The sequence below is a fragment of the Gossypium hirsutum genome, chromosome D07, assembly GCF_007990345.1.
Source record: "Gossypium hirsutum isolate 1008001.06 chromosome D07, Gossypium_hirsutum_v2.1, whole genome shotgun sequence".
Classification (NCBI taxonomy): Eukaryota; Viridiplantae; Streptophyta; class Magnoliopsida; order Malvales; family Malvaceae; genus Gossypium; species Gossypium hirsutum.
Genome location: NC_053443.1, coordinates 4,704,068 through 4,774,943, shown reverse-complemented (window position 1 = coordinate 4,774,943; position 70,876 = coordinate 4,704,068). Strand labels below are relative to the sequence as shown.

The 70,876-nt window shown below is 32.5% G+C and overlaps 8 protein-coding genes and 1 long non-coding RNA gene across 24 annotated transcripts in view; 6 read left to right on the top strand and 3 right to left on the bottom strand.

Annotated features, from left to right (window-relative positions):
* LOC121203593 (transcription initiation factor TFIID subunit 2) overlaps window positions 1-2,505 on the top strand; it is a 22,422-nt gene extending 19,917 nt beyond the window's left edge. For both annotated transcript variants that reach the window (XM_041097153.1, XM_041097154.1), the window contains 2 exons: window positions 1-135; window positions 1,299-2,505. The exon at window positions 1-135 is cut by the window's left edge and continues 49 nt beyond it. In XM_041097153.1, the coding sequence (XP_040953087.1) occupies window positions 1-135; window positions 1,299-2,391 (1,228 nt within the window). In that variant the 3' untranslated portion in view covers window positions 2,392-2,505. The remainder of the gene's footprint in view (window positions 136-1,298) is intronic.
* A 1,902-nt stretch (window positions 2,506-4,407) lies between these two features.
* Window positions 4,408-8,039, bottom strand: LOC107953670 (serine/threonine protein phosphatase 2A 57 kDa regulatory subunit B' kappa isoform). Its single transcript, XM_016889048.2, has 2 exons — window positions 6,294-8,039; window positions 4,408-5,054 (listed from the first exon to the last, which is right to left on the bottom strand). Exons 1-2 carry the CDS (start codon window positions 7,443-7,445, stop codon window positions 4,698-4,700), a joined length of 1,509 nt encoding a protein of 502 aa, XP_016744537.1. The 5' UTR covers window positions 7,446-8,039; the 3' UTR covers window positions 4,408-4,697.
* A 5,366-nt stretch (window positions 8,040-13,405) lies between these two features.
* LOC107953671 (uncharacterized) lies at window positions 13,406-21,550 on the bottom strand. Its single transcript, XM_016889049.2, has 5 exons — window positions 21,103-21,550; window positions 18,421-20,953; window positions 16,417-18,171; window positions 14,651-14,876; window positions 13,406-14,557 (listed from the first exon to the last, which is right to left on the bottom strand). Exons 2-5 carry the CDS (start codon window positions 20,929-20,931, stop codon window positions 13,989-13,991), a joined length of 5,061 nt encoding a protein of 1,686 aa, XP_016744538.2. The 5' UTR covers window positions 20,932-20,953; window positions 21,103-21,550; the 3' UTR covers window positions 13,406-13,988.
* Window positions 21,551-31,436: 9,886 nt separating this feature from the next.
* LOC107953673 (uncharacterized) lies at window positions 31,437-35,232 on the top strand. 7 transcript variants are annotated; one of them, XR_005915938.1, is made up of 6 exons: window positions 31,437-31,558; window positions 31,700-31,811; window positions 31,898-33,196; window positions 33,331-33,375; window positions 34,261-34,388; window positions 34,968-35,232. XR_005915938.1 is itself a non-coding variant. In XM_016889053.2 (5 exons), the coding sequence occupies exons 2-5, from the start codon at window positions 31,760-31,762 to the stop codon at window positions 34,971-34,973; spliced, it is 267 nt and encodes an 88-aa protein (XP_016744542.2). In that variant the 5' UTR covers window positions 31,437-31,558; window positions 31,700-31,759; the 3' UTR covers window positions 34,974-35,232. The 7 variants fall into 7 exon arrangements, 4 of the variants coding, with proteins under 4 accessions (XP_016744542.2, XP_040953085.1, XP_040953084.1 ...); XR_005915939.1 differs by having other exon boundaries at window positions 31,934-33,375; XR_005915937.1 differs by having other exon boundaries at window positions 31,898-33,375.
* Window positions 35,233-37,699: 2,467 nt separating this feature from the next.
* Window positions 37,700-41,340, top strand: LOC107956573 (gibberellin 3-beta-dioxygenase 1). The gene is made up of 2 exons (XM_016892185.2): window positions 37,700-38,192; window positions 40,775-41,340. The coding sequence occupies exons 1-2, from the start codon at window positions 37,717-37,719 to the stop codon at window positions 41,298-41,300; spliced, it is 1,002 nt and encodes a 333-aa protein (XP_016747674.1). The 5' UTR covers window positions 37,700-37,716; the 3' UTR covers window positions 41,301-41,340.
* A 5,888-nt stretch (window positions 41,341-47,228) lies between these two features.
* Window positions 47,229-50,174, top strand: LOC107953674 (transmembrane 9 superfamily member 11). The gene is made up of 3 exons (XM_016889056.2): window positions 47,229-47,479; window positions 47,607-49,632; window positions 49,912-50,174. Exon 2 carries the CDS (start codon window positions 47,628-47,630, stop codon window positions 49,590-49,592), a length of 1,965 nt encoding a protein of 654 aa, XP_016744545.2. The 5' UTR covers window positions 47,229-47,479; window positions 47,607-47,627; the 3' UTR covers window positions 49,593-49,632; window positions 49,912-50,174.
* A 1,183-nt stretch (window positions 50,175-51,357) lies between these two features.
* On the bottom strand, window positions 51,358-56,579 carry LOC107953675 (uncharacterized). 2 transcript variants are annotated; one of them, XR_001699261.2, is made up of 4 exons: window positions 52,608-56,579; window positions 52,470-52,528; window positions 52,252-52,349; window positions 51,358-51,840 (listed from the first exon to the last, which is right to left on the bottom strand). It is a non-coding gene; the product is annotated as an uncharacterized lncRNA (long non-coding RNA). The 2 variants fall into 2 exon arrangements; XR_001699260.2 differs by having other exon boundaries at window positions 51,361-52,349; window positions 52,608-56,572.
* A 6,505-nt stretch (window positions 56,580-63,084) lies between these two features.
* On the top strand, window positions 63,085-66,546 carry LOC107953676 (uncharacterized). Its single transcript, XM_016889058.2, has 3 exons — window positions 63,085-63,505; window positions 64,432-64,929; window positions 65,850-66,546. Exons 1-3 carry the CDS (start codon window positions 63,406-63,408, stop codon window positions 66,383-66,385), a joined length of 1,134 nt encoding a protein of 377 aa, XP_016744547.2. The 5' UTR covers window positions 63,085-63,405; the 3' UTR covers window positions 66,386-66,546.
* A 1,833-nt stretch (window positions 66,547-68,379) lies between these two features.
* The window catches only part of LOC107953677 (peptidyl-prolyl cis-trans isomerase CYP95), a 7,738-nt gene continuing 5,241 nt past the window's right edge, over window positions 68,380-70,876 (top strand). For 2 of the 8 annotated variants that reach the window (XM_041097138.1, XM_016889059.2), the window contains exons 1-5: window positions 68,382-68,556; window positions 69,438-69,559; window positions 69,721-69,775; window positions 70,366-70,454; window positions 70,735-70,759. In XM_041097138.1, coding sequence (XP_040953072.1) covers window positions 69,482-69,559; window positions 69,721-69,775; window positions 70,366-70,454; window positions 70,735-70,759 — 247 coding nt within the window. In that variant the 5' untranslated portion in view covers window positions 68,382-68,556; window positions 69,438-69,481. Of the gene's footprint in view, window positions 68,628-68,865; window positions 68,907-69,067; window positions 69,130-69,437; window positions 69,560-69,720; window positions 69,776-70,365; window positions 70,455-70,564; window positions 70,760-70,876 lie in introns of those variants that run through there. The other 6 variants (XM_041097136.1, XM_041097139.1, XM_041097134.1 and 3 more) reach the window with 6 other exon arrangements.

Below are 70,876 nucleotides of genomic sequence, written 5' to 3'. Positions count from 1 at the left end.
TGGATCTGTCTCTAGTGAGGATATTAAGGCAACAACACTTGTAGCTTTGCTTCATCTTTTAGAAAGCCGCATAGCATTCAATAATGTATTCCTCCGGCACTACTTGTTCTGCATTTTACAAGTTCTTGCAGGAAGGTGGGTATGCATTCTAATATGGTCTCTCTAGGATTTAAACTTTCCTTTGGACAAGTGGTTGCTTCATAAATGTTGATAATATTCCTGGGGAAAAGACTACATTGATGACCAAAGCATATAATTCTGTTACTGTTGTCTTCTGAAGATTGTCCTGTTTGATCTTATTGTGCTTCGGACAGAACTGCTGATTAGTAGACAGTTTTAGCATAAGCTTTTATGAAATTTTTGTCGAGGTCATGAGAGACTAGTCACAGATAGGAAGTGAGCTGGGAGAGGACTAAGATAATCTTCCAATTTGGTTTGTTCTGAATTTTTGTTTCAAATCTTATGAAGTTTATGGAGAAAAAAGGATTGGCAATGATAGTTTGCCCTGTGGGGTGTTTGGGGTTAAAATGGTGATGAGAATAAAGAGATTATTTTCTTTTTTTTTCCTGGCAAAAAGAAAAAAAAAAAGAGAGAGAGATCAGAAAGTCTTGCAGGTGGCTACACTGGAGCTTTTACGGTATAATTGGAGTAATCAGTACGAATTTGATTGAGTCCTTTACATAGTCTCAAATGTTTTAGTGTTTTTTTTTCTTTTACAGTGAGTTACTGGAGTTTCTTGTGGCTTGATGTTTATGATACCCTATAAGCGCAAATAGTCCATTTCTCTGGAAATAAAATGAAAATAGAAACGACCATTCTGATTTAAATAGTAAAACTTAATTAGGAATAACCAGTGGGAACACATAAGTACCAAATTTTAGTTACGAGAAATTTAAATTTGTTGAAACCCTAAAAACTCCGAACTAGATTCCTAATAAATTAGCAGTAGAGATTGTTAGGAAACTTCTGATTTGCTAAAACTATGCAACAAAGTCAAAGAATGAGAACCTAATTTGTGGTTGTGGCATTGGAAGCTTGGTATTCTTTTGTTATGTTTTTTGTGGTTCAATATGCTTTGCCTTATTGGAAGAAACATACTAGTGAATTTGATGTAGCACAGAGTTCTCTTGTGGTGTTTGTTTTCAGTTACTTACGCTGTTTATAAGAGGCTTATGTCAGAAACTTGTAACTTCCATTTTATTTGTGCTTTCAATTAGCAATTTCTTTTTGAGAATCTCATATATTGTCTTATTTCGAAACAAAATTTTGTAATCAAATTTTTGAGCTCTCATGTTCAGATCCCCCACACTTTATGGAGTGCCTAAAGAGAAGTTGCCCTGTATGGGTAATGTGGAGATTTGTAATGAGCAGAAGAACAATTTCGGTGCTCCTGTTAATGAGATAAGGCCACCTCAACCTCAACCTCAACCTCCCATGGAGAATCCGAGCCATTCAAACCATTCGCATGACAATTTGGCAATTCCAGAAGCTTCAAAGGAAGTAGATACAGTCTCTAACAGTCATGATAGGAAGACAGCTGTTGTTAAGATAAGGGTCAAGCAGTCGGCAACATCCAGTAAAGCAGAGGAAGCAGATAATGGTACTGCCGAAAGGTCCGAGGGTGGGGAAAGATCTGAAGGAAGGCGTAATCATGATGCTGATCGTGGTGCAACCAGTTCAGTTTCTGTGGATGCACCCCAAAGAAATTCGGCTGAGGCCGTGAGCATAAGCAATCAAAATATTGAAGAAGTTAACTCATTTCATGATCATGGGTCTCGGATTACTGCTAGCATTGGGAGTGCAAAAATTGCAAGTGAAGGCGACAACTTTGGTAAGGAACTTCAGTGTACAGCTGATTCGGGTAATGCCTCGGTGCACCATCAGCCTGATGATCCCTCGTCGCCAAGCATCATTCAAGATAACTACATAGATGCTGAAGCGAAAAAATATGCAAGTCTACAAACACTATCAATCTCAAGGGACGACGGTCCTCCATTCCAGGAGAAGGAGAAGGAGAAGAAAAAGAAGTCGAAGAAGAAGAAGAAAGATAAGGAAAAGAAAAGAAAGGGGGAAGAGCACAAAGGAGAGCGAAACGATCCAGAATATTTAGAGAAGAAGCGATTGAAAAAAGAGAAAAAATACAAGGAAAAGGAGATGGCAAGGATACTGGGTGAAGTGAAGGCAGCTTCGGGGGAGTTAAAAAGTAAGAAAGAGGAGACCACATCTTTAACACAGATGGGTGGTAACAAACAGGAAGCGGATAATATGAATTCAAGTGAACCTCCTAAAGTTGTAACTTCAAAGTTGGAAACCAGGACCGAGCCTACACAACCTACATCTGCACCCAAATTCCGGATCAAGATTAAGAGCAAGCCTTTAAGTAAGTCTTAGGTTTTTGTCTTTAAAAAAAGTATATTGGTGAATTCAAGAAAAAACCATTAACCTTCTTCTCCAGCATTGGGAAAAGGTTAATTTGAAATTCAGTGCAAATCTTATTTGGAATTATTGTTCTCATTTTCAATTTTTCTCTAGTCACTATTTAATTTATTTGATCTTGGTGCTTAAAATTGGAATTGGTTGCTTACACAAATAGTCATTCAAAACTATTAAATATTTTAATTTCGGGCTCTTAACATAAAAAGCTTGCAATTTAGGTACTCATGTATTTTAGTATCAGAATTATAGGTTTAGCCTAGTCTAGGTTTAAATTGAGTTAGTGTAGATAGTGTTAAAAAAATTTTGGTTAAGAAAATAATTTATAGTTACTGCAAAAAATTAAAATTTTGTAAAATCAAACTGGTTTGTGATATTTATAATAATAAATTTTTACTGAACGGTCCTGTGAGAAAGATTTGAGCCGATTTCAGCTTTCAACCAAACATTTTTCACTATCCAAAGCCTAGGTCCCAAAGCCCATGGCTCAAACCAGCATCTAACTCTTATATATCGAATATTTCGTGGAAATCCGGCTGCCCAGTCTACCTGCATCATATTTCCAATGACACTTGCCACTTTTGAAGCCACCTCAGGCAGTTGCAATTCTATGGCAAGGCCCCAAAGTTGCACCCAAATGGGCGATGCTACCAATTGTAGGTCTCTAGTAGGTAGGTTAGCCCGCCAGTGATAAAAAATAATGAAATCCCCTTCAAGTGACCAGGGGATACCATGGATAATGATTTCTGCATCCGTGCTATATTCGAAATGGAAATAATAAAAACTTCCATCGTTGCCTTAGCACGTCCACCCTTCCTAGTAGATCCCATGCTTCCCTGACTATTCCTTGCATGGTTCGAGCAGAAAAAGTTATCGCATCCAAAAGACACGCGACTGCAGTTTAGTTCCAGAAAGGAATCTGATTTCGAGCGACGTCATCATTTATGTTGATAATCGGACTCCTAGCTCTTGCCCTTGGTTCAACATGCAACGGTGGATACGTGTCCATATCATGAATCTCCTCGTCGACCATTTCCCTACTTTCATTATCCTCAGAATCACTATCCTTTCAGATTCTCTTTCCGTCACTCTCTTGTGCGGAGGAACGTAAACTGTTGATTCTTGGAATCTGCTTAATAGATTATCACTATTGCCACAGTTGAAATCGTGTGTTTTGCATCTCTTATTAGGTTTAAAATAAATAGGGAAATCTTCAAAGGATAAGAACAATGATAGAGAACGTTTCCTGATGAAAACTAAAAAACTGTAGACTCCTAACCCCTACTGTGGAGATGAACACCACAGATCTTATTGGTGGGAAGGAGACACGAGATGAAAAGAAAAAAACTTTAAACTGACCAAGCAACTAACTGCTAATGATTAAAGGTTCCACCAATAAGAGCTAACACAAGAACTCTAGATCCTTCGATTAAGAAGAGAAAACCAGTTTAGATCTTAAGAAACCCTAAAACAAAGACAAGGAAGGCACGTAAAAATTGCATGCTTACTAGCGTAACCAACAATGATTGGGAACTAATACAGCAAGCCACCCTCTGACAATCAAAAGAACCAGTAAGGATAAACTAGAAACAAGAAGAGAACGACGATTTGGTTTCCAGCAAACGTTAGAAAACGGAAACCGTTAAAGAGAAGAACTGAAACGGGAAGTTATGCGCCGTTAACAGAAGAAGAACGTGAAACGTCTTTTGGGTAATCTCTCTATAGAGCTAAACGAGAGAAAAATTACATATTTTCTAATATTCCACGATTATAAATTGAATTGTTTAATTATTAAAATATTATTGACCATCTGAGTCTCAACAATTTAATCTTATAAAAGCATATTCGTTTTGATAAAAAAATATGGCAAGCTTTAAGCATTTTCCAGTATTCCACTCCAATGCAGTTAATATTCAGTTAAACTAATCCAATGTTGCAAGAAAAATACTATCAACAGAAATTGGCACAACTGTGTAAGTTAAGGTGAGAGAATTAACAAAATTAGTTGATACATAAAGTTTTGCATAAATCACTGCATGGACCTCCCCACGATCTTTCCAAGGAAGCAATTAATATCCCATACAGTAGCACGGAGAATACATAAAAGCAAGTTACAGGAAACGGCTGCTAATGGAACGTACAGGAAAAAAAAATGTTCCCACCACTTGAAAAGGCAGCTATTTGCATAAATTTCCCATTGTTGCAAAAGGTGGGAGAAAAAGAAATATCAAAAAACTCAGGGAAACTCCAGTTCAGGAAAGCAGTTAATAGGCAATTGGTGTTGCCAAAGGAGTTACCAGTACAGCGGTATTTCCGGCTATTGGCTTGAGACTGGCTGCATTTTCTAGTTGCTTCCATGCTTCCTTCCGTTTCTCAGATAATATGCTTACCTTGGCCTCTTCCTCCTTAAAGTGAATATGGCAAGATATGAATAGTTGATCATCCATCTCCATGAACATCTTTCGGACATTTATTGTCAAGTTGAGCACCGCATGATTCCAATGGTTCTGGGCATTCTTTTCCAAGGCTGGAAGTATGATGGGCAAAATCACATGCCGGTTATGTGCAATTAGGTTTACAATTTGATCGTTATTCCAAAAGAAAAGTGCCCTTTCAGCAACCTGAAACAAGTATATTTAATAGAATAAACTTATTATTTCTTTTTGACGATCAAACAAGTAAATGACTAACATCTTATAATAATTATGAACACCATATGAGATAACAAGGCCAAGAAAGAACTCTTTTTAAAGAAAAGAAGGCACAACAGTTGAACACTAGACATTCAAGAAGTTCATGGCATGCAGTCCACCACAACATCCTCTAAGGCCAAGACAACTTTTATTGTAGTTACAAACTTATTGCAAATGAGGGAATTTACTCTAGCCAAGAGTTTAGAGTTAACAACTAGCCTTGTAACTTAAAGAAAGCCATTTTAGCGCATCACTACTTTTATGCCTAGCCTAGCCTAGCTTGATAACCTTACAAACTTAGAGCAAATGTTTAAACAAACAAAATTGCAGTCACTAACTGAAAGTAAACATACTTTTGGTCCAAGATGAAGGCATAAGCAAAGCTTAATATTGGTTGGTTGCAAGGTAGTTGATAGACAACTTATAGTCAATTAATATTGGTTGGTTGCAAGATAGACAATTCTATTATTGGAAAAGAAAGAGAAATAGCTCATAGCTTGTTAGGTACAATGTTTTCTAACTGTTAAGTTATATTAATAAACCATTATGCCGAATTAATAGCCTCAAAAACCATGACATTCTCAACCCTCATAAGACATCCGAAGATACCCCACAAACAGAGGTCAGCTCCAAGTTGACCTGAGTAAGGTTTACTTTAGGTCAGATATGGATATAAACATAAGCTAACATTCATTAAAACCAACCACAATATCAACCCCAAGATTTAGACATTATATAAGTTACCAGATCAGAGCCTATCCCCAGGTTATGCTCATTTGTAGTCAAACATAGTAAAAAAAAACATTAAAAGGTCAACTATTTAAGAAATTGATGCACGCCCAAGCATGAATAAATGCAACTAAAGTTCACATGAATAAAATATCACAAGAAACATTTCAGACAAAAGACTAGTAATTGCATTTCTTAACACATTAATGGATGCATCCTTTAACGTGATATTCTAGAAAGTTTAACACTGAAAAAAGAATGAAATAGAAGTTGCAGAGCATGATAAAAACTTTTCCAAGAAGGGGATTAAAAAACAAGTCATGCACCACCTTGGATAAACAGAAGACGATAACATACTGAGTATGAGATCAATAACTAAAGAAAATAGCACAATTTAATGTTAGTAAAGAGTATCTATCAAAATATAAAGAAAAATACCTGGAAATGGAAACTGTTAATGCAACAGCCAATCCGCCAGAATAATGGGACCATAACCTTTTGGAACTCCACCATGTTAATGGCTTCCAAAATCTCTTCCAACTCAGCAAGAAACATCAACTCCTTTTGGCTGTTTGTTATGGGCCAGTACTTCAACAACCCCCGTATCACTGTACTACACAACTTCGGCTCCTTCTCAATGAACTGAGAAACGCAATAAGACAATTGTTGAAAATAAACACCCAAAGATTTTGGCTTGTGAAGAGGAATCAAAACCCTCCACAAGAAGATCTTGTGCTCCTCCTTCAAAGGCAAAGCAAATCCACTGATTATACTGCCGAAAATCTCCAATAACTCAGCAATGCCGTTATGCCTCTCAATCTCAAAAACAAACCGATAAAATATATTGCTTATAGCCTTCCGAATAAAAGGTCTATGAACCATGAACTTCCCATAAACCCTATGCAGTATCGTCTTCAAACAATCCCTTTCCCTTGGATCCTCCGAATCAAACAAGTCAAGCAATCTCAAAATAAAGGAATGATCTATATACTTTTTAGCTACTTTTGCATCGAGACAAGAAGAAGTGATAAACTTAACTAGCAAATCATACACAATTTGCAAATGTGGCCAAGCCGGATCAAACATCGGCTCATCGTCATCATTTTCACCTCCATTACTTACAGCAGACCGATAATTGGGTGGGAAAACTCTAAACAAATTCACAGCACACATCCTACACATGGCTAAAATTGCAGGTTCGCTAAATCTAACGGACCCTGACACAAAATCCAACAGCTCTAGCAAGGTTTGTCTTTTAACATCTTTTTCAATTAAATTTTTAGTTGGGTCAGTGAAATCAAAAGTTACACAACAAAGGCTAACTTTACTCACAAAAAGATTCATCTTTTCCGAATTTGGTACATCTTTGAATGGCAACAATGGCTCGATTCCCGCCACAACACTTGCCGGAAAAACAGCGGAAGATGTTCGTTTTGGAGCGCAGGGACGGCCAGAACCCAAATTCAAACTGTTGGATCGGTGAGGTTGCGGAGTGGACCCCGCTGTCGTGCATGAGGTTGACCTAGTAAGCTCGGGCGAGTCCGATTTCCCGGATTTTCGTGGGAGTTTACTGAGGAATTGCCTTAACATCGCAGATTTCCAGAGGAACAAAAATCAAAACAAAAGGAAATTTTAAGTTGACGACCAAAAGGAGTTCTAAACAGAAAAGAACCACATTGTCCAGGGACTGATTTATTAAATCAATCTAACAATGTTAGAAAGAAAGAAACCCTAACCCTAGATTTTGTTGACAGATCTGGGGGTGAAAGAAACGCGTTCAGATCGAACCAAAAAGCAGTGGAACGGATTCTCTAAGAGTGGAGAAGAGGAGAACCTTTTTCAATCAGAAGCATTTTCCCCAAAATAAAACACAAAGAAGAAATTTCACAACTATCAATTCAACCAGAAAAAAGAAAAAGTTAAAAGAAACAGAGACAAGATAGGTAAATTTAGATGACGGATCAGAATCTCATTATTCCAAAAAGAGAGACAGGATTGCAAAGTTATAGAAGAATCTTCCAGAGGAGATTTCTAGAGAGTGGGAGACTGCGTGTTTGGAAACAAAGAAAGAGAAAGAAAATCAGATTGAAGAAAGAGAAATAGTTGTTGTTTTTTGAAATTTCCTTTTACGCTACAGATATATTTATATAAAAGAAATAAAGTGAAGGGTGTTATTAAAAACACAGAAAATCTCTTATTTAAAATACATAATATACTAAAACGAAACGGGCAATTTACCAATAAAAGTCATTTTTTCAAAAATTATCGAAATAGGCCCATTTTTTAATTATTTACCGGAATAGTCCTTTTTTCGGAAAATCGCATCCACGTCAGCGCGAGATGCTGACGTGGAAGGAAATTGCTCTCTCAAGGACGCGATTTCCTTCCACGTCAGCATATCGCGTTGACATGGACACGATTTCGGCCCGCGCGTGAACAGTACCCAACGGTCAAAAAAATAAAATACCGGGTCCATTTCGATAAATTTTAAAAATATAGGACTTTTTTGTTATTTTGAAAAAAATAAATTTTGAATCTTTTTGTACTTTATTTATTTTTTTAATCAATTAACTCTTCAATATTACATCAATAGCAACAAGTACAAAAAAAGATTCAAAATTATTACCAACAAGATTTGAATCAATGTACTAAGGGAAAAGAGCAAGCATCTTAACCAACTAAGCTAAACTAATTAATTGACATATTATAGAAATACTGTTATTATCTTAATTATATTACTTACGTTCTAACGATTTATCGGACCTATTTCATACACGTGTCAAATCAGAAAAAATAATACAACAATTCTGTAAAAAAAAATCCGGTGTTTACTTCAAATAAATAAGGAAAGTAATGATTTGAATGTTTTAAAATTCAATTTTAAACCGAAAAAATCAAAATTTAGGGGCAAAAAAGAATCTTTTTCGACGAAAACTGCGGCAAACCGCCTTTGGCTGTTTGTCAGCGCGTAGATCTCGAAAAGTTATTCGAAATAAAAAAATCGTCTCAATCGGACAACCGAGCCAAAAGTTATGGCCTTTAAAAGTTTTCCAAGCTAAAAAACATAAACTGTTCATCAACGTCAGCAAATCGCGCTGATGTGGACGCGATGTTCTGACACGTCCCCTGACATCGCGCTGACGTGGATGCGGTTTCAGGGAAAATGGCCCATTCCGGTAAATAATAAAATACCTGGCCCATTTCGGTAAATTTTAAAAAAATAGGATTTTTTTTGGTAATTTGCCCAAACGAAACTTTGGTTGGATTGTAATTTAAAACTAATTTTTATTTTTATTGATTCTTTTTTAAATTAAAAAATCCTCAAATAATATAATTTAATATAATTATATAATGAGATTCTCATAATTTTTCTAACTGTTTGGTTTTTGTTAAAATAAATAATAATAACTACCCTCAAACAATATAATTTATTATAATTACGAAAATGTATTCTATTATTTTTCCTAATCGAGTTGGTAACGATTGACTCGTCACACCAGTTCAATTATAGGCTTAAATAATAAGGGGTGAAACCAGAGGTTGGCAAGGGCCCTGGCCTCCCTAAAATGGAAAATTTTCCATTTAGGCCATTTGAATTTTTTTAAAATTTTAAATTAGTAAAGGTAAAATTGTTCTTTGGTATCTTAAAAATGATAAAAATTTGATTTAATCTTTTAAAAATTTTAAAAAATAGAGGTTATTAAATGATACATTTTTTTGGAATATAAGTGTTTTCCTTTCACGCCCCTCGTTGATCAAACTATGCACTTGCACTTAAGTTTGTAAGTAGCATTCTCGTTGCTAAAATGAATTACATGAGTATAACTTCCACAAAACTACCATTATCAATTATCTAACTTCCCTCCCATTACTCATTACATGTAACATGAACGTGATTGCATTCACGCTCATTACTCATAATTCATAACAAAATCATGTGAATTAACCCACATCTCTCCACATGCTATAAAATATGCCACTTATTTCATAATCGTTCTTTAGGGATAACTACTATGGAAAGGCTATAAATAGAAGATTCGAAGTTTCATTTTTAGGACTTTTTTTTTTAATCTTTAGCAACACATAGCACTCTAAAATTCTCTCAACAACTTTCTTTTTACAATCACAATAACCACCGTAACTCTCATCCTTCTCGACCCTTTATTATGCCCATCACAACCGCTTGTTACTGCACTTATTTTTTAGAGTCTATTTTGATATTCCTCTCTGCCATCTCTCCATGGCTTCTCTTATTTTACTAGATTGTAACATCTCTTCTCATTACTAAAAGAACCCTCTATCCTAATAGTTTGAGAACGTTATATCCCATATGCAAATAATTGTTTTACACTTGTTTTGTAACCAATATTATATATATATATGAAAAATTACTTAAAACTTAGATTTTAAGAAATTAAGAAATTCATAAAGCCTGAAAGAATTACATAAAACATAGAGAGTGCATTCAGCGAAGAATTTTAAAATTTTTGGAGATTTTTAAAAGGTTAGTATTTCAAAATTTATAAATTCAAAATGCTAGTAATTGTAATTGTTTAGTTTGGATAAATAATTGTTATGTTATTGGAATTTTATAAATTAATAAATAATTATAAAATAAAATAATTATATTTAAAATAAATCTATAATATATATAAACACGAGTTTTGAAAAATTTTTGAACTAACGAAAATACATTTTATTTTTTATCATATTACTATATTCATATTTAAAAATACTTATAATATTTCGGAATGATCTATTAAAAAAATTGTGCTAATTTTGAAATAGAGTTATTACTTAAATAGAACTCTAATCTAAAAAAATTATTATAATTATAATTATAATTTACAATTATTAGTTTAAAATTTTTTGACATAAACAAAAGTATGTTAATTTTATTGATGTAAAATAAAATTATTATTCGAATAGAATTTTAAGAATCTTAATTATCACTTCATTAATATTAGAGTTAATTAGTTATTATTTTAAATAATGTTACTTTGCATTAATTACGTAAAGTAAAACTCTGTTGTATGTTGAATATATTAAAAATGTTTCAATTATTACTTGAATTTTTTTTATATGATAATTTAATATATTTTAATTATATTCAATAATTTAAATAATAAATATTATTTTATGCTAATTAATGCAATTAAAATTAATATTTAAAAAGCTCATTAAATGTTATGCTTACGTATGTAATATTAAAAGCTAGTAATTTAGAAAATATTTCATATATATCTCATTAAATCTATACATATTTATAAATATTTTTACTAAAATAAAATTTTAAAATATATGTTAAAATTAAATAAAAGCATTTTTTTAAAATTCAATTTCTTTTTAATTTTATAGTGAGATCATGTGTATTAAAGATAAAATGTGAAAGCCCTTTCGAAAATAATTAAGAAAAATTAATTAGGCCATCGTAAAAAAATACACCCAATTCAACCCTTTAACTCTTGATTTGTACCTAATTAAGCTCATTAAATTTATTTTTTTCATTGAAGCGCATGATGGTTGTTAAGCGCTGGAGGATGACGTGGCAAGTGTCATGGAAAAATTGATGTAGTGACAATTAGCATGGAGGATTTAATTGACTTTTTATTATTTTACAATAACTTAATTGATTTATTATTATTTTACGAGGGACTTAATTGATTCTTTAAATAAAAAATTATTAAATTCTAAAAAATATATGATTTTTAAAAATATAAATTATAAAATTCATAAAAATATTATAAATTTATTAAAAATTATAAAAAAATTAAATGTTATAATTTTTTTAGAAATATATATATTCTATTAAAATGATTTAAATGCTATAAAAATATAAATTTTTGTTTTCTCTCACACCATGTCATACATCAACTCATCATTATCAACTTCTCTCGCATCATCCTTCATCGACTACTTATCACTAAAGGTGTTTATGGGAGGGACCAAGCTTAGACTCGATTTCAAAAATTTTCTACGCTCAAGTTCAACTAGACCTAGCTCGCCAAAATGATTTGTTTCATTGTTTTAAAAATAATAAGTTTTTTATTTAAATTTATTATAAAATAATAATATAAACTTATTTTTATATATTTTTTATTTTTGAATAGTAAATTAAATCAGACCATGAATACCTTTATTTATCACTCACCTTAAGCCATCAAGTATTGAACTCATCGTCACTCAAACCCGCCACTCGACACCCATACAAGTTCAATCATCACACTTCAATCTCCCCATTTCCTTATTACCAAAACCAAGAACCCCTCAATTAAAAAAAAAACCCAAGAACCCCAAACTAGTAAAATAACAATTTTTCTATAGTTTTTAAATATTTCTAATAAAATTTTGTTTTATAAATTTCTATTAATTTTTAGTACATTTTGTATTTTTAATTTTTTATAACTTATTTGTAGTTTTTAAAAAATTAATAGTTTCTAAAATTTTATACTATTTTATAATAATTTATAATAAATTGCATATATATTTCTAAAAAATTAAAACATTTAAAAACTTTCTATAATTTTTAGTAATTTTTCTAATTATTTATAAATTTCTAATAATTTTTTAATGATTTTTTTAATTTATATTTTTAAAAATTAGATTTTTTTGTAATTTTAATAAATTTCTTAAATAATCAATTAAGCCCCCTAAAATAATAAAAAATAAACAAAACCTCCATGTTATCATTTTTATACATCAATTGCTACGTTCGTCAACTTACCATGTTGACACTTAATGGTCACTAAGAGCTTCAACAGAAAAATGAATTTAAGGGGCTTTATTGGGTAGAAATCATGATTCAAATGGCTCAATTGGGTAGAAATTATGATTCAATTGACTCAATTGGGTACACTTTTCGACGATGGGCCTAACTGTTTTTTTTTAATTATCTTCGGAAGACTTATTTGACATTTTAGAATTTAGTCAATGTAAAATAATGAGAAATTTTGAAAAACTACTTCTTTAAGTGGATTTTAGAAAAAGAAAATTGAGCCATTTAAAAGCCTTTAAAATGTCAATTTCTCCATTATTTTTACCCAAACAAGTAAGTTTATTTTTTAAAATCTCGGGTGTAAATATGGAATTTAGTGGAAGAATTTCATTTATATTAAGTAATTCATAAAACACAAAAAAATTACTTTGAACATGAAAAGATTTCTAAAAAGAATAATAATCAGTAATACATGAAAGAACTATCTAAACATCAAAATCCTCTAAGAAATTATGTGATCCAATTTCTTAAAAAACATAAAGGAATTATTTAATCCAATTTACAAATTTATACGTCAAATTTGTTGAATCCCTTAAATTCATCTTACCAGAACCCCACACTAAACAACTTATCGCAATCAAAGTTTGTAACATACGCTCACGATTAGGAAATGGTACCAAAATTAGATAAAGCAATGACGAAACGGTTTAAAAGAAGTTGCTGTGGTTTCACATAAACGCTTACAAATCAGAAATTTCAGACACATTGAAACAATGGAGAAGCGAAGCCAACAAAAGACTCCTTTTGACCTCTAATGAATCTCTGTGAGCTTCTTATAATAATAATAATAATAATAATAATAATTACTTACAGCATTTTCTGTTTTCACTTCAGACGTACGCTTTTGTTTTCATACATATATCTACCAATTCCAAGCATTTCAATCACACAGGAAACCTCAATTTGATTCCAAACGGGATGCTGTATTATTTGAGCTAACCAGCTACTGTGATATGACAATATCAAGGCTAAGGGGGAATAAACGAACAAAATAAGAGATCACGGACCCAAAAGAAAAAAAAATCTGTACAGATATCAGCAGCCTAAATTCCATGCACCGCTTACTGGCAGGATCAAAGCATGGTTTTTACGAACCGAGTAAACTGCTGCTGGGATTAAAAAGAACCTACGGGCCCCCAAAAAGCTGTGAAGTTAATGAACTGCCACGATATGTAGCAAAAGCAAAAATCTACGCCCACAGCTTTCCTGTTGGAACTTCTCCACTTGATCGGTCAATGACAACTCCAGGCCACCCGTTTCCAGGGAAAACGGTGTCTATTCTTACGCATTCATCAGCTCCAAGAAAATGGTGCTGGCTAATTTCATTCACTCGTAGACTCTCTGTTGCATAGGTCATTCTACCCATCACCATTTAAGTCCTCAGAAGATTCTTTCATTGCCTCTGCAGTTGCGAGAGCAACCATGGCCTTGTGAATTGCCAGATCTGCTCTAAAAAGCAATCTCTGGGCTCTCTCTCTCTTGAACTTGGCCATTTTAAGTGCATGCTGGGCTGCGCTAGATGCATCACGCAATGTGAACTCATCGATGTCAGAATTATCCCACTGTTCAGGACCGTGCCTTTGAAGGCTATCAGGGAAGTAATGCCGCTGGCTTGACCACTCACAAATGCCCCTGTTCCATTGGTGAATTCCATTTCTCTTGCCAATTAGCCTGTGATTGTATGAATCCATCATTTGTGGTCCATTTGATGGTAGAAAACTGCCATACTTTTTTGACTTGCTTCTTTGAAGTTTCTTGATATGATTCTTATCAAACCTATCACTGCCCATTGGGAAATACGCCATGTTACCAGCATCTCGTGACCTTGGTGATGCTTGAGACAGTGGGGAATCTTCTAATGATTCATAGTTATGCGCAGGATATAGAACCTTTTCATCCCCAAACAGGAAGCCATTTGATCTTCTGCCTGAAATTACAGCAAATGGACACAGTTTACAAAGGAAAATATTAAAAAAATTAAAAAATTAATAGGCAGAAAGCGAGCGTAAAGAACATTTACCAAAGGAATGACAGCCCTCGTGATCTCCCAAGGCATGTTGGCTTTGACCGGAAACTGATATTTTCCTCTGGGATCTATGCTTTGACCCTTTATTTGGAAGTTCCAAACCCCGGGGTTTCATGCAGAAAGCAAACATGGGTGGCTTCTCAATGGATTTAGAGTTAGCTTTGGACATTGCTAGCTCCCACTCTCTCACTTGCTGCTGGTACCTTTCCCACAATGGCGGCTGCATGACAACCAAATATTTTATAATAAGTTGGACGTACTAAAATGTTTCAGATGAAACAAAACACATGGAAACAAACACACCAAAGTAACGTGGTAAAATTGTCAGATAAAATTACAGCCAGGAGATGAACTTGAAAACTCTTCAGGCTCTAAAATAAGATGGGAGATAGAAGCAATAATATACTGCTTTATTGGTTTCCCTCAAATCCTCATTTTCAAGTTAATCCAAACCGTTTTCTTTAAATCCCAAATAAAGCACTATGACCATACAAATGTAGTTATTGCCAAATCCTCTCAAGTGCTCTTCATCAACTATTTTTTTGGTTAATATTTCCGCTTCTATAGCACAATAGTATGTCTATAATTCCAATATGGCAATACTTGGACAATTTTAATTATCTTTTATGAATGAGGACTTAAGGCATGTTATTGGTGGATATATAAGTATTTACTTTGTCACTAAATCCTACCTTCCAGAATGAAGAAAATTTCTTCTTTTCTAGTCCTATATTTTAGTCTAGTAAAGTATTGTCTTCAACCATATAAATGGCCACTTGGCATAGTCCCTTTAAAACCCAAGAAAACAGTATGTATACATCATTCAAAATAAAAGCCGTGCACAAACAATTCTAGAAAAAAAAAAGGAACTATTTTTAATATATTTTTTAACAAGTAATACATATACTTGGTTTTTTATTCTTTACTTCCATTTTTAATTTACTTCAAATAATTAATCACAAGATCATTAACATGCTAGGTGAAATATTTAACAAGGATATGAAGCAAAATGTATTATAATCTTTTACTTTCCTTCAATAAACCAAACCAGGGTTGCTCATTATCCGTGCTTTTACTTTTCTTTACACATTTTAGCTATCCAAACAAAGAAATGAAGTACCCATTCCTTTCCCCTTAAAACCCTCTTTTCCTTTCCTAACTCAATCCGAACAAAGTGTTAAAATGAATAGGAATAGCCACTGAAATACAATTTCTACAAAATAGAATTAATATGATTGTCAAAACTTCAAAAGGCAATCAATCATCTTTACCCAGGAACATAATACAAAAGATTCCTAAGTTTTACACCATGGGTTCCATAGAAGCTACTAAGGTTGATTGCAATACACAGACAAGAAACAAGGAAAATATCCTAAGCTTTACACCTAGGGTCCTTAGGAGTCGCACTTAAGCTTGAATGCATCACCCAAACACAAAAGAAAGAATGCTGGAAATTATAGGATAAAAATCTAAATATCAATAGAAAGAATACATTGGTTTTAATGAACTCCTACAAAATACAACTCCTAATCCCCATGCTATGATTGGGAAGATGAATTAAAAAAGTCTATTTCGATTTGATTGTTATGTGAATTTTGAGGATGAATCCAGAAATTAACTAAGAATCAATAGACCTGTAATTTTTAGTGTACAAAATAAATCCATAAATTCCAATCTGCTCGTAGACTAAAAAGGATTGACATTATAGACATAAAAGTCAAAGAAACAAATGCATGAAAAATAAGCATTTTGAAAGATACCTGGAGATGACGAATTAAAGGCATTCCAACTCTCTGCCTCTTCTGCTTCCAATGCCCATAGATTGCTGTGATTACTTTCATGGACCCAACTCCAGCCGTGACCTCCTGTATTTCTTCAGAAGTAAACTCATTGCACTGTTGAGTATATGCAGCCTTCTCAAACATGTCCATACTCTTCTCAAACATTTCATCAGACAATTCCAAAGAATTGCCAATATCACTTCCAGAAGATTTCTGAATTATCGAAATCCACTGTTCATCATCACTATCCATGTCATATAAAACACGGGATGGATCCAAAGCCATCTCGACATCAGTTTCAACCTGACGCAAGTACTTGGAAGAACTGCGAACAAATGCCACTTCCACTGCGTTTTCATCATATTCCTCTATCAAGCGAACCCCAGGAATAGGAATGTTCTTCACAGAAGCAGCTCGAACATTTCGGTTGTAGCACTCTTCATGCATCTCCTTGAAAAGAGCCCACTGACTCCTGTCCGTGAACTCCAAGATCCAATCTTTTCCTCCTTTCCACATCATAGCATGCGTAAAGCGATTGGTAGATCCAGGCTGCAGGAACTGATGTGCCTTGTATGAGTACCTTGTAGACCCCGACACTTTCACAGCCAGCTTCCATTCATTATGATCAAAAAGCTCTAGCACAACCTGCACTCCACATTCTCGCCATCCTCTGTCACCAATAGTAATTAGTACATTTGCATCACAAGATAATAAATCCAAGTTCCTTTGGGAGCCTCTAGAAACATCAGACGATCTCTTCTCATTAGCCCTCCTAATTCGCTTGTGAGGAAGAACTCTCTGCTGCAGGCCTTTACTTTTTGAGCTGTAATCTAAACTTCCAAGGGGCATTGAGTATGACACCTGAGTTCGTGGCTTCTTAGGTCCATTTCCAAAATTACTGTGAAAGAAATCAGCCTTCCCATCTGACCATCCACGAGCATGAAAACCAATCGATGAACTACTTCTATTTCGATGCCATGTACTTCTAGGAGCAGTAGGATTAGGACTTGGGATAATGCCACCATTCATATTCAAAGTTAAATCAGTAGACTGTCGTGTACTGGGTAATTCACTGTCAACATGTTTTCCATATTGATCAAAGGGTGGAATCTCAACCCTAATACCACTCAAAATGGAACCAGAGCTTGCAGTCTCCTTATCAGCATCAAATGGAGACTTTGATGACAAAACAAATTGCTGAGTCTCAGAATTGTCACATTGTTGCTTTTGTAATGGAACAAAGGCTATGGCTCCAACTTCAGATTCATGAGAACCAGCAAAAGTTCCGTCAACAATTTGATCATTATTTTTGTACTCTCGAGAGGACTTTTTCAAGCATCCATTACCACAAACAGAGAGATCAGATGTTAACTCAGCATCAGAAGCAACTTCCTTCGATGAAGCCTTCAGATTTTTTTCTACGCTACTTTCAGAATTGTTGTTCATGGAGTCCTCTCTACTAGAACTGTCATCCAACAACAAATTGCCAGAGCTTCCTGGTTGCTCAATGGAGTCATGATCGCCAAAGCTGATGCGAGCTAGACTGCGTTCCATAAGTAGCTTAAGATGCAAACTAAGAAAGAATGTTGGTGCAGCACCAAAAGAAAGGGCAAACCGAGGAAGATTTCTAAGCTTCTCAGAATTGCAAGAAAGCTGGCCAAGTTTCAGAAAACTAGATTCTCTGGAGACACCCATAAGGCTGATACCCTGCCTATACTTTCTCCTACTTAAACCCTGGTCAACAAAAACAAATTTCATACTATTTAATACAGACACCAACAATAAAAGAAAGGTATTAATATCTCAGACTGTACAGCAAGTTTAAAACTCGCAGGAGCCTATGGTTGATAGTTAAATGAACACAACCAAAACTAAAACTATATAAAGATTTTTTGAGGCATAGGTGATCACAAGTAACACATACTCACAAAAAAAAAAACACACGAGGATTCAATATCAGAATAACATGGAGAACAAGCATACCTCAACTGATGAGGAGACTTTGCAAGCAGGGGAACCAAGTAGCTGATTAGTTCCATTCTGAAGCGCCTTAAGGTTATCATAAGTGCAATCAGACAGAGGTAATTGCCTATTGAGCAGACTATGTTTTTTCAGCTTAGAATCCAAGGACATCCATTTTGAATGCTTCACATCATGGAAGTTGTAAAAAGCAAAGACAATCTGCCTCCTGAAATCTTGAGAACAAGAAAATTTGAACCTGATTGAAGTTACAGGCAACTGCATATCAGTATACTTCCCCTGCTCAGTGGGTCGATAAAATACCATCAGGACCTGGAAAACAAAAGCTATAGCCTGTTTCAGGGAACCTTCAAACAGGAAAAACCTGACTCCAACTTCATTATCGACGAAAAGGATCTCCATATGGACCATTGGCCAGACAGTCATCACTGTACCACACTGCAGCAACAGAAAAGTACGAACCAGCCAAAGGCACTTTGTACCAAATAAGTTATTTGAGACAGAGGGCACAGGGAAGCTCAACCCAAGCCTGAATTGTTTTGAATGTATCAATGAGATATTTAATTGTAACTGTCCTGCATTATCACTAAACAACAAATCTCGTTCAGGATCCAGCCTTCCCAGGCAAGCATCAACTACACCCAAATCCTGAAATTCATCAACACAGACAAAGGACGTGATAGATTCAGAAGCACTACTGGCAATACAATTGCCTTTAGAAGCCTGACACAATACATTATCTGTCCTGCGAAAACGCCTTCTAAAATATACGATAGGATGTTTTCTGTTGGGGTAACTAGTGCTACCCAAGGAAGAATCCTGGACCCTTCTGCTACCAACCGTTTTGCCTGGCAATTCAGTGGAATTGAACAGTTTAACTTTGCTTCCCTTCAATGAACCCTCATAGAGACAACCATTTTCATCAACAGCTTCATCACACGACAATGGTTGACCAGGAGAACTAAGAGATGAAGCAGATGTTTTCTGTCTCTTCATGGATCGCGAAGGGCAGGATTTGACACGATGAGTTGAGCGAGCCAACCAGGAGATGATGGGCTCAGAATCCATATAGCTCCCATTAGAACTGTCATCTTCTGTCATGAAATTTTTCTTTCCATTCTCTTTGTTGAGCTTCACATTCCTGATTCTATCATCAGAACCTCTATCTCGCCGAGTTCTTTTCCGTTGGGATTTGCAGGGAAGTTCACTAGGAAATAGCAGGAGTTTAAATCTCTCATTCCGTAAATCTATCCATTCCTCATCACGGTCATCATATTTGACATGATGAAGCTTTCTCTCTTTGTCATAGTCATAGACAAGGCCATAATACCAATTCTTGTCCAAAGGCCAAAACACCTTGATTCTTCGATTCAACACCCAGTCAGCATCCAAGTCTCCAGAGAAAATTTCATAAAAATGGCGCCTTTTCCTTGAGTTGACCTTCTCTTTATGACTTTTCCGTGGTCTCAATATCCTACCAGAAGCATCAACAGAAGCAGATTCAGAACCAGACAAATTCTTAGACCCAGAACTAGCATTCTGACCAGAAGATAAGAGAAAAGATAATCCATTATCAGATGGTGCCACAGAAACTTTGCTGTTTGAAGAAAAGCCAGTACAGCATGGGTCAAACCGTGATGATAACATCCTTGCTGCATTTTCTTCTAGGTTCTCTTCATCATCTTCTTGAAAGGCATCACAAGTCTCTACTAAACTCTCAGCCATGTTAGCAACACTTTTATCACTCTTTACAGAATCTTTCCTCTTCCTAGGCTTCCTCTGAGGTTTTCTTAGCAAAGAGTCACCATCATTTACAGCTGAGTAACCAGCAACACCATCTTCTTCCTTCAAATGCTGAATTGAAATGGACTCACTGTTCCGGTTTTCCTTAAAATCATCAATCTTATCCTGTTTAACCTTCAAAGACTCATTCTGAATGCCAGAATCTTCACTGACTAACTTCACTTCCTCATTAATAACTTCTTTACAATTAGACCGCCCTGCCAACTTCAACGCTTGCCCATCCTCAAATTTTTTCCGCCCCACAAACCGTCGTTTACGCCTTGGGATCTTAGTACCATTGTTGCCCAAACTAACTGAAATGCCATCAGCAGTACAGCCGTTGTTTGATTTCTGGCTCAAACCCAACTTCTTCAAGCTTTCTGGATCATGCAACTTCGAACTGAACCCCCCATTATACACTTCAGTTAAACTCTTGCTACTATCGCTATCATGGACGGTTCTAAAACTACTGAGAGGCAGAGATTTCCTACTCTTCTTTCTCTTGTTATTATTATTACTCCTCTTCTCACCATCACCTTCTTGCGAACTTTCTTTCCTCTTCAAGCTTCTATTTTCAGAAGACTCCTTTGAATCACCAGATTTATACAAACTCTTAAGATCCAAAGATCTTGATTTCTTAGGAATTTCCGCTCCATGAGAGTTTCCTATTCTATTTTCCATCAACAATCCCTCAATCCAAACAGGGAAAACAAAATCCCCCACTTTTCTCATTCACATCACACATAGTTCAGATCTGTAAAAACAAATTTGCACTCAAAAAAAACGAAAAATCCCTCAAATTTCCAATAAATTAGCCGATAAATCCCAATATCCGTATATTCAGATTATTTTGAACAAATCAAGCAATTAGCAAAGAAAATCGAAATAAACTACATTTGTTACCTGGATCGGTGCTTAAAAGAACATCAATTTCTCCGCCGAATCGTGAATATCAAGAGTACGAGCGTAGGCTAGGTTAGAATCTAGGGATTTTGAATTGAACCCTAAATCCCTAATAGATTTGTCGATTTTTTAAAATTATTTTGTTGATAATTCTTTTTCTGAAATTCCTTCTTTTTTTTCTTTTTTTTTTTTTTACCGTGAGAGACGGGACGAGTCTAGGGTTTCCTTCAGTTTCACGAGAGTAAGGGCTTAGATCGAAAATAACCAAAAACAAAATGAAAATCATAAATTAAAAATGGAAAAATTGGTAAAATGTATACTAAACTTGGCTTTTCGATTCAGCTACGTGGCAAAAAGTTAACCCTCAGATTTAGAAAATGCGGTGGGATCTTGTTCGGATTTATTTAAAGTTGCATGATTAATTAATACGGATTGATATTTTCGTGGAGAACAATGAGATTAAGGAACGGCACGATTGCCTATGCTGGAACGTGGACGGTTAGGATTTTGAGTTGATATGTGAGATGTATGGTAGCGACCCCATTTTTTTTTATCATAAGCGGCTCGATTTGCTGAAACGTTAAATTTGAAGGAAATAAAAGGTTTTATATTCACACTTCCATTTTGTATTACTTTAAATGGCCCTACTGTTTTCATAAAATAGCAAAAATGCCACCGAGATTTTCAGTCAGTAGGCGCCATTAAGCAAAGTGAGAAAGCCACCCGCTAGCACGAAACGTGAAGAGAACTCCATTTCATTGTGAACACGTGGCAGAATAATAATGCGAGCAGTGCGGCGTATCTGAGCTTAAAAAGGCGAGTTGGATGCCGATGGGCGTCTGAGTGAAATGGTGAGACGAAAAATTAAGGTTAATTTGGATTGACTGTGAACTTACTATATAATTATAAAAAATTTATTTCATTAAATAAATATTTTTTAAATAGTTAAAAAGTAAAATAAATAATTTAAAAGCTATTACGTTCAAATTTTAAGAAAGTAAAATTTAAAAGTATAAAAGAATGTAAAAGGAAAAATCATAATAATAAAATAAGAAGGATACGTGGTAATAAGTAAAAGAAAAAGGGTAAAAAAAACCAGTAGAGATATAAAATTTTCATTGGAGCTTAAAGCTCCGGTTGAAAAAACTTCATTAGTGCATTGGTAAAAGATTTCACTGCGCTTGACCTAGCAATCTTAAAGGATTGCAGCAGTGCAATTGAGCCAAAAAGTGACTCTAAACGTGTTGCGGTGGAGGTAAAAGTGCATTCAAAAGTAACCTAATTGTTGAATGGACTTACAATAGACGAGTTTTTACCGGCGAGCCATAGATAAAAAAACTACTCATTCCAAATTTTATTTAAATTTTATGTTTATAAAATATTAATATTTTAGATTTTCTATTTGTTATTATAATTAAATTAGCAGATGCTTGATAAATTAAAAATATCAATTACTGAAAATTTAAGTATTAAAATTTTAATTTATAAAAATTTATTTGGTATATTTCTTAAAATTAAGAACGGGAATTAAACTATTTGATATATGTAATTTTTAAAAGGGTAAGATATATAGATTATCACTCAATTTTTAATAATTTTTATTTTAGACACCAAAAAAGATATTTACAATTTAAACACTCACATTGTATAAAATAACTAAATTAGTTATTTAGATATTTGTGCACAGTTAGTTAGAGTAGTGAGCTGTATAGTATAATTAGCAATGTAATTAGTTACACCTTAGCTGTATATATTCTATAGCTCTATTCAATTGTAAATATGATTTTATTGAATAAAGAAAATATTCTTTACATTTCTTTTTCATCATCTTAACATGGTATCAGAGCCCACCATCACCATTGATTTCAGTAATCCTCTCTATCTTCGTCCTTCTGGTACTCCCTGGATCGTTCTCGTATCCCATCAACTCATCGGCACAGATAACTATTGTGTTTAGAGCCGTTCTATGAGTATTGCTCTTCTTGCGAAGAACAAACTCGGATTTATCGATGGATCTTGCAAACGCGATTCTCTTTCTCCAGATCTGAAATCGCAATGGGATCGTTGCAACGCTCTTGTTCTCTCCTGGATCATCAATACTGTTTCCAATGAACTCTCTGCTGGAATCGTTTTTGCCTCTAGTGCAGCTTTGGTTTGGAAGGACTTACAAGAAAGGTATGATAAGGTTGATGGCTCTCGTGTTTATTATCTTCATCGATCTATTTCCACTCACACACAAGGTACTTCATCTGTTGCTACTTATTTCACAAAGCTCCGCCTTCTCTGGGATGAGTATGATATTCTTATGACTTCATCTACTTGTGATTGTGACCTTGCAAAAAAGACTGCTCAACATTCTCAGCAGCATCTTTTTCAATTTCTTATGGGTTTGAATGAAACTTATGCAAATGTTCGAAGCCAGATCTTATTGATACAACCACTTCCCTCTGTCAACAATGCTTATTCTATGGTGATTCGTGATGAAGATCAACGCGAGCTAGCCTCTCCTACCTTTTCTGATTCCACTACTCTACTTTCCTTCAAACCTATTTCTTCCTCCTCCAATAAGCGTTATAATGGCACCTGTGAGCATTGCAAACTTTCGGGTCACAGGATTGAGAATTGTTATAGGCTTACTGGTTTTCCCCCTGATTTCAAATTCACTAAAAAGAAATCACCAGCGGCCAATCATGTTGTTACTGCCACTGGCAGTTATGATACTGATGATATAGCTACTCATTCAGCTCCTCTGGCTCCTACTTTTACTCCTGAGCAATATCAACAGATTCTTTCTCTTCTCAGCAAGGATTCTGCGTCATCCTCTCAACCTGTGGCTCATATGGCAGGTACCTCCCCTGTTAGTGATCCAGTTTCCTGGATTCTTGACACTGGGGCTTCAAATCATATGACATTTGTTTTCAATTCTTTGAATTCACCTATTGCTTGTTCCTCTAATACTTATGTTAAATTGCCTACTGGAAAATCTGCCACTATCACTCATATTGGTACTCATTCCCTCACCCCAACCCATCATTTGACTGGTGTACTATATATTCCCTCTTTTAACTTCAACCTCATCTCTATCTCAAAGCTCACTAAGGATCTCAATTGTTTTGTTTCCTTTTATCCCTCCTTCTGTGTTTTGTAAGGCCTTTACAGTGGAAGGATGATGGGGATTGGTAAAGAGAATGATGGCCTTTACATACTTTTACCTCACACAATTTCAAACCCAGTCAATACCAATGTAACCACTTCTTTGTTTTCAGAATCTAGTGTTACTTCTTTGTCATCGTCTAAGCATGTTGATTCCTCTTTGTGGCATGCTAGACTTGGTCATACATCTTTATCCAAGTTGAATAAAATTCCTTCTCTACATTCTGTTTTTCATTCTCAACATGATATTACTTATTGTACTGTTTGTCCTTTAGCTAAGCAATCTCGCTTACCTTTTCCACTAAGTGAATCAAGATCAAAAATTGTATTCTCCCTTATTCACATTGATCTTTGGGGAGCATATCGTTTTTCTACTCATTTTGGGCATAGATATTTTTTGACTATTGTTGATGATAAGACTAGGATGACTTGGATATTTCTACTAAAACTTAAGAGTGATGCTTTTATTGTCTTAAAGGATTTCATTAGTCTTGTTAAAACTCAATTTTCTGGGGTAGTCAAGATCATTAGGAGTGATAATGGGAGTGAATTCTTTACCAATGAGGGTACACCTTTTTTTCATTCTCTTGGCATCATTCATCAATTATCTTGTGTTCACACACCACAACAGAATGGTGTGGCAGAACGTAAACATAGATATCTTTTAGATGTAGCAAGGGTACTCAAATTTCATTCAAATATTCCTGTCAAATTTTAGGGTGAATGTGTGTTAACTGCTTGTTATCTAATCAATAGATTACCCTCATCTGTTCTTCATTGGAAGTCACCATATGAAATGTTATATGATAAACCACCTTCCTTGTCACATTTAAAAGTTTTTGGTTGCATTTGTTTTGCTACTATCACCCATTTTCATGATAAATTCTCTCCAAAGGTAATACCATTATTTTCATGGGGTATTCTTTAGTACAAAAGGGTTATCTTTTGTTTAATCCTATTTCTCAGAATTTTTTTGTCAGTCGAGATGTTGTTTTCCATGAACATGTTTTTCCCTTCAAAACTCCTCCAAAGGATCAACCAATGTTTCCTCTGGATGTAAATATTTTTGGACCACTTGATGATTCCAATTTTCTTTCTTTTACTATTACATCTTCACCTACACCTTCAACATCTCATCTCACTCCTATACAACCACCATCCTCACTATCCCCACAACCATCACCACTCATATCCTACACTTCTCCTACCATACAATCAACACCACCACCGCAACCTCCCCAACCCTTACGCCAAAGCACCCGAACTCACAAATAACCTACTTGGATGGAAGACTACATTTGTTCCACAAAATCCTCATCATCAACTTCCTCCACTGCAGCATAAGGTCAGTATGTCATCTCTAATTTTATCTCCTATTCTCATTTACCTTCACATACTCAATATTTTTCCTCATCCATCACTCATACACCTGAACCTCAAACCTATTTCGAGGCAATTAAACATAATTGTCGGCAAGTAGCAATGCAATAGGAAATTGAGGCGTTGGAAGCAAATGGCACATGGGTTGTTGTCCCTTTGCCACCTGGAAAGATCCCCATTGGCTGCAAATGGGTGTATAAAGTTAAGTATCATTCTGATGGCTCAATCGAGCGTTACAAGGCCAGATTACTTGCCAAAGGGTACAATCAAAGGGCTGGGATTGATTTCCAAGATACTTTCTCTCCAGTTGTAAAGCAAGTAATGGTCCGCGTTGTTATTGCACTAGCTGCATTATATAATTGGCCTATTGTACAATTAGATGTCTACAATGCTTTCCTCTAGGATGACCTTCATGAAGAAGTCTACATGGCTTTACCACAGGGATTTACTAATCCAGGGGGCAATCAAGTATGTAGATTACTCAAATCCCTTTATGGCTTGAAACAGGCGTCGAGACAATAGAACCTAAAACTTAGTGAGGCTCTCATCAACACTGGATACAATCAAAGTAAGCATGACTACTCATTGTTTACCAAAACATTGGGTAACAAAATTGTGATCATGCTCATATATGTTGATGATCTCTTGATCACTGGGAATGATAGGGAACTAATTGAAGAACTTCAAGCCATTCTACATTAGAATTTCAAAATGAAGGATCTGGGAACACTCAAATATTTCCTTGGGATAGAGATAGCAAGATCGACAGAAGGAATCATAATGAATTAGAGGAAATATGCCTTATAACTCATAGAAGACATTGGTTTGAATAATGCAAAGCCAACAAACACTCCTCTTAAGCAGAATCTAAAGTTAACCAGTGCTGAATATGATGAAGTACTTCAATTGTAGCAAGATGATATTGAACTGGAAGATGCAAGTATATATCAAAGGCTTATAGGTAGACTCTTGTACTTGACAAATACTAGGCCAGACATTGCCTTTGCCGTTCAACATCTCAGTCAATTTATGCACAAGCCAAAAAAATCTCATTATGAAGTAGCTATACGAATTGTGAGATACATTAAGAAGAATCTTTGACAAGGAATCTTACTTTCAGCAGCAGGAAGACCAGAGATAAATGCCTATTGTGACTCAGATTGGGCATCATGCAGCATGACAAGGAAATCTGTCACAGGTTTTTGTATCAAGCTTGGTGATTCATTAATCTCGTAGAAATCTAAGAAGCAAAACACGATATTAATATCTTCTGCAGAAGCAGAATATAGGAGCATGGCAGTTACAGTTGCTGAGCTTATGTGGATTAAAGGCTTACTGTCAGAACTGGGTGTTGAAGTAACCAAACCAATGATGTTGCATTGTGATAGTCAAGTAGCAATACAAATTGCTAGTAATCCAGTATATCATGAGAGGACGAAGCATATAGAGATAGATTGTCATTTTATCAAAGAAAAAATACAGAGGGGGCACATTTAAACCAGGCACATTTCAACAAGAGAGCAAATGGCAGATTTATTGACAAAGGGTTTGAGTATTCCACAACACAAATATCTAGTTAACAAGTTGGGAGTGAAATACATTTTTTTCACCTATCAACTTGAGGGGGCATGTAGAAAATAACTAAATTAGTTATTTAGATATTTGTGTACAGTTAGTTAGAGTAGTGAGCTGTATAGTGTAATTAGCAATTGTAATTAGTTACACCTTAGCTGTATATATTCTATAGCTCTATTCATCATCTTAACACACATTATATAGTTTGAACATTTTAATTACTCTTGTTAAAATAGTAAACAAAAATATGACATGAAATATTCTTCTAAAACTGTGGTTTTCCTCATAATTTATGTAAAATCCGACTCATTGTTATACATTTAAATAAAAAATTATCATTTAGTCACCCTAATCTTTTAATATAAATGAGGTTTAACCCTTAAAAATGAGGACATATGCATTGCTGAGGGCCATTTTCTCTAGAGTAAGATTAACGCAGCAGTAAGGAAAAGAAATTGGGAAGGGAAAATGAAGGAACACAGGAAGGAAATGGAAGATCAGTGTTCTCTAATACCAAGAAATGAAGAACCTAAAGTTATTTCGATTTGTTATTGCATATTATTACAAGCCTTATTGAGAACTTTATGGTCAAATGATAGTCCATGAAGAAGGTTTTTTAGGTGCCAAATTTACAGGTCTGGGTTTCGTTGTTCTTGCCACTTCTTTAAGTGGTTTGATCCACCGATGAGTTATCAGGCAAGAAATGTTATTGTTGGTATTTTACAAAAAAATCAAAGAAATTGAGAGGAGGAGGATGCAACGAATTTGCTAGTTTTTTGTTTTGTTGACCTGTGTTGTATTACTTTTGCTAATGAAGTGAAGATTTACAGCATGTTTGATGAATCTTTATGTAGTTGTTGTGATTAGATTTTTTATTGTTGTAAAGCTTAGCTATGTATGTTGGATTTGAACGAAGGCTAAATTTTAACGAACGTTGGAAGTTTGTTGGATTTAAAGCTTAGTTCATGTTTGTTGGATTTGAATGAAGCTTAATTTATGTATGTTTAATGAACCTTTGGTGAAATCGATTTAGTTATAAAAAAGATAAATATAAATTTAATTTGATTAAGCAATTGGAAACGAAACTTATAGATTGTAATATGAAGTTAATACATGCACGGATGGAGTGAAAATTATTAAATTTTATTTTTTGAAACTGTCAATTTTCAAGTTTGAAAAATCAGTCAACTTGCTATGACTTTTTGAATGGGATCTAAGAATTTCTGTGATGAGATGTCTTCATAGTGTTCAAAGATCTATCTCTTAGCTTCGAAATACAGTTTAAATCACTCAGTTTTGAGTTTGGAAGCTCAAGTTATAATCGTTTTAGTGAAGATTGCGCGAGCAAAATTTTTGGACGGGATTGTTACAGAAATTACGAGCTTAAATCATATTGTATTCGATTTTTAAACTTAATTTTTATTATATATGAGCACCAATATTGTGTTTATTAGGTTTTATTATTTAATTAGTTATTTATTTCAAATTTTGGGTTTTTTGAAATATTTTCAATATACTTGAGAGTCTTATTTGGTGTACTTAGCTAATCTATATGAAAACATCTTCATTGTTCATTAAATACAAAATTGTTTTTGTTTATTAATAAAATTTTCAACTCTGGAAGTTAGTTTCTTTGTGTAATATTACTTTCATGTGATTTTTTAGAAGCAATTTCTTATTGATTTTCTTTATTTATTGGAGGGCTGGTTAGAATCATTAATTGAGTTTCTCAAAGGGTTTAACTGGACAATTATCCATCTTCTACTCTTCATTTTATTGCTTATTTAATATTTTGAATATTTATTCTTTATTCTTAAATTTATTTTTGTTTTTATTATTTTCCTAAATCTATTTGCTTTCTTCTTTTCAGGTAAGATCTGAATATTTCTTTCTCGAGTTGAACAACTAGAATAAGACCTTCTTTCACCATCCCTTATCATTCCTTATCAAAAGTTGTATACAGTAGTAAATCAATTTGATTTCAAAAGTAAAATAGAAACAAACAATACATGTACAACTCCTTACCCGAGCAAAGGATCCCACATTACTAAGTTCACTAACTTCACATAACTTTATCAAAGCCTAAAAACTTTATTTGAATTTTATTAAAATTTTTTGAAAAAATTTGAACCATTTATAAGCTTCTTTTAAAATTTGATTGCAATCGGGAGTCATTCAAGCTAAAATAAACCAAAAAAAAAAAGAAAGAGAAAACATGACACTTGTACCATACATCTTCCCAAATATCAATACATGAATGCAGAGAACTTAAAATTAAGCTTGAAATACCTCAAAAATATATCTAACCATCTTTACATATTTCCCGATCAATCTAAATCATATTTAAATCTTAAGATATCTCATAAATCAACATATATTCAAAGCATGACTCAATCTTATTTCACTACACCATCAAATTCTTTCAACTTCTTTAAGCATTTTTCTTTTCATTAAAGTTCTTATACATTGCAACTCAAAATACTAATATATATATATCATAATCTATACCAAATATTTTATTTCAAACAAGATAGGAAAGTTAACTACCACAGTAAACATTAACTCCCCATCAGCATAACCTCACTCTAATCAGCTTGACTTAGTACATAATATATTAATTCTAATTATTAATGATATGTCTAGAATTCGCATCAATAATAAAAAATATATGCTAAATATAATATATTTTAGAACAAAAATGGTGGCCGAATTGATTAGGCTACTGGTTTGCTGGCTCAATTAATTCGATCGATTCGATTGGTCCATTCAGTTATGTTAAATAAATCATTAAAAATTCATAAAAAATATTTTTTAAAAAATTATTCAACCAGTTCAACCACTTAACACTACACCAAAACAGGCTTTTAGCGGCGTTTTTAGCGGCGTTTGGACAAAAAACGCCGCTAAAAATGGAGCATTAGCGGCGCTTTACGTAAAACGCCGCTAAAGATCAAGCATTAGTGGCGCTTTTATTAAAGTGCCGCTAAAAATGAGCATTAGCGGCGTTTTTTGGAAAAACGCCGTTAAAAACCTAAGCACAACGGCATCGTTTTATACCTTTCGGGGCTTTAGCGGCGTTTTTTAATGCTCAGATCTTTAGCGGCGTTTTTGGGAAAGCGCCGCTAAAGCCCTGAAAGGTATAAAACATTTTATCTGTCTATTTACTATTTAATTTGTTTATTTATATTAATTAAAATTTAATTTATTTTTAATTGAATGTTTGTTAAAAATGTATAAATTTGAAATAATGACACGTAGAAGTAATTTGAAATAAAAAAACATAGAAAAATATTTGTTAAAAATGGAGAAATTATAATACTATTATGTAAAATAATTTTAAATTTTTTGGGTACATGATTGATTAATTTTTAATTTATATATTAAATAATTTCAAATATAATTGTAGAAGATACGATAATATTAATTTTAAAATATTTAATTTAATTATCATTATAGTTTAAGGTTTAATATATATGGTTTAGGGTATATATATGGTTAATTTAGGATTTAGGGCCGGTTTAAGAGTTGCAATTTTAAGGTTTATAGATTATGGAATTAGAGATTATGGATTAGAGATTCTGATTTAAGGGTTGTGATTTATGGTTTATGGGTTAGGGGTTAGAGGTTAAGAGTTAGGGATTTAGGGTTTATGGATTCAGTGTTATGTTAGGGGTTAGGGTTTAGTTTAATTAGTGTGTTTTAATTTATATATTAAATAATATTTAGGGGTTAGAGGTTAGGGATTCGGGGTCGGGTTAGGGTTTATGATTTAGATTAATTAGTGGTTTTTAATTTATATATTAAATAAGGTTTGGGGTTTGGGGTTTGGGGTTAAAAGTTAGTGATTCAGGGTTTAGAGATTCAGAGTCGGGTTAAGGTTTAAGGTTTAGATTAATTAGTAATTTTTAATTTATATATTAAATAAGTTCTCATATAATTGTAAAAGTGATAATAATAAATTGTAAAGATTACTAATTTAAAATTGATCATGCAATATACAATAATTGAAAATAAAAAATTGTAAAATATGCGAGGTTTGGCGGCGTTTATAGCCAAAACGTTGTTAATATGATTTAGGATTTTTCAAAATGGTGTCGTTTTATTACAAGAATGTAATTTATTAGTGGCGTTTCTTCTGTAAACGCCGAAAAAGGTAACATTAGCTGTGTTTATGACTAAAAAATATTTAAAATCCAACATTGTTTTGTCTGTTTGTCTTAACCTTTCTCTCTCTCTATATATATTTTTTAATTGTTTAGAGTCCTCCGCCTGAGAATTCTGTATTTATTGAAGGATCCCTTCTAGGTTTCTCAGCTGGTGATTCTTCAATCTTCTATTTTGTTTTCAGGTACCCTCTCTTTATGTTCCATTTCTTTTCTTTATTGGATCTTTTTAAAAAATTTAAAGAAGATATTTTGGGCTTTAGGGTTACTTTTGAATAATTATGGGTTGTTTTTAAGTTTATAACTTGTTGTTTGATTGAAAGCAGAAATATGTGCAGTATGGAAGTTCATGAAGATATGTATACGGCAGTTGAATCAGTGGAGATATGTCTAGTGAGCCCTCCAATGGACGGGACAGGGAAGAGATTGTGGGAAAAGGTGAAGTATCAGCTGGTAGAGTACCACTCATTGCCTAATCTTATTTGCAATCTATTCATTTACATTTGTGACTTTGGTACTTTTAGGTGCTATCTAAAAAAGCGTGTTCTTAATGTTTCAAGAGGTCCTGCTGTCCGGGCATTGCGTGCACAAACTGACAAACGGGAATATTCATTTACATTTGAGAGGCAAGTTTCTTTCTTTCCATTCCAATTTACATATCCGTTTGTAGCAATTAGCATCTATTGCCATTTCTTTATTAGAAGAATTAATTAATATGTTTTAGTAGAATCTTGATTTTGTAACAGCATTAACACTATCTGGCTAACTGATTAATTTTCCTATTCATGATATTTCTAGCTTATAGTTAGGTGCCTATATTATGTAGCATTTGAGATTGAATTGTGATATTCAAAGGCAAATAGATAGACTTTGTAATTCTGATATAATAAAATCGATAAAGAAACATAAGGTCGCATGGAAAAGATAGAAAATCTGTAACTATTTTATTTTCTTTTGCAACATCACAAAAGAATGTTTCCTCAGAAGTTAAATAATAGTTATAGACAAACATCCATCTAAACCCTTTAAGAGCAACTAGTTATAGGGCTGATGATAACAAAAGGTCTCAGATAAAAATGATACTACACTTGAGATGGCATATAGATTGAATGTTGATGGCCAACAACTTTCGCAAAAGGATGATGGTGGCTTGTCCAAAAATGTTCAGAATTTGGTCTGATGACTTTGATTACATGACAAGTAATAGCTATTTCACTCTCAACACCTCTATATCAATAAACTATATAGTAAGTCCGAGATACACTGCACCGACAATGGTTTACAACTCTTTTCGGTCAATGGGGCCTAATCGTAGTTACAACTTACAACGAGCATTATAACTTAACATGGAAATTGCCTATGGAATTAGGATTCAAGTACATAGAAGGCTTCATTTTTTGTGAACCACAGGATCCCGTTACTTGCCAGGCGGCAGGCAGTTTGAGGTATTTATAAATAGTCTGACGGCTGAACCACATGCTGACGCGATATTTTGGACTAAGCATGGAAGAGTTTCGATTTATAAGGATTATGTTGTGATCGTATCAAAGAAGGGAAAAGAGAATAAGCAGAACATCACCATACATCTGCACCCTTTACTTGCAGTTTATTATGATGCAGTAAATGGCATTGAAGTGTTCAAAAATGCAGTAAATGGCATTGAAGTGTTCAAAATGAACATTCTGATGGCAATTTGGGTGGAACCAACCATGAATTACTAGTGGCTCCACCTTCACCACTGCCCAATAACACCAGTTTACGATGGGAGTAAAGGCTCAAGATATGTATTGGTGTTGCACTTGGACTACATTATTTGCATAGAGGTCCCAATCACACCATCATTTTTTTTCTTTTTCTTTTTTACAATATGTTAGAATCTCTTCTCTTCCTTTTTTTCTTTAAAAAAATCAATATATTTTCATGTTTCAAAAGAAATGTGATAGCTTCCCTTCTCCAGGAAAATGGAAACCTTCTAGTCAAAAAGAAATGTGATAGTTCTCAGGTCAGCCTTATATCCTGGATTCCAAAAGTGTTAACGTGGATTTTCTTTCTTGATGTTATAAATATATATGTTATTCAATAATTTTTTAAAGGACCTGGATTTATGGTATATCTTTCCCTTTCCACTAATTTCTTCTACTTTAATTGTTACTACGAGTGTTGTATGCATATGCTGTTCTTTTTCGTCTTTCTTTAATAGTTAGACTGATAATTGTTACTATGAGTGTTATATCACTTTTGATACCCTTCTGTATCATGAAGTTTGTTATCTGACAAAAGAGATGAGAATTTGGGAGTCGAGTTATAATTTAATTTATTAATGAAATCTTCAGTGCTCAATTTAGGGATTTATTGATGTTTTGCTTGTATGATTTTATGAATCTTGTGCACACAAGTTTCTTATCTGAACATAAGAGATGAGGATTTGGGAGTCGAGTAATAATTTTATTTATCAAAGAAATATCAATTGAGCATGTGACAGTTTATAATTGTTGTAATATTTATCATTCAGCAGATATTACTCTTATTTTGTTTGATTTTTTTTATACTTTCCTATTATTTTCCCTTGGTTTAAGACTTTAATTGGCGCATGAATCTGTTGGCATTATACTTAAGCTTAAGTTAATAATGGAATTTATCAAAGAAATGATTCTTGGGATATAAAGCTGGAATGACCCATATAGTGAGGGAGGTTGAAAAGCCTGGTTCAAGTAATTTTTTCTCTTCTGACCCATCATCTGTAAATTTTGGAACACTAGATGGTCTGTTGCTTATCTGCTGTTATATGAAATAAAACCATGTGCCTTTTATGTGCTTTCTTGCATTGTTTACTTTCCTCCATGGTTAGGTGGATAGCATAATGTATTTATATGTTCTTTTCTTCCAGAACTTCACAATAAGGAGACATGTGAAGCAGTTACTATCATTGAGACACCACCGATGTATTTTGGCTTCTTTTCGTCTTTCAATGGCTGGAATTGCTACTTGTTATTATTTGACCCTCTCTTCTACAAGGTAAACTTCTTTTCTTCTCAAATTTTCTTAATTTCGAAACCTGATATTTGGGTCTACTGTTTGGTTTCTGAGAAAATTAGAATGCTCCAATATTGAGCTTTATTTTGAGTTTGGATATGCTTTATTTTGGGTCCGAATCTAAATTGTTACTCGTATGTCAAGAGGGACTGAGGTTAGTTCTTACCATGCTCTGGATATGCTTGATTTGCAATCTGATTTATTAGTATACATCTGAATTCGATTCATTCTAGATCCGATTAAAGGCTATTCTTCGTTGAATATACTCAACTGATGAATGGTGTGAATTTATTTCGATGCCCTTATCTTCATTTTAGCCTCAATGTGAGTAATCATTGATGGAACTGAACTTCTTTTTAAAATGTGAAGGTCTACTGCTGCTGCCAATAAATTGGAGCAAGCTGGTTTCCAGAATATAGCTGGTGAACTAGCTTCTTCCAAGTCTTTATTAATTCTTGGTTTTGTTGATTTCATTTTTAAATTAGTGGTGTTTTTCGAGATCTGGGTTAAATTATTAAGTTCTAAATTGTTTAACAATAGGTTCTTTGTTTTCTTAAGCAGGGATGATGAAGATGATTCTGTTGCCAAGATGAAGGCAGCTGAGGAAGCCTTGGAAGCAAAACAAAAAGTAACAAATAGCTTGTCTGCTACCTGTTCTTTTTTTTTTATATAATGTTTTATAATTTTGTGACAAATTATTCTTGGTACTCTAAAGATATTTATGCAAAATTACCCTATGATTCTATTGTATTTATACTGCATGGCTGCTCCATGTATTTCTTAACTAGTTTGATAAATTTTATGTGTGGTGTTTAATTTTTCGCTATTGTCTGTGTAACTTGCAGCAAAAACCTACATTTGAGCTATCTTTCCATTATTTTAGTTTTGATTCTAAATTTTTATTTTTACTTTAATATTACAACAACTTGAGTTCTAACTTTTGGATTTTAATTGTGTTATTAATTTATTATTTTAAATTCTAAAACTAAATTCATTAATTTTTATATTTAGTTTTAAAGTTAAAATTTTCATAGAAAATTTAATTTAAATAATATTTTTTATTTATCTTTAAAAAGTATATTTAAAGTTCAAATTTAAAAAATAAAACATAATATAATATTTATCATAAAAATAAATATTATTTGATTAAAATAATTTTTTTTAAAGATTATGTTTTTAGCGGCGTTTTGCTAGTAGCGCCGCTAAAGGTTTGTTCTTTAGCGGCGTTTGTGATAAAAGCGCCGCTAAAGGTCATGGTCTACAGTGGCATTTGTGGGAAAAGCTCCGTTAAAGGTCTTGGTATTTAGTGGCGTTTGTGGGGAAAGCATCGCTAAAGATCTTGGTCTTAGTGGTGTTTGTGGGAAAGCGCCGCTAAAGGTCATAGTCTTTAGCGGCGTTTTTTCCGGCGCTTCTCAAACCACCGCTAAAGGCCTAAAAAAGCGCCGCTAAAGTTAGCGACGCGTTCTTTAGCGACGTTTTTTTTTGCGCTTCTCAAGGCGCCGCTAAAAGCCTATTTTGGTGTAGTGTAATCGATTGATTTGTACTGATTTCTGAGTCAACCGATCTAATACATTTCTCTAGACCAATACCTTGATCAAGTAACAATGTTCAAAATCCTCCTAAATAATTAATATTTTTGGAAAAAATGTTTTTAAAATTTAAAATTAGTTAATTAAAATCTAAATTTAAATTTAAATTTAGATTTAATACTATCCAAATAATAAATTTAGATTAATTCAAAATTGTAAATTTCAAATATTTTAATTACCAAATAAAAAATATAAATAACAAATAAATCTAAAATTTTAAAATCCAAATGATTGCATCATGTGTTTGCTAGTAATGATTTGATTTGATAAAGAATTCAGATGTAACACGCATACCACATCATTAGAACTTTGATTTGTTCGTTTCATTGGTTTCATATATGCACGCAGATAAATTCAAAAGTTGGATTACTCAGCTAACCTCGCAAATAACTCGAATTAGATTAATGTGAAAATAAAATATTTATAACTCTGATTTAATTAATAAGTTACTTAAATTTCATAGTAAAACATATAATTTTTAATATAAAATTTCATATTAAATAACGACACGTGGTTTTTTTTAATCTAATGAGCCGACCTGACTTTAAAAAAAAAAGGGGGAGTGGCTTGATCCCCTTGATTAAGAGACAAAAGGAAATACAAATAACTCTGGCTATTTGAATTATTATTTTCTTACGCAGTTGTTGTTATTTGACTTGGCTTTTAAGTATGACACTTGTGCACAAAGCACGCAAGTCCCCTCTTATCATGGAACATTAAATTTGTTGTCAGTCATTGCGATGCATGAATTATCTGTTCCTTCTTTTGTCTGATTCAACCAATCACCCAAAATCCTTCTAAATTTCACACCCAGACAACATTCTGTACAAACAGCCACCCTTAACCACTTCTATATCTTATTTATCTTTTAATTTAAATATGATAATATATATAGAGTTGATATCACAAGTCAATCAGATATTAATTTAATTAAAAAATTTAATTACGAAAGTATTCTTATGTAATTAATATGATGGGATTTGAACCCCCGGCTAATTAAATTAATAAAACCTTAATTTTATCATTTACCCAAAACATCATTTCAATGTATTTTGTACTTTTTTTTTAATGTGTACAATTTGCTACCTCCAGTAGTTGTGTATATTAATAATATTGTTAATTGAGTTGGAGTCAAAAGTCAAATCGACAATAACTCACAATTAATAACAAAATTATGACAAATAATTGTAGTGTATTTAGTATTGTTTATGATGTATTAATGTGTTTAAATTTTATTTTACTCATAATTTAACCTAATTTTTTATTTTAATATCGTACATATATTATGTGTTATTATAATTAATTAATATCAAATCATACATTTTATTATTTTATTGTATGTTATTTTTATACATACATTTGTGTTCTAAATCATGATTTCTACATGCATACGCATGTGATAAGGTTTCTAGTTATATATAATTCATATGAAATTTGATACATTAAAAAAATTATATTACATATTTTGATAGGTTCTTATATTTATATTGTGTTTATATTAATTTTTTTATCATATCATATTTTAATTATTTTTCAAATATTACATTTGTTGATGTTGATAACATGTTAAAATTTGTCGGAGGCAATTTAATCTAAATTTAATTCCAATTATATTATATTAATACATGACAACCTTATATGTGTATATATAATTGCATATGCTTTTTTAATTAACCCTAAGCATACTTTATTTGTTTAGTTTTTCTCTCTTTGAACTTATCATGACCACCACTACTACTCTCGCCCAAGTCTACAGAGAACATCCTATCCACCTCCGCGACATCATTCCTTTGGATTTCAACTCCATCCGCTCAGTGCCCGACTCACATGTGTGGCCAATATCAGATGACTTCTCATCCGATCACCAGTTAATGGTCCCGATCATAGATCTTAAAGATCCCAATGCTGTAAAACTTGCAGGACATGCTTGTAAGACACGGGGTGCGTTCCAAGTTATTAACCATGGAATTCGTTTGAATCTTCTTGAAGAAGTGGAGTCGGAGGCTCGACGGCTGTTCTCTCTCCCTACTCAGACGAAGATGAAGGCGTTACGCGAACCGGCAGGTGCCACTGGGTATGGTCTAGCTCGGATATCCCCTTTTTTCCCAAAGTATATGTGGCATGAAGGGTTCACCATCATGGATTCACCGACTGAACATGCTAGGGCACTTTGGCCGACTGACAATGCACGTTTTTGGTAAGTCCTTGCACTTTTCTATCATTTCATGCATGCACGTAGACAACCTTCGATGAAAATAATGATAAAAAAAAAGTACGAATATAGCTTATTCCTGGATGGATGCATTGAAGCGCCTTAATTTGTTCGTTTCACTAGTAAAAGTCTCACGTTTTGTGTTGGAGTGATTATTTATTTGTTTAAAATTATAAAATATAAATTTGAAGGCTAAAATATACTCTAATTCTATATTCTCTATTTTTCGGGTTTAAAAATTTAGGCCTAATTGTTATCACTATTAAAATTATTCTATTAAATTCACTGGTGTGGTGTTTTGCAATAATAAAAATAACATTAAAAATAATGTTTATGGAGTTTTTTTTCTCAAAAATATTAATTTAAACTTGTCATGATGAAATAATATTTTTGTTGGAATAGTGTTTCTAAAAAAAATTAACGTCGGCATTTTGTTTGAAATGGTTAATAATATAAATATTAGACTAACTAATGACATTATAAAAGTAGAATGATCAAATTATATAAAAAAATAAAGTGTATAGATTAAATACAAGTTTCAGTATAATATAAGGGGTAAAATTGATCTTATGATAAGAAGAAGAAGAAGAAGAAAGGAAAACCTAAAAGAAATATAAATGCCATGTATTCATCTCTAAGACCTTCAGGGCATTGAAATTCTATATAACCATGTAATGTTTTAATTGAAAAATTAATGATATTAACTTTTTGGACTAATTAATAGCATTATAAAATTATAGGCACCAAATTACTTTAGAAATTAAAGTGTATGCTGTAGCAATTAAATCTCAAATTTAGGCCTAATACAAATATCAAAATTGAAATTTAACCATTTTTCTAAAACTACAAAAAAAAAAAGAAGAAGAAAGAAGGTAAGCGTTGACTTAAACCCTAAAAGAAATAAAAAGTCACGTATTAGTCTCAAGCTTTTAAGATATTCAAATTATATATAACCATATGTAATCTTTTAACCGAAAAGTTGATGATCTTAACTATTTGGATTAATTAATAATATTATAAAAATATATAGATCAAATTATATTAAAATTTAAAGTAGAAATTTAAACATATTAAAAGAATCAAAGATGAAATTTAATGTTTTTATAAAAAAAAGCAAATTATTATTAATAAAAAACCACCTATTAAGAAAAAGATGGTCGACCTTCCTTTTATAAATCGAAATATAGATTTGAAACTTTCCCTTTTATCAACAAGAATATTTATTTATATGAAAGTGGATTTTATCTTTACCCAAGAAAAATCTGTCAATTAGTGGGATTAAGGACCTTTTAATCATTAGATCCTTGATTGGCAATTCGATGGAGCTTTGAATAATGTTAGCTAGAAACTACTTATTTTTGGAGATTATTAACATAAGATTAAATTTTATGAATGTACTCAAATAAAAGATTTTTTGAATATCATATATTAAGTTTAAAAATATGTTTTTTTTTCTTTTTTCTTTTTCAAGTTAAATTTGATTAAGTTGTCATATATTTTATTTTAAACTCGTTGGTATTCATTTAATTTTTACTATAAATTTATTTATAGTGTAAAAAAATCTTTATTTGAACATATTCGTAAAGATTTTTGTAAAATTTTAACTTTTATGTGATTATTTTAAAAGATTTAAACTCTTATGTGAACTACTAATTAAAAAATACACCTATTTTGAGTATTTAACCTAATTATAATAATTGGCCACATTTGATATAATATAAGCTTATTAATGTAATTAATTCTCCTTTATTTTTGTCTTTTATTCATGTTTAACTTATCGTTAATATTCGATAATTTGAGAACCAGGAAGAGAAAAAGACAAGATTTAAGCACGACACATGACAGAAACAATTTAATACAAACTTTTATATATGCTTTGCTTTAGAGTGCGTCTAATTTTTTATATCTAATCGAATAGGCTTTCATAGGCAGGTTGGAGTAAGCTATATAACTAAAAAATTGCCTCTTCAAACTTGAGTGTGAGTTTGGATGGACGATTAGGTACGATGCAATATGTTTAATTTATTTTTTGTTTCATATTAATATTTAATCTTATCGTCATTGTTGTTTTTATACTAACCGCAAGTAAATGCACCGTTAATCCAAACCCACCCTAACTTCCTATATTAATCTCATCAAATAAAACCAAATTCAAAATTTAAAAACCTATAAACTATTTCTCTCCAATTCTACAAAAAATTCATTTTAGTTTTTCATTTAGTTGTTTGTTTCTTTTAATTTTTGAACGTTGTTAAATCATACAAAAATAGATGAAAAGAGTAACGTCTGTTGACTTTACTAACGTGACATTCATGTGTCAACAATTAATTAAAATATTAAAAATTTAAATATATATTTATAATTTTTATTTTTAAATATTTAAAAAATAATAAGTAATTATGTGGCAATCTACAAAGTTAATAGACGAGTCTTTTAAAAGAAAGTTGAAGATTGAAGTTGGAATATTTTCTTACTTACATGCATTAAGGGGAAAAAAATCATCTTATTTAAGCTCACATTTGACACCATTTTGTCCATGCGTTTTTGCCTTTGTTACATACAAACAGCGATGTAATTGAGAGATATCAGAAGCAAATGAAAGTTCTGGCAGAGAAACTCACAGATCTCATCCTCGAGTCATTGGCAATCTTCCGAGAAGACCTAAACTGGGACGTAGGATCACCTTCCACCGCCCTTCAGCTCAACTCCTACCCTCCATGTCCGAACCCGAATCGAGCCATGGGTCTAGCCCCACACACCGACACATCCTTCTTGACCATTCTATACCAAGGCTCCATAAGTGGCCTCCAAATCTTCAAACAAGGAGCTGGTTGTATTTCGATGCTACCCGTTACCGGTGCCCTGGTAGTGAACGTCGGCGACCTTTTGCATATTTTAACCAATGCTCGGTTCCCTAGCGTGCTTCATCGAGCTGTTTTGAACCAAGAGGGGTCTCACAGGGTATCAGTGGCTTACTTCTACGGGTTACCCATTGAATGTAGTGTATCGCCATTGTTAAAGCTCTTAGATTCAGGCGAAAATCCTAGATACCGACCTGTGACAGTGAAAGAATATGTGGACATTAAGTCTTAAGTATTTCGAGGAACCACTTACTTCGATTAGAATTTAATATTAAAGTGACATTTTCTTTAACATTAACTCGTTTTAAACTGGCGCGGCCCATCAATATTTAATTATTATAATAATATATTTTAAAATGTATTATTCAATCAAATACTAAAAACAATATTTTCTACTTAAATCAAATATAAATAATTAATCTTAAATAGTATAAAAATAATTAACTAGAATAAAATGAATTAAAAATAAATAGACACATTTACTATCAAAATATCAAATGCAATAATAAAAATATGGTTCCTAATACTCATTTACTACTAATATTGTATATCTATGTCCTAATAAATATGATTAGTTTTGTTAGAATTAGTTTTATCTACCAGCTGCAATGTCAATTGTGACTTGAGAAATAGTTGACAGTAGGATAAAATTTTGACTTATATAAACCGACATATTTTTGACACAATCTATTTGGACCTTTGTTTGATGGATCTTAAAGTTTGTAAGTAGCCTATTAATGAAGCGTAAACATGTAGAAAACAAGAAAAGTAAGGATTTGATTAAGCCTTTCAATCTTACAGAGGGCAGTGTCCACAAAGCCCAAGCAAAATCCGAAGTTGCTTTCAATTCAAGAAACAAACCGAAACTTGTGGGAACCTCTAGGCCGAGCTCAAGGTGACTTGGCCAGCAAGCTTTCTAGTTAGGACTTGAAATGAACAACAAAGAAAATTAGAAATCTAACACAAAGAAATCGAATATGAAAACAAAGGAAATTAAATAGTGAAAAGATAAAAGAATTGTCTAGAAGGATGAATCCTAGTTCGATTAGGATTCGAAGAACAAGCTGCCGATTATGTGAATTCAATTTGTAAGAGGTTTTCCATTGTGTTCTTCTATGGAATGGATGTTAAAAGGGTGTTTGGAAACACAAGAATCAAAGGGAGGTATGATGATTGAATGCTTTAGGAGTCTCCCAAGGTGTTTTTGAATTTGAATGGGAGTTTCTTGCAACCAAAGAAAAACAATTAAATAGGAGGGAAGTTAGATGTGTGACGACCCATTTTTGTCGGTGTCATAGAATACGGTTTTGGGCCGGGTTTCTTAAACCGAGCTACCCTGAGAAGTTAAAACGAAAGGTGTAACAGCTCGATTTTTAGTGGTGCTAGAAAAGGCAGTTTTGGATCCCCATTTCCGTAAATCGAGTCCGTAAATATTAAATATAAATATTTTCGGAGTTAGTATAAATGAACATTAAAGTTTGGTCCTTCAATTTTGTCTATTAATTGCTTAATTTAGGTCTAGGGACTAAATTATAAAAGTTTTATTGCTATAAGTTTTTAAATTGGCTAAAGACTAAGGGGCTTAAATAGAAATTAATCCAAAGCCTAAAATGGAAATAAACCATCTTGAAGAGGTTATAGTGGACGATAAGTTAAAATTTATTAAATATGATTATTGTTAAAATTATAATTAAATTAACTAAGAATAAAACATGTATAAAAACATGAATTAAGTGGAAAGAAAGAGAAGGTCCATCTTCTCCATCTTTCCATACCGAAAATTCAAGAAAACAAACAAAGAAAACTGTCCTTAAGGGTTTCAAGCTTTCGACAATGATTTGGTTAGTGCAATTAAGTCATTTTCTTGTAATTTTTATGTTTTTGAAGTCATGAGAGCTTGATTTAGCTCGCCCATGTATTAATTTGCAAAATTATTAAAGTTTTTTAAAGATGCCATTCTTTATTTCTTTAAGAAATTGTTGTTAAATTGATAGATTTTAAGCTTAGATTATGAAAAAGGACTAAATTAAAATGTTTGGTGGTTAGTTTTGTACATAAAGATAAAGTGAAAAAATTGTGAAATTGATGTGAAATTTAGTGATAATAAATAGTGGAGGGTCTGTAATGAATGTAATTAAGGCCGATTTTAAAACTAAAGCTCAAAATTTAAAGCTATGACTATTTTGGTTTTAGGGACTAAATTGAATAACACGTAAAGCTTTATGGGTATTGAAAAATGAAATTTCATAGGTTCATTCATGTCATGATATAATGTATAAATGTTTAACATTGATGAATTGAATGAAATAATAGTATAAATCAAGAATTGGATCAAACTGGAAATAATCGAGGAAAAACCAAAATTGTCGATTAGTCCTTGAATTTTCAACTTGTTTGTAATTTTGGTCAAGTAACTTTATATGGAGCATACTACTTTATTTTATGCTATGTTGAATTCTATTCTATTCCATTTATGTGATGGATTGAAGTGAATTAGTGAATCTGGCACTAATGGCTTGAAATGGACTGAATTGTAAATTCATGTGAATATTAGTTATATGTAAATAGAATAGGATGTAAATGAGATTTTTGACTGAATATATGTCTCGTACGAGAAATGAATTTGTGTACAGGAATTGATAAAGCCATTTATACGAAAATGATGCCCGAGTGAACTTAGTAAAATGTTAGGATACGTATGACATGTCATTAGGGTCATGTAACATCTCTATTGTAAAATATGAGTAAAGGTTTTTAGTTATGTATTAAGTAAGCTAAGAGTGAATAAATCTTAAGGGTTTCCGTGAAAAGAGATGTATATTTGTATGTTACGAAGGGTATCCGTCATAAAGATCTGTAAAAATGGAAAATGAGTGCTATTGTGTCGTCATCTAAAATTATTCTAAATCTGAATTAATGTTATATTGAGTTATGGGATTTTGATATAACATGATATGGAATTCATCAAAATGGTCTATACAGTGATTTATCAGTATGGACATATGTGGTACTGAATCAAGGTAAATCTAAGTATGAGTTTATGGCATTAAATTCTGCGTAAGTATTTGCCAAGCATATATGTATATGCCCGTGATAAATGTCAATGAACAACTATTTGAAATAAGAGTATGGGTTAAGGCAAAAATTATTGGAAGTGGTTTTTGAGGGTATGTTCTGTTCAAAAGTATTATGGGACAAGAGATAGACGAAATGTTTGGAAGGATTCCTAAATTAGTTAGATAAGGAAGATTGAGTATGACAAGAGCATGATAGCTGGTGTATAAAAGAATGGTAAACTATGGTGGTATCTATCCAAATAAATGATGCGGAATAATTGGCACCCAGTAGATCATACAAGATTGTTGTATCCAAATATATTATATTTTAAATACTTCCTTTATTTTTATATAATAAGTTTTCAGTTAAATTGTTAAAGAATATGTGTAAGGAAATTAAGAAATTTGTAAATTGTTTTTGTTAATGGTTAAATCTTGTACAGTAACACCCGAAATCCAAACCCAGTGAATCAAGTTGGGTTTAGGGTGTTACATAACCTAGAGCATTTTTTATTTGAAAAATGATTAAAAACTTATAAAAAATCTAAATTAAGAGAATCGAGATAGGCTTCATTTGAAGTTAGCGTTAGACCAAAATCTTTCTGAGAAAAGATTGGAGCTAGAATAGATCTTGTTGGTTTTTTTTTATCAAATGTTTAAATTGAAAGGATTTAGAGTTTATAGTTATAGGGTTAAGAAAAGAGTTGAGTTTGAATGTATTTACAAGAGAAAAATTACTTTGACTTTGACATTTATGAATGTTCAGATCAAGAATCATTAGCACGAGATCTAAAAATGTAATACTTTAATATATATATATTTGTCTAAATAACTATGATTTGATATATTTAAGTGTATCTAACAACAAAATGAATATTATAATGACATATTTAAATATGATTTTACTAATAATTCTTGTATCATATTTTTATTTTATTATTTAATACACTTAATACTGATAAAATATTAAATTCAATGTGCATATATAATATTGAATCGTGCCATAATGATACATTTGGTTGGGGGAATGGAATATCCCCCTTATACAATAATAATGCCTAGTAATACAATGGTTGGGTTGGAAGAATTGGTTATTCCGTGGAATGCTATTCCTTAGCTATTCCTACTTATCATGTAATGGTTATTCTTTAGAGATAGCTAAGAATAACTATTATGTGCAACATTGAATGGTAATAGAAATAAAATTTTCACACCCTTAAAAGAAGGAGACAGTACAAAGATAGAGGGGAGGGGAGGAGGGGAAAAGGGAAGGAAAGAGAATCAACATTCTTGTGGGTCGACCGACTGACCACTCAAGGCTAACCGAAATATAAAAAAAAATCAACATATCAGAAAACCCAGCATCAACATATTCAACATAAACAAATAATCAATTTACAAAGTTCAAAAGAAAAACTAAATAAAAACACCTGAAAGAAAAAATAAATAGGTGAAGAACTATTTCTGGTGAAAATTTGATATCAATGGGACATCAACCACCGCGGCTGGTGGTAGGCAATAGTTTATAGTGGTCAATGACAATTAAACCACTGGAAGTTGGCGGAAAGAAAACGAAAAACTTAGAAGCCAATGAAGAGAATTTGAGGAACACTTAGGGTGGGTTTGGATCGGCGATTGGGTGCGGTGCAGTGCGTTTAGCTTACTTTTTCTCTCACACTACAGTATCACTACAGTATCTAATCTCACCGCCACCGTTGTTTTTACACTAACCGCAGGTAAACGCACCGCCCATCCAAACTCACCCTTAGAGGTGTGAAGTATAGAACAATGAAATCCTTAAAAAAGAGAAAAAAATTAACTATTTAGACAAAGATTATTATTATTTTCAAATACAAAGATTAAATTCATAGAAAAATATTTTAATTATTATAAAAATTTAAAAATAGTAAAAAATAGTTTGATAAAAAATAAAAAATAGTATATATTAATTTTAATTTTAATTTAACAATAAGATATTATCTTTCATTTGTGGAGTTATATTTTATAATTTTACCGATTTTAATTTTAATATTTATTTTTATGAATTAACGTTAAATGGAATATGCATATTTTTAATATTCCATTCCCACTGAATGATTATTACATTTCTACCATATTCCATTCCAATGAATAATTTATTGTGCAGGCACAATGGTTGTGTAAAAAAAACACTAATTAAAAAATTATTGGCATAATAATTTATTTGACCCTCTAATTTTATGAAAGAAGTCATTTTAGCCCTCTGTTTAATTTTTCACATTTTTTAGCTCTTTAACTTGCATTGTTTGTCAAATAACCCGAAAATGAATGAAAAAATTAATGTAAATTAATGTATATTAACTTTACTAATGTGGCATACACGTAATTATTTTTAAAATAAAATATTAAAAATTAAAACAATATTTTTTGAATATTTTTTAAATTTTAAAAAAATAATTAATTGCTAACATGACATATTGCCATGTGGATGCCATGTCAACAAAGTTAACAGATGTTAAATTTTCCATCCTATTTGGGGTGATTTGACAAATAATACAAGTTCTAGGGCTAAAAGAGCGAAAAATTAAATGAAAAGCTAAAATGATTTTTTGTAAAATTAGAGGGCCAAATAAGTTAGTATGTTAAAATTATTTTTTATCATTTTAATTATAAAGCTTAAGATCTATTGACATAAAAATAATAATAACAAAATGAGTAGATTCAGCCTTAAGTCCCAATTTAGGCCTAAATTATCGATAGTTAGTTAGCTCAAGAAGAAAACTAGAATGAATTTCATTTTTCAAATAATTAATTCAACTATTAATCTAATTTAATTAATTGGAATAAATGTAGGGTAGGACTGAAACTTCAAAATTTCTAGAGCTTCAATCATGTCATTGAAGGAAGGGTAGTTGGTGGTATTATTTAGCTTCTTTTAACTTGTTTTTGAAAATTGTATTAAATGTATGTGTTAATCACTAAAGCTATAACTGTAATTATAATTAAAAGTATAAATAATATGATAATCTTATCATTAAATGAAATTTTTTGATAAAAATAGTAAAGAAATTATTTTTAATTCAGGTATATATATAACTTGAAAAGATCAAAGAAAATCTGAAAAAGAACAGAGAAAATAATAATAATAAAGTCGCAATACTTTGATGGTGGTGACCCACCAGGCTTTTGGCGGAAAACGCACAAAGCGAATCGTATAAATATCGGATCGTTTGTGTTTTCGATTGCTGCTTTAGTTCTCTGGAATATTTCAAATTCGTTTAAAAGAAAAATAAACAAACAATTTGAAGATCGCTACGTTTGGACTTCAAATTCGTCATAAAGGCTATTCTCTTCTTTCTCTCAGGCAATTCCCAAGGTTAGTCATATCCTTTCTTCCTTTGCACAATTTCTTTAATATTACATGCAGTGGTAGATTTTTGCTATCTTGTTTTCTCTAAACACTTTTTTATTTTAAACTCATTTTTCGATCTGGGTTTTCCTAGATCTTCCAAAATTTGGACGTCATGGGTCATGTTGAGATCTGGGTATTGACAATGTGCGTGATATTTCAATTGGGATATGGGTTTTATCTGCCTGGTAGTTACCCTCACAAATATGTTGTTGGGGGTCCTTTATCTGTCAAAGTAAATTCCTTAACTTCCATTGACACCGAAATGCCCTTTAGCTATTACAGTTTACCCTTTTGTAAGCCTAAAGAGGGTGTTAAGGATAGTGCTGAGAATTTGGGTGAGCTTCTCATGGGAGATCGGATTGAGAATTCACCATATAAGTTTAAAATGTACGTTAATGAGTCTGAGATCTTCTTATGTCAATCTAAGAAGGTATCGGCTGATGATTTCAAGTTGTTGAAGAAGAGGATTGATGAGATGTATCAGGTTAACTTGATTCTCGATAATTTGCCTGCAATAAGGTATACTAAGAAAGAGGGTTTTATGTTGAGGTGGACCGGGTATCCGGTTGGGGTTAAGGTTCAGAATTTGTATTATTTGTTTAATCATTTGAAATTTAAGGTGCTTATTCATAAGTACGAGGAAACAAGTGTGGCACGTGTGATGGGAACAGGGGATGCTGTTGAGGTTATGCCCACTGTTACCAAGGAGGGGTCAGATATGCCAGGACATATGGTTGTTGGGTTTGAGGTGGTTCCTTGTAGCGTGGTGCATGATGGTAATTTAGTTAATAAATTGAAAATGTATGAAAAATACCAATCTCCAATAAAATGCGACCCAAATGCTGTCTCAATGCCCATCAAGGAAGGTGAGCCGATTGTCTTCACCTATGAGGTTGCTTTTGAGGAGAGTGATATCAAGTGGCCATCTCGATGGGATGCTTATTTGAAGATGGAAGGATCCAAGGTCCATTGGTTCTCGATCTTGAATTCTCTTATGGTGATCACTTTCCTTGCTGGTATAGTCCTTGTGATCTTTTTAAGGACTGTTAGGCGGGATCTGACCCGGTGTGAGGAGCTAGACAAGGAGTCTCAAGTACAGATGAACGAGGAGTTATCTGGGTGGAAGTTAGTTGTCGGGGATGTTTTCCGTGCCCCATCCAATCCTGCTCTTTTGTGTATTCTGATAGGGGATGGAGTTCAGATCCTTGGTATGGCAATTGTGACAATATTGTTTGCTGCTCTCGGATTTATGTCACCAGCATCCCGTGGCACTCTTATTACAGGTATGCTATTTTTCTACCTAATTCTAGGTATTGCAGCTGGCTATGTTGCAGTACGTCTTTGGAGAACGATTGGCTGTGGTGATCATAAAGGATGGATTTCTGTCGCTTGGAAAGCTGCTTGTTTCTTTCCTGGTATTGCTTTTTTAATTCTAACCATTTTGAATTTCCTGTTGTGGGGAAGTCACAGCACTGGAGCCATTCCATTTGCTGTTTTTGTTATTCTACTTCTGCTCTGGTTCTGTATCTCAGTTCCACTCACCTTAGTTGGTGGATACTTTGGGGCTAAGGCGCATCATATTGAATATCCTGTCCGAACCAACCAGATCCCTCGTGAAATCCCAGCTCAAAAGTATCCATCATGGTTGTTAGTTCTTGGTTCTGGGACCCTGCCTTTCGGTACCCTTTTCATCGAGCTATTCTTCATCATGTCTAGCATATGGATGGGACAAGTCTACTACGTTTTTGGGTTTTTATTTATTGTTCTAATTCTTCTTGTTGTGGTTTGCGCCGAAGTATCTTTGGTGTTAACTTACATGCATCTGTGTGTGGAGGACTGGAAGTGGTGGTGGAAATCCTTCTTTGCTTCTGGTTCAGTTGCTATCTACATCTTCTTGTACTCCATAAATTATCTTATATTTGATCTTAAGAGTTTGAGTGGACCTGTGTCTGCTACTCTTTACTTGGGGTATTCTCTTTTCATGGTTCTTGCAGTCATGCTCGCAACAGGCACCGTTGGATTCCTTTCTTCTTTCTGGTTCGTGCATTATTTATTTGCTTCGGTAAAGCTGGATTGAAGAAAGCTTGTCCAGCCACAAAAATTGGCACATTTAAGAGGTAGGAAGCCCTGAACATAAAAAGTCAAAATCATCTCTTGACTTCGAGCATTACTTTGTTAGGGAAACTTTAGTAAGTGGAATAACCAATAAGTCGGCCCAGTTTTGCTTAATTCTTTATTAGATGTCTATGATGCATGACAACACAATACCGAGTCTGTTTTTGCAGTCTGATGTATCATTGGAGGCCATTTTTGTGTCGTTTTGGTAACATACATTTGGGTAATTTCATGTTGGAAATACGTTATCAGAGTTCAGGTTTTTTAGTTGTTTTTTTCAGTGCTTTTCCTCCCATCCAATATCCAACTCAAAAGAGATTTGCTTAATTTCTGAAAAAGATCAAATTTGGAAAGCAGAACAGAAACCGTCTACAGCACCTTCTGCGTGCCCGGAATGTGACACCATGCCAGGAATTCCTTGTTCCTATCTTTTATGCCTAGTTTGCTTACTAGTGTAATAACATGAAGAAGCTTATTTATTACATATGTTTTTCAATAGGTAAACATAAAATAAAGAATAGTTAATAGAAATTTAAACTTGAAATTAGAAATATGTGTAAAAAATTTTGTAAAAAAAAAAGCCTCTTCAAAATAAGCAAAATATTTTCTTTCGATTTTCTAAAAGTAAGTCATAGGAGTAGTTAAATATTATCACTTGAGTTAGATTATTGATAACTCATATATTAAAACATATGTAAACAATAATACTCTTACCAAACATAACATTAAACACGGATTTTTAGTTCATACAATTCAATCTGAAGCTAAGTCATGTCATATTTGGCTCTAATAGCATTGTGTAATTTCAGTTAAAGTTTATTAGTATGAATTCATTGGCAAGTCTAGTCTTCGTGGTTGATTCATGTGAATTAAATTGTTAAGAAAGATGGCACTGAACATGTGCTAGGTGTGTATAATTAAATATATATATGTTAGTACTTAGAATTGTTTTCTAACTTAATCTATAAATTCATCTTAATCTATAAATTCATATTTAAATTATACTCTTTTTTTTATCATTTTGGTACTTAAACCATTTTTTGGACACAATATTATGAGCTTAAGGGAAAATGGGAAATTAGGAAAATCGGAACCCAAAATGAAGAATTGGGAGACATTGATTGAAGAGGGAAAAGAGAAAATATGTAACACCCCTAACCCGTATTCGACGCAGGAACAGGGTTACAGAGCATTATCGGAATAAACAAATCAAATACAGACATTTCATATTATTTAAAATTCATATAAAATATTATTCATAAAGTCCTCTTATATGAGCCATCGAGGCCCAAAACATACATTAAAAACAAGTCGGGACTAAACTAGGTACTCAGAGAATTTTTTGCGAAATTTCAAATTTTTTCTTAGGTGGGTCAGGCCATGTGACTCACACGGCCAAGAGGCACGCCCGTGTCTCAGGCCATGTGGGCATTCGAAATGGGGCACACGGCCGTGTCCCAACCCGTGTCTATACCCATGTAACTCTGACTTGGGTCATACAGCCAAGTCATATGCCCATGTGCTAGGCCGTGTGTAGGTGCAGGGGTCACACGGTCAAGCCACATGCCCGTGTGCTAGTCCATGTGATTAATTCTGAGCATTCTGTTTTGAAATTTTAAAGATGTAGGGGACACACAGCCAAAACACACGCCCATGTGCTAGGCCGTGTGTTACACACGACTAAGACACACACCCGTGTCTCTGCCCGTGTGGATAAAATAAGGCCATTTCCCAGCCTTATTTCTCACCCAAACTTGTCTTCCACCTACATTAACAGTTAAACACATTCTCAATCCAATACAAAACATTTGAATCAAGCCATAACCAAGTCTTATGCATATCATATCATCTTATATAATTAAGTATCCATGCTTAACAATTTGATCACTTACATATATATATTCATATCTATACCAACTATACCAACTCAAGCCATATTACAATTTGCCTATTAGTTAACCATCAATCAATTATACCAAAACACATATCAACCATGATAAGGCCATATACTTATATATATATATCAAAATGTATCAAACATAAGTCATTCAAATGGCTAATCACAACAAAACATTTACATGCCATTATTGGCCAAATTAACCTATACATGTCATTATATCAAAGTTGATTTAATAAATATACCGAAAAAGGGCGATTGATAGTGTGATGTGGCTCCGACCAACTTCTAACCTTAACGAGCTTCCAGGTTACTATAAAACAGAGGAAAGAAAACAAAGTAAGCATTTAATACTTAGTAAGTTCGTATAACAGGAAATTAACTTACCATTTATTTCACATTTAAGGTAAGCTAACTAAACATGATCAAACCAATTTGGCCAATTGCCTAAACACATATCCTCATCAAGCATGTTAATTATAGGGGTGTGCATTCGATTAACCGACCCAAAATAACTATAACTGGATTAACCGACCTTCCAAAATTTTTAACCGTTAACCGAACTGAATTTTAAAAAAAAAAATTAATCGAACCGAAATTTTTTCGGTTAAATCGATCGGTTAACCGAATTAATAGAAAATTATATGGTTTTTATTTTTAGTTAAAAATTAACCGAATTAACCGAATTACCCGAATTGAATCACTACATAATTAAAAACATTACATAAGTCTTGAAATTAACACATAATTGAAATGTAAGTCTTTAATATTCTCCATTTATATCCATTTCTTCTCTCCAAAAAATCTCCATTTGCATTAAACCTACAAAAAAAACATGTGCAAAAATTTAGCATATAATAGAAATATACGCATCTAAAAAAATTAAATAATATAAACAAACGAATAGATTATAAGTTAACAAGAATAAGATAGTAAGCATACCCTTCAACTCACGAAAGCTCACGAATTTAGGGTAGGCTTTGATGCATTCCAAGAAAAGTCTAAACATTGAATTAATTAAATAAGTAGGAGTGATATGGTAAAAAAATTGAAACTATTAAAATAAAACAATAAATATACCATTTTCGATCTTGTCAAGATCTTGGATTTGTTCTTTAATCTTTTTGATGTCTTCTTGTGATAATGATTTTTGAATCCAATATTGAGTACACACAAGAGCTTGTACAATTTTAGGAGTTAAAGAACTCCTATATTGATCAAGCACACGTCCTCCGGTGCTAAATGTAGACTCTGAAGCAACCGTAAAAACCGGTATAGCTAACACATCTCTGGCCATTTTTGAAAGAGTGGGAAATCTAGTGCTGTTCACTTTCTACCATAATAAAATATCAAAATCTTCAACAAATTCCTCATTAGCCTCAGTTAGATATTTATCCAACTCAGATGTTTTATCCTCACCACAAATTTTCAACTCACGCTTTTTATACAAAGCTTGCATTCGCCTTTTCATTTTTTTTGTGGTTCATCGAGAGAAACATATGTTGGCACACTCAATTGGCTACAAGTACTATGAAGTGGAGGCTTATACTCATCAAACAATTCATACAAAGATTCCTTCAATTTTTGCATCATTTCACAAGCTTTTTCAGAACTAGACATTTCACTAAGTGCAAATTCAAGATACTTTAGTTTTTGTCTAGGATCTAAAATACAAGCAACAAACATAAGCAAATTCATCTTATCAATATCACCCCAATATTTATCATACTTCTCTTTCATCTTGATGGCCATAACACAGAAATCAACATTACTTTTTAACTGAGCATCTTGTAAAAGAATATCAATTTCAGAAAGCTCATCAAAAAATTTATTGAATGTGACATATGAAGTACCAGATAAATGCAAAGTGACTTCATAAAAGTGTTCCAAGAAATCCCTTAAGTTTCTAACATTATCCCAATCATCCACACTAGGTCAACCCTCTTCCCTTTCAAGTTCAGCCCTAAAGTTTGTATCTTGCTTCTCAAATATCTCAAAAGCTCTCTCAAAGTTCTGAACAATGTCTAACATTAAGTAGGTCGAGTTCCACCTAGTACAAACATCAAGACACAACATCTTCTTGCACTCTATCTTTTCCACCACAACACACTCCTTAAATTTTTGTGATCTAGCTGGAGATTGTCTCACATATCTAACAGCCCCCTAACACGTTCAACAGATTTATTCATTTCCTTTAAGCCTTTAACAACAATCAAATTCACAATGTGTGCCATGCATCTCATATGAAGATATTTACCATTTTGAACTAAGCCCTCTCGAGGGTTAAATTTCTTTCTCAAATAACCAATAGCAACATCATTTGAACTTGCATTATCAACAGTAACAGTAAACAACTTATCAATCCCCCAATTCAATAAGCATTTCTCAATCACCATCCCAATACACTTACCCTTATGACTAGAAATTGGATAAAAGTTTAAAATCTTTTTATTTAATTTCCAATCATTATCAATAAAATGAGTAGTGATGCACAAATAATTAACTCTTTGTAAAGAAGTCCATGTGTCAGTAGTTAAGCAAATTCTAGAACAAGAACTTCTCAAAAAGTTGTTTTATCTTGATCTTTTCATCTAAATACAATTGATAAACATCTATAGTCATAGTAGTTCGTGAAGGAATATGAAACTTAGGACATGCCACAAACATAAATTTATTAAAACCTTCACTTTCAACAAACTTGAAAGGTAATTCATCAATCACAATCATTTGTGCTAATCCTTTCCTACATGCTTCTTGATCAAATCTCCAAGTTGAAAGATTCTCTTCCCCCCTTCAACTCCCTTTCTAGGTAAAACTAGTTGTCCTTGAGTATTTTCAATAACATTACTAGGATTTTTCTTACATGAACCAATATGATATTTCAATGACCCTGTACCATTTATTTTTATATCACAACAAAATTCCTTTTGACAATAATTACATTTAGCATTACTTGCACCCTCACTATTAATAATCTTAGTGAAGTGAGACCAAACTTTTGACTTTTGAGGAGCGGCTTTTCTTTTCCTGTTAGTCCCCTTTGTTTGGCTTGAAGCTCCAACTCCCGAATTTTCAAAATCTATCGAAGTAGGAGGTGTAACACTACCCTCAATAGATGTTGGTTCGGTTGACATTTTGCAAGAAAAAAAATATAATAAATCAAAATAATATCGAGTCATCAATTGGGAGAGACAAAGGTTGAAATTGGTTAGCAAAAACACAAGTATTAGAAGAGTCAACAACGCAAATTGAGGCATTAGCCACTAGATTAGGAGTCATTTTATTGGTGCATTGACTCTCGCAAACAAAGCCATGCTCTTCTCAACAAACCATCGAACTCCAATATAAAAAAGTAGAGGGAAGATCAGAGAGAGGAGGGACGGATGGCGCACAACAATCCAAATAGAAGTTGGTTGCACTATGACTATAGCAGAGATGAGGGGTTTTAAGGTTTCTTTACAATTTGAGAGAGAAATAGAATAAATTTTGAAAAGGGTAACACTTTGCTAAGTTACTGTTAAAGTTATTAGAAACTTGTTTGATAACGCCAATTTTAAATAGATATTAAAATTTAAATAGATATTAAAAAATCTATGTAAGAGAATTTAAAAAAATGCATTTTTTTCATCTTATTTTGAAAATGTAGAGATTAAAATCTTTTATCAATAGAATGAAAATTGAAAATTGAAAGGCAGCAGACAACTATTTTTCTCTTCTTTTAAGTTAAATAATCTTTTTGCTATTTTTATAGTCGCTATAATATGTTTATTAATGTAAATAGAAATACAAAGGGAGTTATTAAATAGATGTTAAAAAAATTAAAAACAAGAGCAAGTTGTGTTAATTATATATTGCTTTCATGTTTATTGGATTTATGATTTGGTTTTTAAACTGTTGAATTTCTAAAAAGAAATACTATATTGTATTTAATATGTATTAAATAATTTGTTTTATAGCGTTATAAAATAAATTTATCATTTATCTTTTGTATTTCAATAATTTTTAACAAAAATAAAAATTAAACGAAATAGAATATGCAAATTAGGAGCATGAGCAGCAAGCAAAGCAAGAGTGATGAAGTAATTGAAACAATTACATCTTAATATAATGTCAGTATCTTTGAAAATTGAAATGGAAACAATTTTCAAACCAAATTCAGTATCTTTGAAATTGAAGGCACATTCAAAGACGGTAAATACTAAATAGAAACAATGTTGGGTGACATCTAATTGCCTCACATATTCAACCTGGAAAACACACACTGAGTTCAACTAAACCAAATGCCTTTAAAGACTTTGAAGCAATCCTTCCATAGAAATTCCAATTTCACAAAGGAAAAAATAATAACAATTAAGAATTGGAACGCTGTTGAGATATGAAACATAAATAATTGTCTATATTCGTTATTGTTACCATGAAATCCAGAGAACAAAACTCTCATTTTCGTCTCTATTCGCATTTAATTTATTTTTCTGGTTTAGGTAGTGAATTAAAATTCACTTTGACGAAATGATATTAACACAGCTGTCAGAAATCAAAAGCCTATTTATCTTTCTTCCTACATTTTCTCAGCCACCAAACAGAACATAACGCCAGGGGAAAAAAATCTTGCAGATTGAAAACTTTCAAAGCAGGCTGTACTATTAACGAAAAACAACAAGTGGGAGTTTGCAGTGATTCGGAACTTAAAAAGAAAAAAAAAGAAGAACTGAAGAAAAAAAAAGAAGAACTGAAGAAGAAGAAGAAGAAGAAAAGTTAAATCAGAAAAAGGTAGACAAACTAAACAAAACAAAACCCTAAAATATATCTGCCATTGAAGAAATTGGAAAAAAACGAAAGGGAAATTAGAATAAAGCAAACCTGGCCTCTGGGTATTGGTGTGCTGGAAGAAAAATGGACAGCAAAAATGGTGGATTTTCCCGATTCGACTGAGAATTTGAGATTGAGATTGAGAATCCGATTTGTGTTGCTGTTACCTGCTGAGAATTGAGAAAAGGTTTGGTTCTTGGGCTTGGAGCCTGGAGGAGAGAAAATAAATTGGGTTGGCCGGCTGGGTTTAATTTAAGGCCCATGGTTTCTCAATTACCTTGCAAAATTCGATTAAATCGAAAAATTTGGTTAACCGACCGGTTTCGAACCGATTTAACCGTTAACCGAAAAATCAAAAAATTATTAACCAACCCCCGACTGAAAATTTTGGTTAATCAATTCGGTCAGTTAACCGAATTTTTTCGGTTTTACTCGAATTTTGCACACCCTTAGTTAGTCATGTAATTCACAGAAATACCAAGAAAAATGAATGAGCTCATCAATATTCAATTTCCACATACATGTATTCTTCAAGTATCCCTGAACATGTACATATCATATCTTTGTACTTCAAATATTTCTCATAGTATTTCATATTGAATTCATTTCATCTCATATCAAAACTTTACCCGTTGAATCATTTAAAATATCGATGGATACAAGGGTAGTACACATGAAGTGTACGAATCTGAAATCCGTCAATTCATATTCGGGGGTGCTCATTATAGCACATAATTGAGAAGCCTTCTCTCGAGCCATATAACAGAAAGCTCCTGAGAGCCATTAACGAGAAGCTTATCTGGGCTGTATAGCGAGATGCTCATAAGAGCCATAATCAAGAAGCTCATGTGAGCCAATAACGGGTAGCTCCAAAGAGCCATTAATCAGGAAGCTCCGGATAGTCATATATCGAGAAGTTCAAGCGATCTATATCGGGAAGATCCGGAGAGCCATTAATCAGGAAGCTCACAAAGAGCCTTTATCGGGAAGCTCATGAAGAGCCATATAACGGGACGCTTATAAGAGCTACGGTGTACCCACAACACATGCAGGATCACGACTGATAAGGATGTTCCGAAGAGCTATTAACGAGAAGCTCGCAAGAACCATATAACAGGAAGCTCAAGAGGGCCACAGATTCGGATGCTCGTGAGAGCTAATAACGGGATGCTCTTTCGAGCTATGGTGTGTCCGCAACATATGCAGGACCACAACCAATTTAGGAACCATGTATCCATCGAATCTCATTTATCCAAACGAGACTTATTATTTATCGGATATGTGATCAATTTCATACATATGACATTTATACAATTCACATATACAACGTTAAATTCAAACATATAAATATACATAATTTAGTTACACGAATTTACCTTGACAAGTGTTCATTGATTTGTTGTCTACTAATCCGACACTTTCTCTTTTCCTTGATCTAATTTCGTATTTTTTCTACATGGATCTATACAAGTGAATTTAACTCAATTTAATACAATTCATATTCAATTCAATTCACATCTTAGGAAAAATTATCATTTTGCCCCTACACTTTTTATTAATGACGATTTCGTCTCTAGACTCGGAAAATGAAATTATGCAATTTAATCATTATTTCAAGCCTAACCGATTTTTACATATAACATTAAAATCCCATGTATTTCATAAAATTTAGAATTTTTTTCATGAATTTTACATATTTACAATTTAGTCCCTAAATCACAATTTTATAAAAATTCACTTTACAAAAGTTGTTTATCTATCAACAATATTTCATTTTCTACCATAAATTTCATAATTCGTGCATATTCATCCATGGGAAAACTTTAATACTTAGATAACTTTTCAAATTAATCCCTAAGATAGCTAAATTAAGCTATTACGATCTTGAAAATATAAAAATTACTAAAAACGGGACAAGATTACTTAACTAATTAAGCCAAGCAAGCTTGCTTGAGTTCTCTTCTCTTAGCTAGGGTTTCCATGTATTTAATTTTGGGAAAAGTGATATAAATGATGATATTTTCTTTTATTTATTTATCACCAAGCAAGATTACTGAAAACGGTCTATTACAAAACAAGTCGAATGGAAGTGGGCCTACTTAAAGAGTTGGTCAAAACAACGGGCTCAAGAATTCAAGTATGAAAGCATATCACTAGGTGTTAAAGGACGTCATGTAATGAGCAACATAGACCCAAACACAGGCCCAATAGATGACCCAACCACAAACTAAGATAAGAGCTATTATTCCAACCTACCATTACAACAACTAATTGTACTACTGATTTCAACAGCTAGCCAACCATGGCTAATGACAATTGTCCAAAAATAATTCAATAGTACTAGTCTGTTATTTAGTTGTTAGAACAAATTGAAATATAAATTATAATGTAACGAGCCACTATTTTCATGAATGAAATTACTCAAATTTTTCTTCTCCTTCTTCTTCATTTATCAAATCTCTAAATTTTTTAAATTTAACATTGAATTTATAACAATTTTGGTATCAAAGCCTTCAAAAGATCTACTCTTCAAGCTGGGTAAATTGAAAAGAACATTCAATATGACTGATTTTAGTAGAGCTAGTATGCAACATTATTTAATCTAGAGTCCTTCCACTAAAGTATCGTGATTGAACTCTCATTTATTATATACCATTACAAAAGTCACTCATTAAGTATTCGTTCAGTAACCTTGCCATAAGTGTGTTATCCTCATGGTAACCATTACATCTTCCGTCATAAAAAGTCAATTACTAACAAATAGTAATTAAATATTTTATTTCTAAGACAAACAACTCAAGACCATGTTACTTTTCTTCTATCATGTAATGTCAATGAGATGACATCATTTACCCTTATTAGACTACGAATTCTATTGTTGTGGAATGATGCTAATCATGCAGAAGACGTATACCCAACGTAACAGTTTTCGTTTCCTTATCTATTTGAACTCAAGTTTTCATTTAGATCAAAGTACACAAGTCACGCATGTCCATCATCCACTCATAATTAAGCTATGTCATACTATAAATGTAACAAGTGAATAAATACATAAAGAATGATCTATTTTACTTGGGTACTGTCCGATGTATTGTTAGTCTAATTAGTCACATTTATATCTCTATCTTATAGAAGTCATCCACTCTGATACCCAAGATAAGGTATCTCCCCAGTTGGATTTGATAGACAACATATTAGTCTTTTAATTTATTTGTTCAATTTCGATTAGGCTAAAGACATGTTTAAATTATCTACATGTATAAGTTGTCATTATTAAGTATATATAACTTAAAATTAAAGCATGTTATGCGTATTTTCACTTAGGTCCCATATAATCAAGGTAGTCAATACCACATCGATGGATGCTATATTTTTCTTTTAAAACTGGTAAGTATTTGTAGTGGTCTGTTTTGGTGTAGATTTATCATTATTTTAAAAAATATATTTAATATATATAAAATAATTACAAATATTGAATAAATTTTAAATATAAAATATTTGCTAGTTATATAAATACAAATTAAACTCCACAAATACAATTTTATCATTTAATAAACTCAAAACAAACAAGATAGCTCAAGGGTTTTGGGATTTTTTCGATAAAAAAAACTGAAGGATGGATGAAACCTTTTTCTTTGATAATCAAGTGAGTGGTTTTTTTATTTATAATATTCTAAATGTGAATGTATGTCCCAAAAAATTGAAAATGTTAAACTTTATTTTATAGTGTAATAGTTTTTTATTGGTCAATACATTCAAATTAAGTTTCTAGCATAATAGTTAAAAGTTTTGTATTTTTTTAATATTATTCATGCATCAACTCATGCATCGTATTCTGTTCGATACGACCGGAATTGACTGAAATGAACTAGTGCAATCAGTATAGGCTAGAATTTTCACTGGGGCGAAAAGGATGTTGCTTGTTCCGCTTTAACACTAGAACGGTGCACATTAACTAATACGACCAGAACCGGTGTAGAATCGACTACCATACTTATAACTCTAATGCCAGAAATTCTCGTATCTTTCATCTTCCCGATCTAATATCTACCTATCAATTCATAACATTCAACGCCAAAGTTCTCATATATTACATAAGTCCTTAAAACTCAACCATTACCCCTTTAGCCTAAGCTTAATCAAACTTGTTCCAACATTACCCAATTCATTTCTAGCATGTTTCTCACATAAACTAAGCTTAACAATCAAGTATTTTATAGTTTCAAGCTTCAATTTTCTATGTTCTCAACAAATGTAACTTCACAAAATTTGCACATTAGAAAATTCTAACTTATTGGGTTGTTAAATTTACCTTCCTAGTTTGAAAATCCATAAAAATCTTCAAAGAAAACTTGCTTACCTTACAAAAATGGTGGACGGCAATGGTGGAGAAACCTAAACCCTTTCTTTCTTCTTAATTTCGGTCGGAGAAGATGAAGGAGAAATTATATAAACATGTTTTCTCTTTCCCACTAGCTTATATATTAACCTTTAATTAAGCTTAATTAACTTAATAATCACAAATCGAATGGCTAGAGTCTAACATGACATTAGTTAGTGGAATCCAATGGGCCAGGTCACTTTGGTCTACTAATATTAACTCAATCGTGGTTAAATTACTATTGAGGCCTTGGCTTATTTGCACACTAAGATTTTGCTAAATTTCTTAATCAAATCTCACTTGTTTAGTCACCTTTCAATTTAGTCCTCATACTATGTTTAATAACCTATTTAATAATTTAATAAATAATTCTATTTTCTAATCTCATAATCATCTAATAACTATCTTGGTTCAATATTCCAACACTTCGGTTAAGAAATTATAACCTTAAAATTGAACTTTCCCACACCAACGAAATTCAGATCGTTACACGGTTTAATCAGCTTGTATCGATTCTCGAGTCAACTAATTCAATATCTTTCTTCGAACTAGTACTCTTATTAGTTCCCGATCTAACTGGTCTAATCGATTAATCCGTTCCAAGATGTCATTGTAGATGGAGAGAGAGTAGGTTAATTTAGTGTGTGGTAGGCTTGCATGCGTGTAGCAACAGCTTAGGGATTGAACCCCATCCCATGTGACATTCAACAGTTTTTGTCTTTTAAAGTTTAACCTCCCACACAAACCCCCATTTTAGCTGATTTTATTCTATAGGTTTAAAAAAAAACTGTAATATTTGATTTCATTTAATTATATTAAATCTGAAATTTTTTTATTCAGTTTTTTTTTTTGGTTTTTAGAAAGAAATCACATTATCAACCAAGTAAATGAAAAACATCCAATTCATTTTTTCCCACTCATCATCATTCCGAATTTAGACTTACGATCAAAATATAAGACAAAACTAATGGTTATTTGGTTCATAAATTAAAAAAATTGTATTTTTCATTTTTCTCTTAATTAATTAGATATACTTTATATAATATAAAAATAAATATTGATATTTAAATTATTACAAATAATTTTAAAATACTATATAATCCGTCCAAACTAGTAAATTTGATTGTTATTTTTCTCTTCCAAGTAAAAACACGATATTTCATTACAATTTTTTTTAAGCAATGAGGTTTCTTTGTACAACGATAATTTGAACTCAAATTAATTTTAAGGTATATTTGTAATATCTTTTGGTAATTGAATTTAGATGTAATTGTTTGTAATTGCACATGTTTGGTATGTTTGGATAATTACCATCGTAATTGGGTGCGTCCCATTGAATTGGATGTGATTGAAGCACCCTAATTAAACTTTCTAATTTTTAGAGGGGTTAAAAATTAGAGTAATTACACTTAAAAATCTAATTACACTATGATTTCCCAAACATTGGTATAATTTTCAAACACCCAAATCCAACTATTTTTTATACAAGATATAAATTTTATATTAGAAGCATAGACATGTCTAAATATAAACAAATTATAAAAGTTAAAATATTATTTGTTAGAAATTATGTTATACAAGTTATAGAAATTAAATTATAACTATAATTATATGTATTTTACAGAGTTAAGCAAAATTATATTGTAAATAAAAAAAAGTATATTAAAATTTTCGAAGTTAGACAACACTTTATTTTAATTTATTCTTTTGTTCAAAAATCATAAAAACATAGTAGCATAGACATGCTGGGCCGACTCGATTAATGAGCATCAAAACTCATAAATATATGGCCTAAAAATAAATATGTATGTTTTTATAAAGCTATGTATTTATAAAAAGTATTATGTATTTTTTATTTTCATGAAATACTATATCATTATAAAAACTTTAAATTTTATTTTTCTTATTATTTTATTAGTGATCATATTATCCACTACTTTATTGGATTAACATATTACATATAATGATTTGATTTTAATATTTATTACTTGTATAGAAAAAAATTAATTGTACTCATAATTTTTTTATAGTAATTAATATTTTTTTAAATTATGTATATTAATATTTTTAATTTAAATTGTATAACTGTATAATTACAATTTTATATTATTATGATACATTTAATTACACTTTGTCAGCTAAATATGTTTAGAGAATTATAATTCCTTATAATTAATACCCTGGTTGAAATCATGAAGGCTTTAAAATCTCAAACCCTATATAAATCAGTCTTAGCTCTAAATTTTATTTAGGTATAAACCCTATCATGTGTAAGCCTTGTTTTAATATATTCCTTTTATTAATTTGATTACGCTTCATTCATATGTTTATTATTTGTATATACCTTTGTAACTTAAAAAATATTTTATTAACAAGTGGCTCAAGAAAGTGACTGTAGGTTTTTTTTCTTAGGTGTTTGGATTGAGTTTGTGATTAGCTTTGAACAGTAAAATAGATAGCAACCTCACTATATTTAAAAAAGCCAAAAAAAAAAGAAGAAAAAAACCCACCCACGTGAAGGTTGATTTACGAATGTCAAGTTGGTTATTTAGGCAAAATCCAAGGGATTTCTCATAGCTGAGCATGGATATAAGCCCCTTGCTCTCCTCTGTTTTGCTCCAACCAACTTAAGCTGACATTTCTTTTATTTCCTAAATCTGTCAGAAATTACACACTAGAATTGTAGCAATGCAAGGGCTCGTCTTACTATCGGTGCTCCTTTGCGCCAGCTGCCATATCTCCCTTTCCTTGACCAATAGTACTGCCAGCAACGGTACAGTGGCGGACGGTAAGACTATATATGCATTCTTTTAATATCGAACAAAATACATTCACTCCTTACCGACACTAAGAGTGCTCAACTCTTAGTTTGAGTGTTCAACAAAAAATATTAGGAAAAAGAGGAAAGAAATTACACAGTTTTGATTGCATTGTGTTTGGGGGTGTTGTGGTTTAAGCCGCTGATCTAGATCGTTGCCATGGGTCTAAAACTCTTCTTATTGCATACTGATCTGAAACTGTTGCTTTTTACCTCTTGACTGCTTTTAATGAGCTGAATTCATAGGAATATGGAGATTTAAAACGGGATTATCGGTTGGAACAAGCAATGCTACAAAGCTAGCAGTAGTATACGTAATTGTTATATTTTTCTTTTACCAAAGAGGGTTAAGGGAAGGAATTGTAAAGTCGGATACTTTGAGAGGAATAACGAACGAGTATTGGACTAAACCTGAATTCTTAATTGTTACGGGTTATAAGTTTACTTAAATTGGTTATTTCGTCTATAAAGCAGAACATTTAATGAGACAATTCCTACTAGGATATTGAGCTAGTATTTTAGAACGAGAATGACCTTATTATGTCCGATATGTAAAGAGTGTTGATGCAGGGTATTTAATGCGTTTGCATGTTCATGACTAGATAATTTTGCAGAGAGCCATCAACCTCAATGACAGAAAAAATTTACCATATCAGCGGTGAAGTATGCTAAATTATTTCTTCTTAAAGTATCATGTTTTATTTCTTTTCTAACTCGCGCATCTTTACTTTTTCATCACTGTCTGTTCATTTCTGGAACACCTAATGAAATTTATGATTGAAGAAACTAGAATAAATGATAATGAGCTTTTTTTAACCATATGCATTCCCTTTAGGAAAAATGTGAGTTTGGGTTTCAACATGTTTAATGTCTTTCCCTATGATAATTGGGTTCAGGACTACTGGAAAATGGCAACTTCGAAAACGCCCCAAATGCAACAAACATGAAAGGCACCGTGGTTGTGGGACGCTACACAATACCAGGATGGGTGAATGAGGGGTTTGTGGAATACATTAAGTCGGGGCAAAAGCAAGGGGACATGCTGCTGGTGGTGCCCGAAGGGGCCTATGCTGTAAGGCTAGGAAACGAGGCATCCATCAAGCAGAAGATAAAGGTGATCAAAGGGATGTATTACTCCATCACATTCAGTGCAGCTCGGACTTGTGCTCAAGAGGAGCGTTTGAATGTAACGGTGGCGCCTGATTCCGGCGTTCTGCCCATCCAGACTGTGTACAGTAGCAGTGGTTGGGACAACTATGCATGGGCGTTCAAAGCAATATATGAGGTTGCAGAGTTGATTATTCATAATCCAGGAGTGGAGGAAGATCCAGCTTGTGGACCACTCATCGATGCTGTTGCAATCAAGGCTTTATATCCTCCTAGACCAACCAATAGTAAGTGTTTCAATTCACCATCGGCCTACGTTTCAATATTACTTAATTAGCTTTGATTTAACTTTTAAGTATTATTTTTCACCTGGGGAATATTCATTACATAGAAATTGGGTTCTGTCTTTTTCTGCTTAACTTTTTGTGGGACATACGAGCAACTGTCAAAAGTAAATGGTGGATGAGTGGGCTACGGATAATGAAAGAGACCCATGAATCATGACTCCTTCCGGCTGGCTCTTGTAGGAATAAAACTTAAATTAGGATTAATTATTGCATGTTGCAGTCTGATTCTGTTAATTAAAACTTACATTCACCATTGTTCTTGCTGAAAATTGAATTAAAACTTTAGCATTTGATACATTCTTTAAGAAAGTTTTTTTAGTGGACTTCTTTCTGATCCGATGCATTTGGACCAAATTCTAATCCTAGAATCATCATTGTTAGGAAGGTTTTACTTGAATACCATCCCGACCTAAACAAGACTGATTTCAGATTGTAAAACGAATGAGGACACCTGTAATTATAGAAAAAAAAAGTTTTTGGCATGCTAAAACTTAAATATCATATTTACTAAATACCATCTTTTAAGAGTGATTATATGATCAAGCTAAGCTCAATAAATGTTATTACTGTGGTTGAAAGCACAATACTGAATTTTGAGACGAATTTGAGATAGAGATGGTACTTCTACAAGAACATGTGGTGTGGCCTTTGTTTTCAAAGTTATGATTCAGATTTGGGCCAGCGAATTGTTGCAGACAATTAAGGAGCTAGCTACTGCTATACCTAACACCTTGGTCCCGTTTCACGTGGCATTCAATGCTATGCCTCTTCACTTGTTGTTTTGATTTCAAACATAATAGTAGAACGTGCCATGATAGAGTGAATTTAAGGAGTGACTATTCAAGTTTCTATTTCTTTAGAAAACAGTGTGAAAAATGGAGGTTTTGAAGAAGGTCCCTACGTATTCCCCAACACTCCATGGGGTGTCTTAATTCCACCCAACATCGAGGATGATCACTCTCCTCTGCCTGCCTGGATTGTTGAATCCCTCAAGGCTGTCAAGTACATCGACTCAGCACATTACTTTGTGCCTCAAGGGCGAAGAGCAGTGGAGCTAGTTGCTGGAAAAGAGAGTGCCATCGCTCAGATAGTCAGGACCATCGTCGGAAAAATGTACAGGCTCTCGTTTGCGGTTGGGGATGCTAACAACTCCTGTGTAGGTTCTTTGGTTGTGGAGGCATTCGCTGGAAAAGACACACTCAAAGTCCCATATGAGTCAAAGGGCAAAGGGGGATTCAAGCGTGCTGAGCTTAAATTCAAGGCTGTTTCCAACAGAACAAGAATCATGTTCCTTAGCACTTTTTACACCATGAGGAGTGATGACTTCTCTTCCCTATGTGGCCCAGTCCTCGACGACGTGAAGCTTTTGAGCATCCAAACTTCCCCGAATCCTTGATCATCATCGACCTGATTTACAGCCGTCGATGAAGCAAGCCACATATGCCCTAGAATCTGGCTACATTGAATGTTTTGCTATACTACGATGTTTTCCCCCTATTTTAGCATGTTTTGTGAGAGTTTAATAAGTTTATTAATCCAACAAAATATATACTAATATGAGGGTGGTATACTATGTGAATTTATTACTTGTTTATGTATTTTATTTAATAATACTATTTTATATCAATAAAATTTTACAATTTTTAAAAAATGAAATTAACACAACTTTTTTTTTACATAAATTTCTTTAACTAATTGTAGTTTAAACTTACAATTATAGTTATAATAATAACAATTATTTTTTCTATATTTTATACTTATAATTTTATTTAACTAATAAATTTATTTTAAATAGTTATAATAAATTATAATTATTTTTAAAAGTTTAATTATCACGACTTCTAATAAATTATAATTATATTTAACTCTATAATTATCGCAAATTCTATTTTACTTCAATCTTTTTATTTTTAAACGCGGATCATAAGATGGAAAATAAAGAACGTTCTCGCAGTTTAAGATTTTTTTCTTACACGCCTTTTGATATATATTATAGATTATAAATAACAATAAATAAAAAAAATTAATTAACAATCCATTATATATAGACATGCATGTACATGCAAGTGCAGAAGCATACCCGGTTTTTACCATCCATGGATGTAACTATCAGGAAACGTGAGAACAAACATGCAACCGCCTGTGAGGTATAACCGCCTACCAATGCGAGTTGTAATCAATCACCAAAAACTAAATTTCAAGCTCCAATTAAATATCCGTCCATGTTGATACTTAACAACATGAATGACCAGATCTTGCATACTTATACTTGAAAAAGGCATGTTCGGAGAAAAAAATTATGCATAATCTTTTTTCTTTTTTTTTTTTTACGAAGGGCACATTATTATAATATTTTTCTAAGAACTAAATAGTTTCTTTTAATGTTTGATTTTAACCATTTCACTCAACAAATTGAAATGCAAAAAAATAAAATAAAAAACAAATAACTTCAGTTTTTTAGAAAAAAAAATTCATTCAAGATAAATCTCGATTATATTTTCTCTTTAAATCAATAAGATATCAAGAAGTATTGTTAATTAGTGACAGCAAAACAAAGATTTTAGTTAAGGGAAAAAGCTGATCATGTTCTCATATATTCCCACCATTATTATCAAACTTATGACACTAAAAATGTAAATAAATCATGTTATCCATGCAGTTTTTCAGACAAACTATCATCCTTATCACATACTTAAATACACATACAGAACACCAAAAGCACATTTCGACATTAATTTTACCTTCACGCCTCTTGCAAAAACAGCTTCAAAAATCCAAAAATTGATTTTTTTTTAAAAATTTTGCATGGATTTTTAATTACTTTTTAAAATATGTTTGCAAACATATAATATTTTTTTAAATCCAAAAATATAAAAAATAATTTTTAAATTGAAACATATAATATTAAAACTAAATCTTTTTTAAAAAAATATTTTTAAAACTTTTTAAAAAATTAAAAATTGATTTCAAAATTTTCAAAATTATTTTATATTTAACGGTAAAAAATCAAAACATTTTTAAATACAATATAAAAATAATTTATCAAAAATTTCTGTTCATTTTAAAAGTTTCAAAAATTTGAAACAATATTTTTAAAATGATTTTACAAAATTTAAAAGCTCAAAATATTATTTACAATTTTCTATTAAAAGAGTTTTATGACTATTAAATAATTAAAAAATAATTTTATAAAATACTGCATGACAAGAGATAAAAAATTAATATTTATTATATTAAACCTTTGTTTAATTCCAGCGAATCAATCATTTGGTTATTAGAAACTTTTAACAACAAAGCATTTGGAGTTGGGTCTATGGTGCATCCAAAACCGAATAGATACCTGAAGTTAGCCTATTATAAAACGGATCCCAATACGGATCCCAATCCATAGAGGCAGAAACTCAATGACAGGATAATCCAGTACCCAATATAAGAATCCAGGCCAGGGGAGGGGAGGCTTCCTTTATAATCCGAAAGAAAGTCCATTAGGCCTTCGGTTTCGTTTTCTCTCCTATAATCGTCACTTTTTTTTAGGTTTTTTTCTTTTTGTGGCTCTGCATTTCTCAGGTCAGGTGAACATTCTAGGGTTTCTGCCTTTGTCACTTACTATTGCACTATATTCCCCTTTTCTTTAAAGAGTATTTTTCTGATGCAATACTCGCGTAGTTATTTTTTTTATGTTTTTTTTTGCTTACTTCGTTTTAAAATGTTTACGTATATTTAGTTTTTTTGTATGATTCTCCAGTTTTTGAGTTTATGGTTTAAGGTAGAGTTTACTATAAGCTTGGTTTAAGTGTTTTTGCTGGTTTTTCTAGGGTTTAAGGTTTTCAGCTTGATTTTGGTTATGATATTATTTGGCTCACTGTTTTAGGAGAGTGTGTGCTTCTGCTTTCGTTTGGGAAGTATGTCTCTAATGGGTAATGGCCATTGTTTTTCTTTTTCTGATATGGGATTCTGATTCCCTGCAATCGTCCACTAGTTTGATTATGTAATTGCTCTAATGATTACGGCTTAGGTTCCATCTTTTTAAATAATTTCAACTTGATTTTCGTCTTGTTTTCTTGCATCCTGCAATCAGTATGTTTGGAAATGCTAGGATGATTTGCACAAAGCTGAAATAGGACAAGAAATATTTTTCAGGTTTCATAGCTACCTGCAATGCTTTCCATTTTCTTCTTCTTCCTAATCTCGATATATACTATGTATAAGAAAATCTATTTTTATACGCTCCATGTTCTGGAAAACCTTCACTAGTATCTTGAAACAGTTAAAAGAATGAAAGAAATGACGCATGTAAAGGGAAAAAGGTCCCGTCTGTTTTGCTATATTCGTTAATGAAGATTGGTGAGCTTGGGAATGCTTTAATGATGAAGTAGTGTTAGGTTTTTTTCTTTGTTAGCTAATATTAATTTTAATCTGCTGATTCTAGCTGCTTGTTATTTGATTAGATTGTTGGTTATGCTGGCTTGAGTTGTGAATCTGGTGAACAAAGATGGCAAAGAAGAAGAATCCCCTAGTTTTTATGGATGTGTCAATAGATGGTGATCCTGCTGAAAGAATGGTTTTTGAGGTATCATTTTAGCTATGGAAGCAAGTCAACAAAATTTTACATTTTTGTATTGTCCTTTGCCCATGTTCTCTTGTTTTGAATCACCATGCATTGGGTTTCTATATGTGTATATTGGAGATTATGTTTTTGCTTATATTTATCAGTTTTCTTTGATTCTTCAGCTCTTTCCTGATATTGCTCCCAAGACTGCAGAAAATTTCCGTGCCCTTTGTACAGGTTCTGATATTCTTATTTCCCATTGTTATGATGTTCTTTTATTCCCAGAATTTTTTAAATTATTGTATTAAGAATAATTCCTCTTCTTAACTCTTTAAGTTTTTGTTGTATATGATATTTTTCACGTTTGAAGAAGCATTTGTGGTCAGGGGCTAGGTAGTTTCTGGGTTGTAATTGTTTACTATATGCTATGTCAATACACACTCACCATGTGGGTGAAAAAAATAAAAGAATATAAAAATTACTCAACTAATGTTCTTTTCTTCTTTGAAAAACTAATTATTATTAATGAAAGAGAAATTAAAGTGAAAATGATTTTAAAACTGCATGTGAAAACTAGGAGTGACTTTTAGTTTTTTTTAAAGATTAAATTTCTTACTTGATCTTATTGATGTACTAATTTTCTCTTGTAAATTTGTTGTATTTGTCTTTCCCCCAACTGAGTTGGTGTCCACTTCACTTGTAACACCAAACTCAGTCAGTCACGGATTTCAAGTTAGTATAGATAAGCGCACTTGCAGACATTTATGCACATATATATTCACATGTTTGTATTTTTCTGCTTTCTTAAAATATGTCTTGGTCTACAGGAGAAAAGGGCATTGGTCCTAAAACTGGAAAGCCATTGCACTACAAGGGTTCCTTTTTCCATCGAGTCATGAAAGGTTCCCTGGCCCAGGTTTGTTTTTTTATCTTACTTCCAATCGGGATTTTCCACTAGCTGTTTCTTGTAGAACATGGCTTAGAAGTGGAATGTCGTTTAGTCAGTTACTATTGTTTATGCTGTAGGAAACAGGGCTGATGGTCACGACTGCTTTTCTTGTGATGTAGTTTTTAAGGTTGTATTTACCATGTTGTGAATCCTCAAAATTTTACTAAACTTCGCTGTGTCCAACCCAGTTTTTTTGCACATAAATGTCTTTTTTCTTGTGGACTAACATCTTATGTTTGTTGTGCAGGGTGGTGATTTTGTAAGAAGAGATGGTATGCATTCTTTGCAGAGAGGACTTTTATTTTAATTTTTTGCAGCTGTTAATTGATTTTACTTTAGATAAGATCTCTTTTTAAAGGTTGCCATCTATGTGACTGCTGGTTGAAGTT

Excerpts from the sequence above, each read along its gene's own strand:
- LOC107953676 (XM_016889058.2), top strand. The coding sequence starts at position 63,406 with ATGCAAGGGCTCGTCTTACTATCGGTGCTCCTTTGCGCCAGCTGCCAT. Across the intron at positions 63,506-64,431 it reads CAACGGTACAGTGGCGGACG|GACTACTGGAAAATGGCAAC; the intron begins GTAAGACTATAT and ends AATTGGGTTCAG. Across the intron at positions 64,930-65,849 it reads TCCTCCTAGACCAACCAATA|AAAACAGTGTGAAAAATGGA; the intron begins GTAAGTGTTTCA and ends CTATTTCTTTAG.
- LOC107953671 (XM_016889049.2), bottom strand. The coding sequence starts at position 20,931 with ATGAGAAAAGTGGGGGATTTTGTTTTCCCTGTTTGGATTGAGGGATTG. Across the intron at positions 18,172-18,420 it reads AAGTCTCCTCATCAGTTGAG|GGTTTAAGTAGGAGAAAGTA; the intron begins GTATGCTTGTTC and ends TTTGTTGACCAG. Across the intron at positions 14,877-16,416 it reads CTTTAATTCGTCATCTCCAG|CCGCCATTGTGGGAAAGGTA; the intron begins GTATCTTTCAAA and ends GTTGTCATGCAG.
- LOC107953670 (XM_016889048.2), bottom strand. The coding sequence starts at position 7,445 with ATGTTAAGGCAATTCCTCAGTAAACTCCCACGAAAATCCGGGAAATCG. Across the intron at positions 5,055-6,293 it reads TTAACAGTTTCCATTTCCAG|GTTGCTGAAAGGGCACTTTT; the intron begins GTATTTTTCTTT and ends TACTTGTTTCAG.
- LOC107956573 (XM_016892185.2), top strand. The coding sequence starts at position 37,717 with ATGACCACCACTACTACTCTCGCCCAAGTCTACAGAGAACATCCTATC. Across the intron at positions 38,193-40,774 it reads ACTGACAATGCACGTTTTTG|CGATGTAATTGAGAGATATC; the intron begins GTAAGTCCTTGC and ends ACATACAAACAG.
- LOC107953674 (XM_016889056.2), top strand. The coding sequence starts at position 47,628 with ATGGGTCATGTTGAGATCTGGGTATTGACAATGTGCGTGATATTTCAA.
- LOC107953673 (XM_041097150.1), top strand. The coding sequence starts at position 33,241 with ATGTTAGAATCTCTTCTCTTCCTTTTTTTCTTTAAAAAAATCAATATA. Across the intron at positions 33,376-34,260 it reads AGAAATGTGATAGTTCTCAG|AACTTCACAATAAGGAGACA; the intron begins GTCAGCCTTATA and ends CTTTTCTTCCAG. Across the intron at positions 34,389-34,967 it reads TTGACCCTCTCTTCTACAAG|GGATGATGAAGATGATTCTG; the intron begins GTAAACTTCTTT and ends TTTCTTAAGCAG.